The 72,089-nt window shown below is 43.0% G+C and overlaps 2 protein-coding genes and 1 long non-coding RNA gene across 3 annotated transcripts; 1 reads left to right on the top strand and 2 right to left on the bottom strand.

Annotated features, from left to right (window-relative positions):
* Nucleotides 1-8,963: 8,963 nt before the first annotated feature.
* LOC129153480 (uncharacterized) lies at nucleotides 8,964-9,564 on the top strand. The gene is made up of 4 exons (XR_011520405.1): nucleotides 8,964-9,131; nucleotides 9,203-9,280; nucleotides 9,356-9,433; nucleotides 9,511-9,564. It is a non-coding gene; the product is annotated as an uncharacterized lncRNA (long non-coding RNA).
* Nucleotides 9,565-37,477: 27,913 nt separating this feature from the next.
* Nucleotides 37,478-57,858, bottom strand: alkbh3 (alkB homolog 3, alpha-ketoglutarate dependent dioxygenase). Its single transcript, XM_015942640.3, has 10 exons — nucleotides 57,785-57,858; nucleotides 56,081-56,169; nucleotides 55,451-55,557; nucleotides 55,310-55,344; nucleotides 55,138-55,185; nucleotides 49,509-49,612; nucleotides 46,239-46,327; nucleotides 44,286-44,495; nucleotides 41,206-41,304; nucleotides 37,478-38,137 (listed from the first exon to the last, which is right to left on the bottom strand). The coding sequence occupies exons 2-10, from the start codon at nucleotides 56,157-56,159 to the stop codon at nucleotides 38,033-38,035; spliced, it is 876 nt and encodes a 291-aa protein (XP_015798126.1). The 5' UTR covers nucleotides 56,160-56,169; nucleotides 57,785-57,858; the 3' UTR covers nucleotides 37,478-38,032.
* An 11,653-nt stretch (nucleotides 57,859-69,511) lies between these two features.
* LOC139069791 (zinc finger MYM-type protein 1-like) lies at nucleotides 69,512-71,263 on the bottom strand. The gene has a single exon (XM_070550743.1). The coding sequence runs from the start codon at nucleotides 71,261-71,263 to the stop codon at nucleotides 69,512-69,514; it is 1,752 nt and encodes a 583-aa protein (XP_070406844.1).
* Nucleotides 71,264-72,089: the final 826 nt, after the last annotated feature.

The following is a 72,089-nucleotide window of genomic DNA, read 5'->3' as shown; positions in this document are numbered from 1 at the left end:
GTATGGTTGAAACAAAAACACAAAAACAATGTAGCGGCCGCCAAAAAAGACCAACTCCCGGCCGAGGTCTTTTGCCCGTCGATATTCCGGTAAAAGTAATGACACGCCATTTTGTTCTCGCTAGAAAGTTCTTCCAGTGACACGCCAGCTGATGTCTGCAGCCAGGTCCTACTCGCCCAAGTAGCCGGGCCTAACGCCGCCCCTGATCAAGGTTCCTGAATGGAGCTGAAAAAAGACAGCTGATTACACCCATTCCCAAATCACTCTACTGGTTGCTTATTCAGTTCAGGATCAATTTCAAATTTCTGCACATTGGATTTAAATCTTTGAACAGTCAGGCCCCTCCCTATCTAAGTGAGCTACTTAATTTCTACTACCCTCCTTGTGCTCTTAAATCTAGTTTATGCTTCTGAGTGAGCTCCACAAGGAAGAGACGCACACGCGTTAACAGAGACATTTTGGTCTCTGACTTCTCCGTCTCCTGGAGAGGGTTGCAAAGCAGATGCCCTCCAGGACAACAGAGGGTATAGCGCTGTTCTGGGGTGCCCTGTCATGTATCCGGTCCAAGATAGTGCTTTTATTATTGAGTTTATATTGTGTTTCTGTATTTCAGATACTTTTAACACAGACAAATTTGTGTCTCATTCTCTTCCACCTCTTCTTGCGCTCGCAACCTCTAAACCCATGTTTCAGTTGATTTCCCACCACGAATAAAATGCTTGCTGCGTATCTTTATACTCAGAATCAGAATCAGAATGAATTTTATTGCCAGCGCTCCAGCGATCCAGAGCATAGGAACTTGACTCCACAGAACAGCCTGACCAAGATTACACACACACACATATAGACAGGACAGATACAGGCAGACCATGAGAGCAGCCAAGACGGCGCTCCTTTCAATAGATGAAGAGGGGATTACATGAGGAGAGTTCGGGGAGGGAGAAAAAGGCATTAACAGAGCTACACCGGCAGGCCAGCTCTACTATGCAAAAAAACATCTCAACATAAAAGCACGAACGTCACAGTTCACAACGTGAGACCCGGTAGGTAGGGGGGAGGGGCTGGGACCCTGGTTTCCTCAGTGGGAGGTGCCTGTGTGGCGCTCGGCCAACTGAATCCACAGGTGGGTGGGAGGTCATGGGAAAGCACAGAGCATAGTGCGTGTCTCAATCTTGATGACCTCGATGCAGAGACCACAATCTGAAGGCGGGGGGGTAGGTAGGGTTTACAGCATTTGTCTTCCTTCCATCGTGGGGGTTTTTGCACGCAACTCCAAGGCTGCTTATGGCATCAGATTGGATAATAGAACTTTGTTTGGCTCAGGCAGAGATAATTTTCCTCTCTGCCTTAAAGTCTGTATTGATCATTCAAATCCTCCAGTTAAGCCAATTCGGTGATTAAACATCTCCACACCGTCCGGTGACCCTCTCCGAGATGACATCCATTTTGCGCACTAACACCGGTAACGCAGCAAAGACATTGTCCAGCTTCGATTCACCTCGAGTAACGTCCCAGTCTGTGAGGTCTCCGCCCGGACGGTGCCGTCCATGGTTGCGGGTCGCCCTCCAATCGCTCCCGTCATCCCAATTTTTCGGAAAACCAGATATCCTCCCACTCCAATCAAAAGAAATCCAGTGATCATCAGGCCAAATATCCACACATCTTCGACGTCCTCAATGGACAGCTGAGAGAGACAGATGACATTCCACTTCTTCCAGGAATCGAGCATATATCCCGCTGCATGTGTCCCGTGAGGGCAAGCGCGAGCCCCCTCCTCCGTTCTCATCATAGAAAAAAATCTTATCAATCGCATCGAATGACCAGTTAATTAAATCCATTTCTGAAAAATAGTGATTTCCAGAGGAAATGCAGAGAAGCGCTCTGTAGGCAGACGGGACAAAAAGAGCCTTGGGAAAAGCAGATAAGGGAGCAAAGCAGAAGCGACTTCTCTGTGAGTGCTAGAAGAAGAGGGCTACTAGTCATGGGCAAAAAAAAAAGTTCATATTTTGTACGGGTTTTTCCACGAGGTATTCTTCAAGCTGCTTTATGATTTTGATGGCACAATGGCGGTGCTGTTGATGAAAGTGGAGTCCTGACCAATCACAAGCTTGTTTTCTCCGATGTTTAGAAAAGTGAGCTTGACTCTGTTCGTCCTGCAAGTCTGCTGGAGAGCCTCGCAAGGATGAATCATGGCGTTGCATGTCTTCGCACTGACGCAGAAGCATATACTAAGCTTTAGGTTTGGATTAAGCCTAGTTTATGCTTCTGCGTGGGTGCAGACAAGCAAAACCATTATCTGTTGTTGCAATTGCTCTCCAGCAGGCTCGCAAGTAGAGATGGAGTCGGGTCCACTTTTCTAAACATCTGTTGAATGAAATGGAGAATGCAAGCTTGTAATTGGTCAGGGTGCCACTTCCTTTCGATTCGTCAACAGCACTGCCATTGCACCCTCAAAAAAGAAAAAAGCCAGAGATATCTATAGGCATACACAGAGCAGCTGGAAGAATACCTCGCAGAAAAACTCAGAAAATAAAAAAGTTTATTCACCCGGGATTGGAGGAGTAAGAAAATACGCAGCAACTTTTATTCCTGGACAGAAATTACGTGAAACATGGGTTTAGAGGTGGTGAGTACATGAAGACGAAAAGGATGTTTAGAAATGTTGGCCAACTGAAAAGTATGAATATGAAATGTATGAGCATGTACAGCCCACAATATGTAGTTGGGGCTCCTTTGACCTGGATTACTGCAGTAATGACACTGTTCAGGTGTTGAGAGAGCCCAAGTTGCTCTGATGGTGGCCTTCAACTCTTCTGAATTGGTGGGTCTGGCTAATTGCACATTCCTTTTCACACTACCCCATAGATTTTCTATGGGATTATGGTCAGGCCAGTTTGCTGGCAAATCAAGAACAGGGTTACCATGGTCCTTAAACTAGGCACTGATAGATTTGGCACTGTGTGCAGCTGCCAAGTCCTGTTGGAAAATGAAATCTCCATAAAGTTGGTCAGCAGCAGGAAGCATGAAGTGCTCTAAAACTTTCTGGTAGCAGATGACATGACACCCAAACCATCTCAGACTGTGGAAACTTTACACATGGACCTCAAGCAATGTGGATTCTGGTCCTCTCACCTGTTCCTCCGTACTCTGGGACCTTGATTTCCAAAGGGAATATAAAAGTTACTTTTATCAGAGAAAATTACTTTGGACCACTCAGCAGCAGCCCAGTCCTTTTGTCTTCAGCCACCTCTGACACCATCTCTTGTTTAAGAGTGGCTTTACACAAGGAATGCGAAACCTGTGTCTTGCATACATCTGTGCGTGGTGGTTCTTGAAGCACTGACTCCAGCAGCAGTCCACTCTATGTGAATCTCCCCCACATTTCTGAATGGGTTTCACTTCACAATCTTCTCCATCTCCTTGTTCCCATGCCAGCCCCGGGGTTCTGGTCATGGTGGAGGCCTAGCTGTTGTTTTCAGAGACCATATTCCATGTAGCTCTACAACCTCTGGTCACTTTGCTTCCTTTGAACTGCAGCTGATTAAAGTCGGGCGTAAGGACCCGTGCTACTGTCCTGTGGTCTATCGTCCACCTGGTCCAAACAGTTCTTTCCTTCAGGAGTTTAGTGACTTTCTATCCTCCACTGTGAAGCTGTCCAGTCTGGTGATTGTTGGTGACTTTAACATCCACGTTGATGATCCCTCCAATCACTTAGCCATGAATTTCTCAAGCCTTATGGACACCTTCGGCTTTGCCCAGCATGTTTCTGGCCCCACACACACCAGGGGGCACACTCTAGACCTTGTTTTTACCCTGAGTCTAAATGCTGACAGTGTTTGTCTTGAGGATGTTCATATTTGAGATCACCATTGCATTTTCTTTAACTTGTCAGTTTCTGCGTCCCCACCTCCTGCTCGCCGTATGGTTAGTTCTCGTTTTCTTAATGAGAGCACAGCTAGCCATTTCTCTGCTGCTTTTGATCCACCCTGTTCTTCTGATAACGACCCAGATTCCTTAACTTCTCAGTTCAACGAGCACTGCCTCTCCATTCTGGACAACATCTGTCCTGTCAGAACCAGATCAGTTCCTGCAGTGAACCCTACTCACTGGTTGAATGACAGCCTTTGCAGCCTGAAGCGCCAATGCAGAAAAACTGAGCGCTTGTGGAAGAAAACCCATCTTCACGTCCATCTGCTGCACCTAAAGAATCTTCTGTCATCCTTTAACTCTGCAGTCAGAGATGCTAGGGTTTCCTATTTTTCCAACTTGGTGTCAAAGAGCAAAGGGAACCCCCAGGTGCTGTTTAACACCATCAGCAGTATTGTCTCTCCTGCCTCTCCTACAGCCTCCATCCACTCTGTTGCAGACTGTGAGAACTTTCTGTCTTTCTTTGTGGACAAAGTCAATAAGGTTAGATCTAGCATCTCTCCTTCAGCCTTATCGCTGCCTCTCCCGACTCCAACCAGGCCCATCATCCTAGATAGATTTGCTCCTGTTTCTTTGCCTGAGTTAACCAAACTAGTTAACTCTATGAAGACCTCTGCATGCCCCCTCGACATCTTACCCTCATCTTTGTTTAAAAGTGCTTTTCAGTCCATCGGTCCCAGCGTGCTCTCTATAAAGAATGCTTCGCTGGTTTCTGGTCAGGTCCCTGCTTACTTTAAGGACGCTGTAATCCACCCGCTTCTTACAAAACCGAGTCTCGACCCCTCTCTCCACAGCAGCTTCAGACCCATCTCTAAACTTCTGTTCATCTCCAAGATCTTGGAAAAGGTTGTGGCTAAACAACTCACAGCTGCTCTTGATGAACAGAACATCTATGATAGCTTCCAGTCAGGTTTTCGTAGAGCTCATTCTACTGAAACAGCTCTTCTTATGGTCTCTAATGACCTTCTTACTCACAGTGATGCAGAGGACTGTTCTGTTCTGGTCCTGCTGGACCTGACTGCAGCCTTTGACACTGTTGACCATCACCTGCTACTAGAGAGGCTGAGAGACTGGGTCGGCCTATCAGGATCTGCTCTGGAGTGGTTCTCCTCTTATCTTTCTGAGCGCTCCTTTTCTGTGGCCGTCTCCAAGTTTGGGTCCTCCACCACCTCCCTTACCCATGTGGTGACCCAGGTGTCCCACAAGGTTCTGTGCTGGGGCCTCTGCTTTTCCTCCTCTATCTGCTTCCTCTTCAGCACACCCTGAGCTCCTTCAAGGGAATCTCCTACCATCTTTACACAGATGACATCCAACTGTACATCTCCTTTAAGCCCCATGAGATGTCTAAGCTGCAGCTGTTACACACCTGCTTAGACTCTATCAAAGTCTGGATGGCTGGGAGCTTTCTTCAGCTGAATGAAGATAAGACTGAGATCCTCATCTGTGCCCCAGACAAGCTGGTTCCCAAAGTCAGAGACTCTCTTGGTCAGCTTGCTTCCCACACCAAACCTTCCGTCAGGAATCTTGGTGTGACCTTTGACCCAGCTCTCACCCTGGATTCTCATGTCAGTTCTCTTAATCGCTCTTCCTTCTTCCATCTCAGGAACGTTGCTAAGCTGAGTCCCATTCTGTCCCGCTCTGAACTTGAGACAGTTCTCCACACCTTCATCTCCTCACGCTTAGACTACTGTAACTCTCTTTTCACGTGTCTGAGCAGAACCTCCCTGAACCGTCTACAGGTGGTTCAGAATGCCTGTGCTCGGCTTCTGACCAAGTCCTCCAAATACACCCACATCACCCCGCTTCTCCTCCAGCTTCACTGGCTGCCTGTCAACTCCGGGGTTCATTTCAAGATCCTGGTTCTGGTCTATAGGGCCCTACATGGACAAGCACCATCTTACATTGGTGATCTTCTTAGTCCCTACACCCCCAGCAGGTCCCTGAGGTCCAGTGATCAAAGCCTACTGGTTGTGCAGCACCAGGCTAAAGACCAAAGGTGACAGATCATTTGCTGCTGTGGCCTCCAGACTCTGGAACTCTCTCCCCCTGAGCCTGAGATCAGTGGACTCAGTGGTCTCCTTCAAAAAGCAGCTGAAGACTCACTTGTTCAAGCTGGCTTTTGGATTACCTTCTTCACCACTCTCTCTTTATTCTGCTCTCGCCACTTATTCCACCTTCCTCAGGATCCACTGATTTCCCTCTTTCCTATTCACTCTCTCTCTTTCTTAACATTTTTTCTTTTAAATCGCAATAGCTTATTCTTGCTCATTTTAAATATATTTTAAACATTTTCAAAATGCTTTTTTATATTTTTACAATTTTTTTATTTTTTGTTTTTGTTTTTGTGAAGAGCCTCGTGATTTTTATCTTGAGAGGCGCTATAGAAATGATATTTTCTTCTTCTTCTTCTTCTCCATGAGAGTTGAAGATGGCGGTGCCAGCAGTGGGAATGAGAGACATAATAAGATACCTTTCGTCAAACATTTTGACAGGTCTATTGTTCTTTGACCTTTTTGACCTTTCAGTCCTATTGTTCATTTTGACCCTTGACCTTCCCCCCTTTCCTATCATTAATCAAATGGACAGGTGTATTGTTCAATGACCCCCTGACCTTGCCCCCCCTTCCCTATCATTAATCAAATGGAAATGTGTATTGTTGAACGTCCAGATGGCTTAGACCCCCCACGCCGCATCATCAATGGCGTATTGTTGAACGTCCAGATGTCCATGATCCCCCACGTCATAGGCTAATGTGTGTAATGGCACGTGAAGTTTCTTATTGTGTTACCCCAGTGGTTCCCACAGCCCCCTCCCTTCTGAGTGTATTCCTATAGTGTTACCCCCTTTGCATAACTCTTTAAAAGCTCAGATCGTGTCCGAATGCTGAAAAGCCGAGCTCTAAGAAAAAATGATGAACCACGAGGAGCTGAATGAAGCACCAAGCCACGAGAAAGAGGTGTATATCTAACATGCCATGGGTCACTGACAGTGGATGAGTGCGGCCTAACTGCTGTGAATGACAGACAGCCCCACACACTGGTCAAGTACTTATGAAATGGTTGTACGTCTCCTCAAAGTTAAAGAATCTGTTTGTGAAGTAGCAAACAAGATGGGATGGTCTGCTTGCTCTCGAGTGAGTGGCAGAAGCTGAAGTCAATGCAAGAACTTTTGCAGCCTTTTGCTGAACACACACAAACTCTTCAGAGTGACACATTGTCTATGTCATTAATACTCCCTGCTCTCTTTGATTTACTCAGCCATCTGGCAGATGTTCACAAAGTGCTTTTCTCCCAAATATTAGATATTTGGATTTCGTATGTTCAGTCTTAAACTTTGTGTTTAAATGTGTAAATATTTACATGCAGCTCACTGACACTTTTTAACCAGAACTAAAACTATTGTGTAAAACTTTCTGTCCAGCAGCACATCAGAATGAATCATCAGAGGCTGTAAACACACACACACACACACACACACACACACACACACACACACACACACACACTTCTCTAATAAGTAAAAAGATTACATTCAAACATTTGTCTTTGACTAAACCATTCAGCCACACCTCTCCTTATACTTTACAACAAAATCACCCCATCTCAGCCACAAAGCATTTGACTTACTTATTGTTCTGCAGGTGGGCTTGTTTGAAAGAGTGCCAGGAAGTTGGTCAACAAAGAACTGGTTGAGCTTTCTTAAAGCTCATTCTAAACAAGTTTGCACGGCCGGCGACTTCTCACAAAGCAATTGACTTCCTTTTTTGCAGGTGGCGGGAAAGTTGTAAAACAAAGAACTGGCTGAACCGACAACACACAAAAGCAAATGACTCACTATTGTTTCAAAGAGCTATTTAGGTGAACAGCATCCTTTGGTTCCTCATCATCAGCACTGAAAGCTTAACCCCTCGCCTCCTGCCTTTAGTGTCACATTTTGTGACTTTTTGTTTTCACTGTCACACACACACACACACACACACACACACACACACACACACACACACACACACACACACACACACACACACACACACACACACACACACACACACACACACACACACACACTTGCTTCCTGCCTTAGAGAAAGGTTTGATCCTTTTTGTAGGACCTATAACAGCTGAATTAAATTTTTGGGAGAGGGGGATTAGTAAAGTCTCGGAGCAGACGTACCTCTGGCCAAACCTTCTTTATCAAAACTTTAATGTCGTTCCTCTCAGAATAGTTAAACTAAGGCACATGCATGTCGTAAACGGATTTACACACGAGTGAAGGAGCTGCTACATTTTATCCATTATTAAGGAAACATAAGCGATTTCAGGAAGAAATGTCCGGTACAAAACCAGTCCGGTATTATTTTTTGGATCGTAAAGGTTTTTTTATTTCTGCTCTGGGAGTTTTGAAGAAGAAATGGATACGAGTTAAACACACACACACACACACACACACACACACACACACTCACACACACACACACACACACACACACACACACACACACCTTTCAGAAAATGTCTGACTCTCTCTGGGTTACCAACTCTAATCAGCCATTCAATCATTTGTCTCCTTACACAACAAAGCAAATGACTCTGTATTGTTTATTTAAAAAAATTTTTCGACCAATCGCAACCGTTTTCTATTCAAGATTTTTTTAAACAGCGGTATAAAATGTAAAACGCATTTTCGGAGTCGTGATTTGAGGTGTAACGAGCTAAGATGACGGGTAAGTTTTTAACTTAAGATGCAAATCTTTTTGTTTCTTTCTGGTTTAACATCTTTATTTTTCAGACGCTATTGTCATATCGGACGGCGAGTGGGAAGAAATTCCTATTGAGGAATTAACTTGTAAAACACCGATACCTTTTCATCAAGATGATTTGTATAAAATTAACCGTGCGGTCGACAATCTGAGTGAGTGGATTTTATAAATATATATATATATATATTTATATATATATATATATATATATATATATATATATATATATATATATATACATAACGTCAACTGAGAAATATTTCATTTCACAGAAAAGGAGGGGGTTCAACCTTACCCCGGAAGTGATAACTTTTATCCAACCACGCCTCCATCCACCAGCCGAACCGTCTTACATTCAAATCAGCCCAGCCAGACCGTCAGATCACACACGAACGCGAAAGCTGTTCGTTACAGGATCATCACACCACAGACGATCCTCGAAGCTGGTAAGTGATTACAAAATAGTGATTAATAAGTCAAAGATGTGTCGTTCATATTTATCGTTTTTATTCTCCAGAGCAACGGCCGACAGCCTACGCACCCCCAATATCTCAGCCTCCACCACCTCCACCCCCTTCTCCTGCGCAGACGGATGGTAACGATAAAAAAAAAACTGATTAATAAGTCAAAGATGACTCGTTCACATTTACCGTTGTTTTTATCCTTTCAGAACAACATCTGACAGCCGCTTCAATATCTCAGCCCACACCTCCTCCTCCTCCTCCTCCTCCCCCTTCTCCTGCACAGGGTAAGAGATATATAAAAAGGTGGTTATTTACTTCAAAGATGATTCGTTCATATTTTTCCTTGTTTTTATTCTTTCAGATCAATCCGACAGCGACTCTGAAACCGCTGACCGTGCTCCTGAGCAGCCAGCCCGTAAGCCGTTTCACAAAACCACTCCGCAGCGTATATTAAATTTTGAAGTAAAAATATGATGCTTTTTATCCTTTCAGATGAAGAGGAAGAGAACGCCCCACCTCCTGCACCCGTACAGAGTAAGTTAAATATTTATATAAATAATTTATTAAAAGCTCGTTCATTTTATTTATTTTTATTTATTTTTTCATCAGAAAAACATATTAAGAAGAAGAAAAACATCCGTCTTACACCACTTCAGCGGTTGAATCGTATGAAGTTGACATACTTATTGCTGCAAATCAACTCCGGCCTGGTGGAAGTTGTCCAGCAAGTTCTGGCTTTGTAAAAGGAGGAGGACGCAGATTTTTTTTTCTTCATTTTTAGTAGGTTTTTAATGTCTTTTGTATCATGAGTGAAAATTGGTTTGATGAACTTTCAGATCTGTGCGAAGTAGATGATGAATTAAACAACTTAGATTTGTTAGATAGAATTCTAGCCAGCCAAAATCCTTCAGAGGAGGAGGAGGTCGATAATTTGGTGTTAACTGACTGGTTTGATTTAAGCGGACTGAGTGAAGTAGATGAATTAGCTTCAGATAGTGAGATTTTAGACGATATTTTAGCATCCCAAGCCATTTCAAACGAGGTCGATCAAATTCTAGCAAATTCATCTCAGCCTTCATCAGAAGCAATAAATGAAATTTTGAGACAAATAGAACACCAGCAGTGTGGAGGGGTCATAAACGAGATCGATCAAATTCTATCAAATTCAGATCAACCATCTCCAGAAGCAATAAACGAAATTTTGAGACAAATACAACACCAGCAGATCGGAGGGAGCGTAAACGCAGCTTTTAACCAGCGTGAAATTAGAGAGAGAGTGTCTTTTCAAGCAATCAACGACCCAGCCGAGTTTTATATTAATCTGATGGAAATATTAAGCAGGTTTGCTGAAAGAGGAAGCCAGATCGCACGTCCCAATGATAGGGTACAGTTTGAAATTAATACTTTGCACACGGCGCACCACGTTAATTTTAATTATGACGGATCAAATATGTTAAATCAGCTTCAGTATTTACTGGATCGATTAGTCCAATCAAATGAAGCATTAGAGGCCGACAACGAATTTAATTTCAGACTGCAGGTGATAAATAACCCTTCTGGCGGCGGGAAACGAAAAATCGAAACCATTCTGGATCACGAATTAGTCAATAAAAAACGAAACCATCTCATTTGCCCTCCAGAGGCCAATCAGCCGTTGTGTTTTGCGCTAAGCATAGTCGGACTGTTAAATCCCTCAGCGAGAGATACAGAATTATTGAATGTGGCTAAAAATATTCATCAACAGTCAGGGCTTCAGGAGCAATCAACCGTTTCATTTAGCGACATGATTAGATTTGAAAATATTGTTCAAAGAAAAATAATCATTTTTTACAGATCCGACAGAATCATTTCTAAATTTGAAACAGATTTTAGCAATCGGTCAAATCCGTTGTTCATTTTGCTACTGAATCAACATTATTACGGCATAAAAAATATTAAAGGTTTCTTAGGAGCCAAATATTTTTGTTCTTGGTGCTTTAACCCTTATAATAACATGAACGGACATCATTGTAAATGGTTGTGTCGCGTGTGTAATACCGATTTATGCAAACGGACAGAAACGTCTCTCATCACATGTTCTGATTGTAATCGAATATGCCAAAATGTAATATGTTTTCAAACTCACAAAACACCTGTTTTCAGGCCTCAAGCAGACAGGGCAGTTTCTCCTTGCGAAATGTTTAAAAAATGCACCATTTGTAAACAAACTTATTACATCGCTATGGGTGGAAATGGCTCAAAGCACGTTTGCTCAGCGACCAAATGCATCGTTTGCAAACAGTCGGTGGTCACGGATGATCATCGCTGTTTTATTCAGCTTGAAAAAAAAGATGACGGTTTAACGGAAAAGTTTATTTATTACGACACTGAAACGTTTACGGATCAGAACGGTGTGCATACACCTTTTTTAATCTGTGCAAAATCCGATTCAGGCGGCGTTTGGGAGAAATTTGGTTTAGATTGCATTAAAGATTTTATTATGCAGATGCGTCGTCCTAAATTCAGCAATTATACATTTGTTGCACACAATGCGCGCGGATTTGATGCTTATATAATTTTGAGAGCTATGTGTCAATTAAAAATTGTTCCCAAAAATATACTCATGCAAGGCTGTAAAATCTTGAGTTTTCACGATCCAGATTTCGGGCTGAGATTCATAGATTCCTTAAGTTTTCTCATGATGAAATTAGCCAACCTTCCAGCTGCTTTGGGCTTTACAGATAAAACTAAAGGTTATTTTCCTCACAGATTTTCATCGCTTGAACATCTGAATTATAAAGGGCCTTATCCAGATGTCAGCCATTATGGGTTTGAACAAATGTCTCCGGAGCATAAAAAGATATTTTTAGAATGGTACACCGATGTGACTAAACAACAGCTGTTTGATTTCAGGAAGGAGGCTATGTTTTATTGTAGAAACGATGTGGAAATTCTGCGTAAAGCATGCGGTATTTTCAGAGGAGTTTTTTAATGAAAAAGGGATCGACCCGCTGAAATCTGTCACGATCGCTTCAGCTTGCATGCGAGTGTTTAGATCAAAATTCCTAAAACCAGACACATTGGCCATCCCTTGTCCGCTCGGCTATCGACCGCAACAAAAACCATTTTCAAGTTCAAGCATCGTGTGGCTGGAATGGGTTTCACGCAGTCAAAATGTAGACATTCAACACGCTTTAACGCCTTTGGGGGAGTATAAAGTGGGAGATTTTTATCTCGACGGATATGCTGTGATTTCAGGCGTTGACAATGGCTTTGAGTTTATGGGTTGTTTTTTCCACGGCTGTCCAAAATGTTTCCTGTCGTCATCCATATGTCCTCTGAGAAAAATCACTTTTGGTGAAATTTATGACAAAACCGTCGAAAAGCTTCAGTCGTTGGAAACTGTGCATCGATTAAAAATGAATGTCATTTGGGAACATGATTGGCAGGAGATGGTAAAAACTGATCCGGACGTGAAACAGTTTGTCTCAAGATTTGACCCCCCGCCAGCTCCTCTTTTACCTCGTGAAGCCCTGTACGGAGGCAGAACTTGTCCGGTTCGGCTGAGGCATTCGGCTCAGAGCGGTGAAAAAATCCACTATGTGGATTTTATGAGCCTGTACCCTTATGTAAACGCCACACAAAATTATCCCATTGGGCATTCCGAAATTCATGTTAAAAATTTCAGAGATCCAAGTCACTATTTTGGTTTGATTAAAGCGATTGTTTTGCCACCCAGAAAACTGTTTTTCCCTGTTCTGCCTTTTAAAACATCCAAAGGTAAACTAGTTTTTACACTATGTCGTACATGTGCTGAAATGAATAATCAATCTGATTCTTGTTCACACAGCGCGTCTCAACGTGCTTTGACGGGCGTTTGGGTGAGTGTAGATGTCATACGGGCAAAGTCTGTTTTATTGTGGTTTTCCTTCTAGTGTGGTGTGTTTTTAGTGTGTATTCTTTTTTATTTAGTTTAGTGCATGGAATGCTTTTATTTTGGGGAACCCAGGAAACTGGGAGGGTGTGTGATTTTATTTTGATGAGCTTGGACAGATGACATCCGGACCGGAGCAATTACCTGCACCGGTGGCAGATTAGGAGCGTCTGTTTTTTTTGGTGGAGACGGTGGCAGCAAGCAGAGAATCGCCGGGTGAAAGGACACCGATCGTCTGTGACGAGGCTTCATGGAGATGTGGGCAGGGTATTCCTCTGCCCTGGCGTGTGAGTAGCGGCCCTGTGACAAGGTGTGACCCGCGGTGTGTGATCGAGCAGTGACTGCCGTTAAATTCACTGACATGTGGACCCGCGACAGAGGAGGACGACAGCGTGGCGCGGTGACGCGGCCGAGCCAGTGACTGATCTGCAGGAGGAAGCGGCCGATCGAGGGAAACGGCGGTGCGGCAGACGCGCATCTTGAAGGAGGAGGCGAGCTATCGAGGGAAGAGGAAACCGGCAGCGCGGCAGACAAGCGTCCCCAAGGAGGAGGAATCTGCCCCGCAGCGTCCAGATAAGGCTGCAGACTCTCCGGCCCAGTTCTGACAACCGTTTATAGTGACTGTCCTAACCTGGTTTTTTTAAAATGATGTTTTAATTAGAATTTTCAATAAACCCCGGTGCGGTGGTTAATGGCTGATTCCTTTGATCTCTGGCAGACGCTCTCAATTTACCTGGTGTAATCCTTGGGTGGGATTTTGTATTTGGTAGATATATAATGTAGCCCACCCACCCGGTAGGAAGGTGCCACATTTGGCGTTGTTGGCAGGATCCAGGCTTTGGGAGCGGCTGTTGGAGCCAAATAAATTAGCCATGATGATGCCTGTTTACCCAGGGGCCCCTTGGCTTCCAAAATTTAAAGGACATGGGGAGGACTTAAAATACTGTGACTGGAAGGAACAGATAACCGGGTTGCTAGGGACACAGGAGTTGGCAGAACCTAGGAAGGTTGATATTGTATTGGGGGCGCTGGCTGGGGAAGCCAAACGTCAGGTCAGTGTTTTGGAAGAGAAGGAAAAAGATCAAGTCCGTAAAATTCTTAACTATTTAGATTCCTTGTATGGAGACCGCACTCCAACCGCGGTGTTAAGGTCTCAGTTTTTCGGTTGCACCCAGAAGCCAAGTGAGACTGTATCTTCTTTTATTTTGAGGTTGCGCGAGCTACATTGTAGGTTGCGGCAACATGACCCCGACGACTCCCCCTCAGATGTAGCCTTACGGGACCATCTGTTGTTGGGGTTACAGGAGGGTCCCCTGGCCCAGGCCTTAAAGGTTTATGCTCTCCGTAACCCTGAGGGGGATTTTGCTGCTATCCGTCAGGAGACCTCCCTCACCAATTCCTGGGTAAGCTCTCCCATCTGCGCCTTCACGTCCTCCATAATCTCCCTCTTTAGGGCCTCCTTCCAGCCAGGTCCCTGTGATGATTTGGGGGAAGCACATGGGTTACTCACAGCTGAACATGTCGCCTCAGTCGGCGTGTTTCTGTACTCTGCATCAAGCAAAGTCCTACCATAGGGGTGACCATTGAGGGAGTCCAGATCCAGGGGTTGCTGGATACGGGTTCCCAAGTAACTTTAATGCAACAGAGTCTCCTAGAAAAATATTTTACTGGAATTAAACCTGAGAAGACCCCTGTATTCTTCCAATTGAGAGCAGCCAATGGATTAGAGATCCCCTATACTGGCTATGCAGTGTTGGACTTTGAAGTGGAGGGCATTAGCATACCTGGGCGGGGCGTTATTATTGTTAAGGATGAACATTGTACACACCCGCTCATTATAGGCATGAACATTGTGACTGCTTGCTGGAAGGCCCTGTTTAAGAGTTCTGCAGCGGCTGCCCCATGCCCATCACCGATAAAGCATCAGAAGGCCTGGAAGGATGCCTTTGCAACCTGCAGGCGTATTGAAGCTACTGTGGCCGAGGATGGGCTGCTTGGATTTGTGCGGCTGGCCCGTCGGGGCCCTATAAGGGTCCCACCGAGAAGCGAGATGCTGGTTTGGGGCCGGGCGCGGAGGGGCCCACGAGGAGCAGACTACTGTGCCCTGTTAGACCCGACATCAGAGACCAGTAAGGTGGGCGTGGCCAGGACACTGGCCATTGTAAGAAATGGCAGAATTCCGGTGCGTGTTTGCAACCCCCACCCTTACAGCCTGTCTATTGGCCGGTACGAGAAGCTGGGAAAGCTGTACCACATGGATGAGACGGATGTTCATGGACCTCGTGATCTGAGCCTGTCCCTGGAGGAGGACGGGGCGGTTGAAGTGGCGTTGGTGGATGCAGCAGTGCCTACAGAACAAAGTGAGCTTCCACAAAAGGTGAGAGATCTAACTAATCGGCCAGATTTGTCTGAAGCTCAACAGGAGGAGCTGTGTGCCTTGCTGCAGAAGTGGGAAAAAGTTTTTGCGAAGCATGATGAAGACTTTGGGCGGACAGAGGCCGTAAAACACCAAATCCACACTGGTGGGGCAGCACCTATTAGGGAGCGATATCGACCTCTTCCTCCCCTCATGTACAGAGAGGTGAAATCCCTGTTGTCAGATATGCTGGAGAGAGGAGTGATTAGAGAGAACTGTAGCCCCTGGGCTGCACCCATAGTCCTGGTGAAGAAAAAAGACAACAGTTGGAGATTCTGTGTCGATTATAGGAAATTGAACGCAGTAACTCATAAAGATGCCTTTCCTTTGCCTAGGATAGAGGAGACTCTGACCAGTCTGAACCGAGCAGAGTGGTTTTCTACCCTTGACCTGGCCAGTGGGTACTGGCAGGTCGAAATGGATCCTCAGGACAGGGAGAAGACTGCTTTTACCACTCCACTTGGGTTGTTTGAATTTGAACGCATGCCGTTCGGATTGTGTAATGCCCCCGCCACTTTCCAGTGACTTATGCAGCAGTGTTTAAGTGGTCAGATGGCAGAGTCACTGTTGGTGTACTTGGATGACATCATTATTTACTCACCCGATTTCTCCTCTCACCTACAGCATCTGGACGGGGTACTCCAAAGGCTGTGGCAGCACGGATTGAAGCTACGGCTGGACAAGTGTAAACTACTGCAACGTGAGGTGAAATTTTTGGGCCACGTGGTAGATCAAAGAGGGGTAAGACCTGACCCAGATAAGATCTCGGCGGTGAGGGATTGGCCGCCCCCCTCTACTGTGCGACAAGTGCGGGCCTTTTTGGGACTGGTCAGCTACTACAGACGCTTTGTAGCGGGATTTGCAAAAATTGCCCGGCCGCTGAATGCACTGCTCGCTGGCGCCCCTATTAACAAGGGGACGGAGACCCGGGCAGTACGATGGTCCCCTGAGCACCAAGTGGCCTTTGACGCACTGAAAACAGCGCTTATCCAGGCCCCAGTCCTGGCATACGCTGATTATTTGTTGCCATTCATTTTATACACAGATGCAAGTAACCAGGGGCTGGGAGCAGTGCTGGCTCAAGTACAAACGGGGCAGGAACGTGTCATAGCCTATGCTAGCCGTAGCTTGCACCCAGCTGAGCGTAATGACGCGAACTATAGCTCCTTCAAATTGGAGCTTTTGGCACTCAAGTAGGCAGTAACCGAGAAGTTTAAGGATTATTTGACTGGTGCAACGTTCTTGGTATATACTGACAATAATCCTGTTGCCCATCTGCAGACAGCCCGCCTGGGGGCAACGGAACAGCGCTGGGTTGCTCAGCTTGCCTCTTTTAACTACAGCATCAAGTATCGTCCCGGGAAAAGCAACACGAATGCTGATGCCTTGTCCAGGTTCCCAGTGCCCACCTCGGATGATGAACCCTCCGATGCGGAGGCTGCATTTTCGGCAGCCGTGGAGCTCGCCCCTGATGGGGGAAGTGAAGATTGGGCTGATGGTGAATGGGAGCTGGCTCAAGCCAATGACCCGGATATCCGGCTGGTTAAAGAGTACGTGGACCGACAAACGAGACCCTCGAGAGCAGAGCGACAAGCTATGTCCCGCACAGCCCAGAAGTTGCTACAACAACAGAAGAGGCTTGTGAATAAGGGCAATTTACTGTGCCGGAGGGTGATTGAGCCCCGCACCAATGAGGAGCACTACCAGATTGTATGTCCCAGCTCTCGACATAGAGAGGTTTGGATGAGAATCCACGAGGCAGCTGCCCATGCTAGTGTGGACCGGACCCTGGCCCGGGTCAGACAAAAGTTCTACTGGCCAGACCAAGAGGGGGAGGTACGTCGTTACCATCAGGGTTGTGTCGCCTGTAGTTTACAGAGAGAGAAGGTAGAATTGAGGGCTCCTTTGAACCCTGTGGTGGTGTCCTACCCCTTAGAAGTGATAGGGTTAGACTTCTTATCGCTTGGTCGGCCTACTGATGTTTTCCAAAACATACTTGTTGCTACAGATCTGTTCACCCGGTTTGCTTGGGCCATCCCTACTAGAGATCAGACGGCGCAGACCACAGTGAGGGCTCTGTGGACGCATGTAATTCAACCTTTTGGCTGCCCAGCCCGTTTCCATTCGGATCAAGGCCCTAACTTTGAGTCTGCCTTAATGAAGCAGCTCTGTGACACCTATGGTGTAACTAAGAGTTGCACAACGCCATACCATCCAGCAGGGAATGGTGGTACAGAGCGGTTCAACCAGACATTGCTAGGCATGCTTCGCTCATTGGAGACAGCCAAGCAGAACCGCTGGCCGGAATACATTTCTGAGCTGGTACATGCCTATAACAACACAACACACAGCTCCACCGGTTATGTGCCCTCTTTTCTCATGTTTGGCAGGCATTTGAGACTCCCGGTAGATCTAGAACTGGGGGTTGGCCCCCAAGAGGTACGTCACGAGCTGAGTGGGTGGGTAAATGAGCACCAGCGGAGACTTTCCACCGCTTATAATATAGCGGGGCAAAAGATGAGCGAGGCAGCTTCTCAGTCGAAACAGCATTATGATAAGAAGGCCAAGGCCATGCCCCTGGTGCCAGGAGAACGAGTGTGGGTGCGGGAGAGAAACAGGCAGGGCAGAGGGAAACTGTGTACATGGTGGGGAAATTATCCTTTTGTGATTTTGGACAAGGTGGGAGAGATGGGGGTGGTTTATCGGGTGCAACCTGAAAAAGGTGGTCGCCAGCAGACGGTGCATAGGAATGCATTGAAGCCGTGTACAGCACCCCCTGTAGACATTTTACTACCGGTAGCGGAGCCTGAAGCAGGCAGTCAAAGGCTTTTAGAGACTCTAAAGTGGCCGGAACCATTGTTCTATGGGTTTTTTCCCCTAGCTCCGCACGGGGCTCCCCAAGATGGACCACAGGAAGCAGTGCGGCGCTCTGCTCGGCCTAATTTTGGCAAGCCACCAGACAGGTATGGGGATTGAACTGTTCACGTCACAGGGACTGACGACGTCAAGAAGTGGGGGGATGTCATACGGGCAAAGTCTGTTTTATTGTGGTTTTCCTTCTAGTGTGGTGTGTTTTTAGTGTGTATTCTTTTTTATTTAGTTTAGTGCATGGAATGCTTTTATTTTGGGGAACCCAGGAAACTGGGAGGGTGTGTGATTTTATTTTGATGAGCTTGGACAGATGACATCCGGACCGGAGCAATTACCTGCACCGGTGGCAAATTAGGAGCGTCTGTTTTTTTGGTGGAGACGGTGGCAGCAAGCAGAGAATCGCCGGGTGAAAGGACACCGATCGTCTGTGACGAGGCTTCATGGAGATGTGGGCAGGGTATTCCTCTGCCCTGGCGTGTGAGTAGCGGCCCTGTGACAAGGTGTGACCCGCGGTGTGTGATCGAGCAGTGACTGCCGTTAAATTCACTGACAGGTGGACCCGCGACAGAGGAGGACGACAGCGTGGCGCGGTGACGTGGCCGAGCCAGTGACTGATCTGCAGGAGGAAGCGGCCGATCGAGGGAAACTGCGGTGCGGCAGACGCGCGTCTTGAAGGAGGAGGCGAGCTATCGAGGGAAGAGGAAGCCGGCAGCGCGGCAGACAAGCGTCCCCAAGGAGGAGGAATCTGCCCCGCAGCGTCCAGATAAGGCTGCAGACTCTCCGGCCCAGTTCTGACAACCGTTTATAGTGACTGTCCTAACCTGGTTTTTTTAAAATGATGTTTTAATTAGAATTTTCAATAAACCCCGGTGCGGTGGTTAATGGCTGATTCCTTTGATCTCTGGCAGACACTCTCAATTTACCTGGTGTAATCCTTGGGTGGGATTTTGTATTTGGTAGATACCGTATATAATATAGCCCACCCACCCGGTAGGAAGGTGCCACATTGAGTTCAATTACGCGTTGGATTCAGGTTACCGTCTGGTGAAAATGATTGAAGTCTGGGATTTTGAGAAAAGCAGTAAAGACGTGTTTGCAGGTTACATTAATACGTTTCTAAAGCAAAAACAACAAGCCTCAGGTTTTCCTGAAGGATTGATTGACGATGAGTCTAAAAGAAAATACATTCAGGACTACGAGCTTCATCAGGGGATACAATTAGATGAGTCTAAGATTCAACACAATCCTGCTAAGCGTGCCATTTCAAAATTATGTCTCAATTCACTCTGGGGAAAGTTTGGCCAAAGAGATGATCTTGTGCAAACCACATTTGTTCAAAAACCTGATGAATTTTTTGACATTCTGTTTTCAGGAAAATACGAAGTTAAATTCTTCAGCTTTGTCACTTCAGGAGCCGTTCTGGTGCAGCACAGTTTGACAGATAAATGCCTAACGTCTCCTGGCAGAAGCAACAACATATTTATCGCCGCTTTCACCACAACTTATGCCAGATTGAAATTATTAAATGCGTTGAACAAACTGGGAAATCGCGTCATTTATTACGATACAGATTCTATAATTTATTCTGTCAAAGAGAATGAGTGTGTTTTACCAACAGGACCGCTGCTGGGGGATTTAACCGATGAATTGGGAGGTGATTACATCGTGGATTTTGTTTCAGCTGGTCCTAAAACGTATGCTTACAAAACCAGGGACCGCCAGCAGGTGGTGATAAAGGCTAAGGGTATCACACAGTCATTCATTTCATCTGATCACATCAATTTTGACAGCTTGGCGCAGCTGGTGGAGGGGTACATCGCTGGAGAAAGGGGGAGATTTTTGCAAACTCGGCAGGAGATCGTCAAGAGGGATAAAAAAGGCCTCACTCTCTCGAATGTTTCATTTGTGAAAAGGTTTCGTGTGATTTTTGATAAGCGGAGGTTATTTGCTGACGGCAGTACAGAACCATTTGGGTATTAAAAATGGAAACTGATTTTGACGCTAGACTGAAATCTCCATTCAGTGTACAAATTGCTGGTCCATCAGGCTGTGGAAAAACCTTTTTCGTAAAAAGTATTTTGGAAAATTGTATGCAATGTTTAACTGAAATGCCAAAAAACATCGTGTGGTTTTTTTACATCTTATCAACCTATGTATGATGATCTTTGTAATAAAAGTATTAGATTCATTCAAGGTCTCCCGCTTTCATTCGACAATGATGATTTATTTCCATCGGGTCAAAACCACTTGGTGATCTTGGATGACATGATGTCTCAAACGTCCAGCCATCCTGGAGTGTTAAAATTATTTACGCAGCTGAGACATCACAGAAATATGAGCGTCATTTTAATCACTCAAAATGTTTTTCATCAAGGAAAACATAGTCGTTCCATCAGCTTAAACACAAATTATTTGATTTTGTTTAAAAACCCTTGAGATAAATTGCAAATCAATGTTTTAGCAAATCAAATATATCCTACCCAAAAAAGATATTTTATGGAGAGTTTTCAAGATGCTACGTCGGAACCGTACGGTTATTTAATTGTGGATTTTAAAGCGGAAACGCCAGAATCTTTTCGTCTTCGTACGGGTTTACTTCCGGATCAGCCCACTGCGGTGTATTTGCCTAAAACAGATCCATGTCAGCCCGGATAAAACACAACGCCAAGATTCTACGTGCTTTGTCACGTATGAAGCCTCGCCAACGTCAGGAGTTTTTAAAAGGGTGCTCCGAGGACGTTCTCAAGGCTTTGTGCGAGATAGCTTTAAACGTGATCAAAGGAAATATTCGTCTGTCACCGCGTCAATTTCAAAAGTTGTCTAGAAGCAAAGCATTGCTCAGACAGTTGACTCATAACAAAACTAGCCTTTTTAAAAAAAAGAAGCTTTTAGTCGGCCAGAAAGGCGGATTTCTACCCATACTACTAGCTGCCGCAGCGCCTCTGATAGGGGAACTGATAGGTGGGTTAATAAGGAAATAAACAATGGCTTCTCAAAAAATGTTTATGGTGACCCCCCAACAATTACGTCAGCTTGTTAAACCTACGATACGGGACGTGGCTGAAGAGAATCTTGACTCTGAAATGAAATTAATTATGCAGGAGACGGGATTAACGCCGTATGAGAAAATTAAAAAATACAATGCGCTGCTACAGCGTTATTTAAAGCTGTTGAGAAGCGGTTTACATGAAAGTGCACCTCCCACTGAACCGCCCGCTGTGACGGCTGAGCCTACGTCAGCTTTAGAAACAGCAGCTGACACACTCATTAATGAAACGCTACAGAATCTTCCTGTACGCGGAAGAAAAAACGCCGAGTACTTGCTGAAAATGACACGATTAAACTGGACTCCGACGGGGGAATTTAAATATAAAGGCGATGTGCAGAAACGATCACACATCCTTGACTTGATTAAAAGCATCAGCAACCCGTTAAAAAAACATCCACAATCAGAACCGACGGGTTGGACTCATTTCTTAAAAACTCTGGTAGAAAAAAATGTACCCTTATCTATCGTGTCCAATCCGCTAGCGAAACGTCAGATTACGCAACTCAGGAACGAAGGGGGTGTGCTTCCGGATTCTGAAGACGGTGTTTTGAAGAAGAAAAAGAAAAAACCGAGGAGAGATATCATTTTATCACCAAGCTGGACTGACCCCCCCCCCCCCCCACTTTGAAGAAAAAACCAAAGAGGGATATCATTTTATCACCAAGATGGGCCGACCCCCCCACTTTGAAGAAGTGGATCAGCTTTTCACCTTAACTCTCTTGTTTGTTCAATAATACTTTATTCAAAACAAATTTCACAGTCCGTGACATTCTTTAAACATTTCAAAAGTACAATTCACCTGTGTGAAGTATACATCATGACGTTTGATACAATTTGAAAATTTTTTAACAAAATGATAAACCATAGCATCATTCTTATCTACATTTTTATGATATTTAGACAGAATTTGTTTCAGAGAAAGTCCACAAGCCTTATGACACAGGAAAAAAACACAATGCTGGCCACAACGGTCGGATGCAAAACTCTGTAGCTGATGATCCTGATATTGTATTCGTGAACAACGTTCTGTTAGAAAATTCAGGATGTTTTCAGGGTAATATTTAAATTCAGGCGATAGACCGTAAGAGTCAAAAAATGTCCCGAGGCCATTTTGTTCCACAACTACCTCCAACCAGTGTTCACCGGGTAAATGGACAGGATGAGTGTTTACCACAAAGTAGGCCGGTAGTTGAATGTTCTTTGGGACGGTAGACAGCTGATCAGATGCGTACACGCCACCAAAATATTCTCCCAGCAGGTTCGATAATATGCCGTCCAATTCGTGATTATCCATTAATAATAATCCACCAATACCTCTCTCTTTGAGTTTATCTCCAGAATGGAGTCGTAACACGCATACACAATGTAGCCGTGGCTCTCAGAGGTTCTCCAAAGCGCATCTCCATCCTCAGGTTGCCGGTGGAAACGGTTGAAAGCGCCTCCGAGTCATCCGCTGTGTTCAGATTAAAGGCAAAGAGTGTATACCCCTGTTGATATTCCAACCTATTAATGGATAGAGGCAAATCTTTCAATTGTCTTGAAGTGGCTGTAAACAGATTATAAAATTCTCTGACCGATGTTCCCTGGTAAAAAGTAGGTTGAAAGGCTTTCGAAGGAATCTGTTTTCCGTCTCTGGACAACGCCAGATATTCCACATTCATGTGGCGAAAATTAAATGGTGAAAGGTCTCTACGTCCTGTGTAAGCCTCGTGGTCAACCAATCCCAAGACGATATATTTAGGAATGGCGCCGAGAAAGAGGTTCTCCAGATTACATATCCTCGAATTTTGTGGAATGGAATAAGTTTTGACGGTCACGCGTGAGAGCGGATACATGGCGTTTGCTTTTAGTAAAGCAGACTCGTGACCCAAACGTACGGCGGGTGAAATATTAACTTTCTTCACAAAAAGCGATGCACCCAGCAGTTTTAGCTTGTAGGTGGGATCACACGCCCCCATCAGGCAAAAAGCATTGCACGCTCGTGTCAGTTTAATTCTGAGATCGACAGAATTTAAAAGAAGTCTTTCACAGAAAAATATATCAGAATGCAGGGGTCCTATCAGGTCCACTTCTCTGGAGTTTTCTGTAAAAGTCGCTCGTTGATTAAGGCCTAAATTGCGTCCGTTAATTACAACGGTGGAATCGTGCGCACCTGCGGTGTCTTTGAAGAACAATCCCACGCTGAATTGAGAATTCAAACTCGCTTCAGAAAAGTTCAGCAGGGTTTCAATGATCGCCCTGTAAGGGTGCGTGGCGCTGGACTGTGAAATCAGACGGTCGCCGAGAACCACGTCACATTGTGAGAAAATCGTGTTTATCGGGTAATTAATCAGACCGGTGGCAGCACCATCATCTAGCGGGCTGCCGTCATCGTTTGTAATTTTCACCCGCAAAAATAGAAGAGTGTCGTTTAAATCCAAATATTTTTCTCCATCTCCGGGGACAAAAAATTCTACAGGCCCGCCGTCCGTCAGGGCCGCTATGGGTAAAATTTCGCTGTAGATCTTATCTTCGATAGACAACTGCGTCATGGGTACGGTGAAGAGATCCAGTTCACTCAGCGTACATTCTGACGATTTGTTGTGGAGCAGTGACATGATTAAAAAATATCAGAGCCCGTCTGACGAGACTTCTTCCTCTTTTGCTTGCGTTTTGTAACTGGAGCTTTGATGCGCCGGTCGCTTCGTGATGTAGATGTCTTTAAACGCCTGCCGGGGGGTCTTTTGCGAACACGCCTCGACAGGGATGCGCTTCCTGAGCTGGAGGATGTCAGATTCTGGGCTTCTCCTCAGACAGGTTCCTGGATGCGTCGCCACATTGGAGACAGGAACAAGCACTATTCAGCCAAAGTTTCATAATCAGGTGTGGCAGTGTGAGTGTCCTGTCACAATGTCCCGATAGATAATGCGCCCTGGCTACTTGGCCAAGGGGTTGTCCTTTTGGCTGACTGGTTAGAGCGTATGACTGTCACCTGGGAGTCTGGGGATCGAATCCCGCCCGGGCCGTCGTTTCTCCACCTTGCCACATATTGACGGATAAACTCAAGGATGTTGGATGTTTTGAAAGAATTACCCCGACGCACACTGATGCGCATGGATGAGCTGACATTTTAATCGTTACGCACATCGCAGAGGTAACTTGATTCCCATCAGAACATCAGAGCTTTATACTGGACACTGTGTTCAGCGCAGCTCGGAGCGCCCACGGTGGACAGTGGGCTGAAGATCTGTAGAGGGGTTCGCAGCGCAGCACAGAACCACGGTGCATGCAATAAGATTTCCTCCCACTGAAGCGTTCTGGAAACCCTGTCTCTCTGAGGGATGTGTCACTTGGAAAAATGTTCTCTTTATGAAATTATGAAACTTTGGCTGAACAGCGCTTGTTCCCGTCTCTAATATGGAGACGCATGACGCAGCTCAGAAAGCTCCTGTAGAGACATTTGATTACGCACAAAGTTTATGTGGAGCAGAAGCGGTCGGGCCACGGCAGGTGAAATGTTCCTACATGAAGTCAAACTGTTTAATTGGAACATTAATGTGTTACTGGACACGCTGGTCTGGTTAGTTAGACCAGTGTTTGAAGTGGAAAACACACACACACACACACGCTCACACACCAATTAAAATAATGCTGATAGCGTGGACTAGAAGACAGGTGATGGTTTACGTATTTAAATGATGATCAGGATGCTGTAAAATGTAATCTCCATCCACATCCAGACACAATTATCCTCTATTCTATTTGCTCTGCTCTTGTCTGGGCTGACGTAGCTGACGGTGCGCGCGGCGCGCCTAACTAGCGGCTGATGCACATTTTACGCATTCGGAGAGGTGGGCTGGAAGCTTTGCTTTCACTGGAAGATGGTCCACTTAACGCACGGGTGTAGACTACATATTAATGACAAATGAATGAAAATTAAATTGGGAGTTTTTACTTCATATTTTAGAAATTAAAATGACGGGGGAAAACATTTATGACGTCTTTTTAAACGAAATTTTCTAGCGCGACCTGCCTGCTTCACTAAGTCACTGCTTATTAAGGTCTGTCCAGAATTACCGTGGCCCACCCAAAAATGAAAACCTGGCGCCGCGCCTGTTATAAACCTCTGCAAATTGTTGTTCTTCACTTTATCAAACTCAGACTTTGTACAGCTAATGTCAAGATGTAAAATTATGAATTCAGTCAAGCTCTTCCGTCCCTCCCTCTCCTGCTCTCCTGGAAACCCGACATCGGCTGTCAGAAGCGGGAGGTGAGGAAGGAGATGAGGCAAACAGAGAGTGTGACGTAGAGAAACCAGACTGGTGTGGAAGTGAGCAAAACAGAAGGAAAAGTGTGGGTGTGGAATCCCCATGGGTGCGACGCCCATGCGAGCGACCGGTACCGGCTGCTGTCACCTGGTTGTGAGCAGCTCTCTGCTGTCTGAGGGTAGGCCCCGCCCACAACGCCGCGGCCGCTGTGGCTCCCAGTGTTTTCTTTACTGTGGGAAATGGGTAATAATGGCTCTTTGATGGGAACAGGTTGCCGACCCCTGGTATAAGATCTGAGCTGGTAAAACAAAAATCCTCATCAGCAGGCTTTTTTTAAAGTGGGGGGGGACACAGCTGCCAATCACAAATTTTGCCGGGGACATGTCCTCGGCGTCCCCGGTTAAAATGACGCCTATGATTTTAAAGATCATTGACTCGGTTAACATGGTTCAGTGGGTTACTGGTCCAACTCATGAAAAAAGTAATTCGTTGGATTTAGTTTTGTCATTTGGTTTAGTTATAAATATTACAAAAATTGTCGATCAGGGTATTGCTGACCATTTTCCAGTCCATTTTATGTTGAAATTACATGGCTCAGTGGAGAGAACTATGGTGCAAGGACAGAGAAGATGTTTTAATGCTGTCACTGTCTGATTTTTCTGCTGCACTCTCAGCTGTTGATTTATTGGATTCAATTTCTGTCAATGACTCAGTTGATTTGTTGAATTCTATTTGCTTAAACATCCTTTATAATGTGGCTCCCTTGAAAGCTGTGCATTCTAAAAAAAAACTCCAGATCTATGGCTGAATGACACCACACGTGCCTGCAGAATGAGAGCAGGCGTGCTGAAAGGAAGTGGAAGAAGGACAAGCTACATGCATTTCTACTTGCACTGCAAGTGTATGTTTATCAGAATTGTGACAAACAGGCAAAATCTGACTTTATGTGCAACTGTAGGGTTAAATATTGTTGCTTTTAAGCTTAATATATTACCTTTACTTATAACCAATAAGCTGTAATATTCTATATAAATATAGGATATCACTCTGGTCTTTGAATGTTTAATTCAATTCAATTCAATTCAATTCAAAAATACTTTATTAATCCCAGAGGGAAATTGATTGCTGTAGTAGCTCAGAATAATAATAATAATAATCAAGTCATCAAAGAGTTATTATATATTACAATGGCTGTTGGCAGGAAGGATCTCCAGTAGCGGTCAGTGTTGCAGCCAAACTGAAGAAGCCTCTGACTGAAGACACTCTTCCGTTGTCGGACAGTCTTGTGAAGAGAATGCTCAGGGTTGTCCATAATTTTCTTGATTCTCTGGAGAATCCTTCTTTGCATCATCTCCTCCAGTGGTTCCACAGTCGTCCCCAGAACAGAACCAGCCTCTTTTATTAGGCTGTTGAGCCTTTTCTGGTCCCTGCTTCTGATGCTGCTACCCCAACAGACGATGGCTGAAGAGATTACACTCTCAACAACAGACTTGTAGAAGATCTGCAGCATCTTGCTACAGACATTGGAGGACCTAAGCGTCCTCAAGAAGTGCAGTCTGCTGTGTCCCTTCTTGTAAACAGCTTCACTATTCTTTCTCCAGTCCAGTCTGTTGTCCAGGTGAACTACAAGGTATTTGTATTCCTCAACCACCTCCACCTCTTCTCCCATGATGGAAACAGTGTTTGACTCCACCCTGTTTCTTCTGAAGTCTAAAATCATCTCCTTTGTTTTGTTCACATTCAAGGTCAGATGATTGTTTCCACACCATGGCACAACGCGCTCCACCAGCGCTCTGTACTCAGCTTCCTGTCCATCTCTGATACACCCGACAATTGCAGAGTCATCTGAGTATTTCTGTAGATGACAGGTCCCTGATTTGTACTGGAAGTCTGAGGTGTACAGGGTGAAAAGGAATGGTGACAGTACAGTCCCCTGTGGTGCTCCAATGTTACTGATCGCCTGATTTGATGTGCAGTTCTTCAGCCTCACAAACTGTGGTCTGTTTGTCAGGTAGTCTTTAATCCAGGCGATGGGTGAGGCCCCCACCTGTGTCTTCTGGAGTTTCTGGCAAAGTACATCAGGCTGGATTGTGTTAAATGCACTGGAGAAATCAAAGAACATGACCCTCACAGTGCTGCCTGCTTTGTCCGGATGACAGTGGGTTGGTTGAAGCAGCTGGATGATGGCCATCTTCAACTCCAAGGCGATAAGCAAACTGCAGCGGGTTCTGATATGTTCTAGTTTGCTTATTCAGGTGGACCAACAGGAGTCTCTCCAGGACCTTAATCAGAAAATTCTAGGATTCTTTGCTTTTTCATGGATCAAACACACTTCGTATCAATTCAGTCAGGTCTATAAAAGGCAAGAAATTTATTTTCTAAACAATTAAAAACATGACAGCTGTCAAGTTGCGGGGATGTTTAGGACCCAAATATGCAGATTACCCAGGATGACTCGAGGCAGAAGTTGGTAAAAGTAAAAATCCTTTATTTTAGGAAGAACAAAAATAAATCCAAAATGGCAGTGGGCCAAAAGTCCAAATTTCCTGGAGAACAGGACACCCAAAGCTCTCTTAGAGCACCAAAAACCTGGAGACCAAAAGCTCACTAAGAGCACGAAGACCTGGAGATAAAAGCTCAAACAGAGCATGAACAAACGCTGACAAATACACAATGGGCCAACAACCACACAGAGACAAGACAGGGCTTATATAGACTGGGAAGATGAGAGGGAGATGAATTGCAGGTGTGTGGGGAGAGGGACCAGGTGAACACAATTACTAACTCAGGGAGGAGGAAGAAAATACTGGGGGGAAAAACACACTAAATAATGAAAGGCTGTAACAAAGGAAAATGACCTAAGAGAAAAACAAAAGACCTGAAGGCATGAACCATAAGTAATATTCTAACGGGAAGCTGACACTAAAGGAAAACACTACAGAAAGAAACTACAGGGGCGTGGCTAAGAGGTGGCCAAGAGAGCACAGGACCTGGGAGAGGGATGTCTGAAGAGGGAAACCTAGAGGGCAAATGGGGAACACCAGGAGACACATGAGGAAGACGCAGACACGACACATGAGGGCGCTAGAAGACACAAAAGGAGCACCTAGAGATGAACGAGGACAAAAGGAGACACATGAGTTGAGACGCAGACACAGACAACAACTAGGGAACACTATGTGATGACTGGATCTAAGTGGATGGAACGTGAGGTTTGATTATGTGTGAATGTGATGTTACCAGACTTCGTATCTAGAGAAGAACTGAGTTCTGGGTGTGAAAAGAACTTGGTTTGCATTAAACTATGAAGTTGATTCTTATCAAAACCACATCAGACGCAATTCATGCTGTGTCTACCTCACCCTTTTTAGAGACCCTCTTCGCAGATCCGGAGGTCAGGAAGTTCGGATGACCTCTGGGCACCGAGGTTCAGTAGATAAACTGCAGCACCGACACTCCAGATGTCACCCGAGTCACAACAGATGGATGAAATTGTTTGCGTCTAGAAGGACTCTTAGGGAGTCTGAACTGTGTCAGCTTCAGCATGTAGCAGGTTGTAGCGTTGTTAATCTACATAACTAGAATTTGACTGCTGATGCTATTCAGCTTTCTTAAACCCCAAGAAAGATCAAACGAATTGGCAATGAAACTTTATCCACTCTATCCACGGATTTTATATAACTGATAGAAGTTCATAGGCCAGCTGGCTTGGTCTATATTTAACGCCATTATTGGGATTTTGAGAGGTTGAGGACCAACGGAACTTTAAGACAGAGAGGAAATTATCTTGGTCTGGCCCCAAAACAATTGCAAATCTGAATCTGGTGCCATTGAGCCTGTAAGGCTGCAACGAATACTCCCTCTCAGAAGATATGTGGAATGCTGCCATCGCTATGGCAACTCTGTCTCCTATCCCAGCCTGGGCGGGACTGCGGGCTGTGAAGGCCGCCGAATCGTTCCAGGACTCACTGTGCCCTCCAAACCTCAACGACCTCCTTCCCCTGTCCAGACTGAGGTGACGTGCGCTGCTTATCGTGGCTGCAGGAACTGACGTGTGGAGAGTCCCAAACCCACCACCCCACCTATTGGACACTTATGTTGTGTGATGTCTGAAGTCTGTTGCATCTCGGTCTGAGGTGTTTTTTTTGCATAGCAAAGCTGCTCTCGCTGTGGAGGGTAACTCTGAAAGTGCCTTTTTTTCCTCCACCTGAACCAATCCTCATGTAACCCTCTGATCTCTACTAAGGTAGCACAACTCAGGGTTGCAAATGACCATAGTCACCAATTCTAGTCATGTGTCTTTGCCTATGTATGTCTGATCTCTGAATTGTGTGCACTGAAACTCTAATTTCCCTCTGGGATTAATAAAGTATCTTTGAATTGAACTTGTCTAATTATAGACCTATTTCCAAACTGAGTTTGTTGTCAAAAGTTCTAGAGAAAGTGGTTCATTCACAGCTACAGGATTATTTGACTACGCATCGCATTTCAGACAAATTTCCATTAGGTTTTAAAGCACAGCATAGCACTGAAAGTGCGCATTTACAGGTGGATAATGATTTATTAATCATTGATTCTAGCAACTCAGCTGCTTTCATGCTGCTGGACTTGTATGCTGCTTTTGACACCATTGATCATGATATTCTGTTGTCTCGATTAGAGTCTTGTGTTGGTATAAGGGGCACAGTGCTTGATTGGTTTCAGTCTTATCTACAAGACAGGCCCTTCTCTGTGAACTTGGGAAATTTGACATCACCACCAGTACCTGTGACTTGTGGTGTTCCGCAAGGTTCCATTGTAGGGCCAACCCTTTTTTCACTGTATATTCTACCATTGTTCTCTAACTTCGTCAGATACAATATTACTTTTCGTTGCTTTGCTGATGACTGTCACGATGAGAGCCTGGAGGAGGTTTGGACCCAATATGCAGACACCAAGAACGACATGAGGCAGGAGTAGATGTAAATGAAAACATTCCAATATTAGGAAGGAGAACAAAAATGTTCCAAAAGGGCTGGAAGCCAAAAACCAATGTCCTGAAACCCTGGAGACAAAAAGCTCATTTAAAGAGCACAAAAATCTAGAGACCTAATGATGAGGAAAAAAACAACGCTGACACCAAATAATGGACTGACAAAACACTGTAACACAGACAGGGTTTTATACACTGGGGAGGATGAGAGGGAGATGAACTGCAGGTGTGTGGGGAGAGAGAGACCAGGTGAACTCAATTACTAATCAGGGAGGAAACTAACATGACCTAAGAATAAAACCTAAAGACAAGAAGAGCAGGAAACATAACTAATAATCTAAGGGGGGAGAAAAACCACAAGTAAACAAGAGACTCTGGGGGGCCGGCGACGGGGAACCAGGAACCGGGAGCTGGGAAATCTAGGGATTGGGGGCTTCGGAGGAGGAGGATAAAGAGGGGACTCTAGAGGAGGAGGAGGACAAGGAAAGGACTCTGGAAATGGGGACACATGGGAATCTGGGGACTTGGACACATGGGACTCTGGAGACTTGGACACATGGGACTCTGGAGACGGGGACTCAGTTTGAGGCCGCGACGAAGACTCTGCGGCCGGCGCTCAGGAGACGAAGACACTGCGGCTCAGGAGACCCTTTAGACTCAGCCGGCGGCTCAGGAGACACTTAAGACTCGGCCGGCGGCTCAGGAGACACTTTAGACTCGGCCGGCGAGGACACTTTAGACTCGGCTGGCGTCGACCCTGGGACTGGAGGCGTCGACCCTGGAACTGGAGGTGTCGACTCTTGGACGGGCTAGACCGGAACCTCGTGGACGGGCTGGACCGGAACCTCTTGGACAGGCTGGGCCGGACTGGGCGGAGCCTCTTGAACAGGCTGAGGTGTGGCCTCTGGAACTGGATACGGCGCGACCTCCGGGACCACCGCTGGAACTGGATACGGTGCAACCTCGGGGACCACCGCTGGAACTGGATACAGTGCAACCTCGGGGACTACCGCCGAAATAGGATGCGGCGAAGGCTGAAACTAAAGGAAAAACACTACAGAAAGAAAAACTACAGGGGTGTGGTTTAAGGGGGCCACGGGAGCACAGGACCTGGGGCGGAGATACCTGAGGAGGGAAACCTAGAGGGCTGAAGATCTGGGGAAAAATGGAGAACACCAGGAGACGCATGAGGAAGACGCAGACAAGGACACACGAGGGTGCTAGGAGACACAAAAGGAGAACCTAGAGAGGGATGGAGAACACAAGGAGACACATGAGGGGAGACGCAGACGCAGACCATGACAATGACCTTTAGATATCTCCCCTGCTCACCCCGAATTCAGCTGTTTTCTTAATGGCCTGCTTAGCAGATGTGAAGCAGTGGATGTCAATTAATTTTATGAAACTGAATAACCTGAAAATAGAGATTGTAGTTTTTGGCAGTGGTTAAAGGGTACTGTGAGCCCACTTGGTTCCTTTGCAGACTTTGTAAAGCCTCATGTCAAAAACTTGAGTTTATTTTTTATGGATGTTCATTTAATTTGGACAGACAGATCAGTGCAGTGGTCCAGCCTAGCTTTTATCACTTGAGGCAATTTTTACTCATGACAAAATAAAATGAGTTGATCAGTAAAAAGTGTAAGGTAACTTGTATGCTCCACAGAAACACAACTCAGCTGAAAAATGTTGGTGTTGCTGAACAATTTCCTCAGTTTTCTGGCTTTTTATCAGACTTCGAACCAGGAAATGCCTGCAGGTAGTGACACAGAAGGCAAAAAACTCCGGAGAAACCAGTGTCTTTGCCCCCTAGCCAATCAGCGGCGAGAATCACGATGCCAGCCCGACTCAGCCTTGCCAGGTACCTCAACAGAGCAGGGACTAAAAATAGGGGAGAAAGTAGAGGGAAAATGCAGAACCATGCCCTTGGGAACAGTGGTTGGACCGAGCTGCATCGGTCCGGGTTACTCTGAGTAGTGCTCCTGGAAAAACACCTGTACCATCCAGCAATGGTCAGTTTAGGTACAGTCTGACCTTTCAACATCTATTCAACATCTGGTCAGAAAGTAGACACAACACTGCATGTGTTCCCTTTAAATGAGCCTGCCTTCATACCAGCTGGGACTCACAGACTCTGCAAGTCTGAAAGATAAACAATAACTTTCTTTCCCAAGGTCCCATCTGTCTGCCTCCACAGAAGGAAGAACTCCAGGTCCAATCAGTTGCTAAAATCAAGAATAATTTCCTAAATCAATATGAACTTCTTCCATGACTTATAATCTAGATAATCATTAAACAAACATTTGTTTATTACTACTTATAATAATTATAGTATAATGAAATGCTTCATTAATCTGTGCTCACTGAATGGATGTTATGTTATGTTTGTCTACTAGAACCTGCCATGGGTTCAACGGGTTTTGACAACGAGGACCTCACACCTGCACTCACACAATAACAAGTACGGCTAAGTTAAACCCTGACACACATAGTATTAAACCAGTCAGAACATCCTGTATCAAGAAGGCGTTTTTCTGAGTTGTCTTGGTAACTTCTCTCAAACTTGTCAGCCTCTGATTGGCTGTGCAAGTCATAACATCAAAACCTTAAAACTGGATCATCCTGAGTGATTTGACCGCTCTAGAGAATAGCTCAGACCGGCCATCTGTAGCAAAACCTCTTTAACCATCAAAGATTTTGACACGTCGTCAAAACCTTTTTGCACCTGCAAAGCTGATGAGCAAACAGTTCCTGCAGAAACAAAGCTGATATTGTTAGACTCCTTAAGAGTCCGCCAGATGCACGGTTCCATCCAGCTGTTGTAACCGGAGACATCTCTGGACTGAAGAGTCGGTACCATGGTATTCTACAGCCCTCCGGTGCCAGAGGTCAGCCGACCCCTGCGACTTTTGGATCCACCAAGAGGGTCTCTCCAAAATGGGTGAAGAAGACATGACAGTGAAGTAGACATTGTGTCTGATGTTCTTCTGATAACAACTTTATAGCTTAGAGCAAACCAAATTCTTTTCACCAGAACTCAGCTTATTTTGATAAGGAAGCTCTGACTGACATCGCATTCACACATAGGTTCCTTCATCATGTTTAGTTACATCCACTCACAGTAAATGCTTAGTTAATTAGTCATGTTTTAATTGTTTGTAAAATAAATCCTCACTTTTATAAACCTGACTCTTTCTTGAAATAACATGAAGTGTGGATGATCACTGAAAAAGCAAAGAACCTAGATCTTCTGAATTAAATCCTAGAATCTTCTGATAATATAAAATAAAGACCTGGCAGGTTAATATTTTATATTTATATAAAATATTACATCTTCCTGGTCATAACAAATAAAAATCATCGATTTGCCTATGCTACATTTAATGACGTAACCAGCCAGTCTTATTCATATCAATTTACACTTAGTGGTAATTCTCTCATCCATTAAAAGCTGAGCTGTGCAGCTCCTCTCTTTTCCTCTCCCAAGCCCACGGCAAGGGAAGGATTTATTTTGAAGGGTGCCTCTCCGTAACTTCCTGTACCGGCGGAGACAAAGTGAGAACCAATTTGGTTACCAAGTCTGTATGATCAAGCATTTGCTTTCAACTCCTCTAAACTCTTAGAAGTAAGAGTGTTATTTAGCAACATTTGTGTGTTCGTCTGAATGTGTTTTGTCACCTGTTGTAGGCTTGTGTTACATGGACAGGAAACACTGATCCACTTAGCACTAAAGCCATCTCTGATTTAGCACCAGAGCTAATCAGTTTTAACTGAGGTCTGATCAACCGAGGTTAGTCCGCTGGGTATCTGCCGTGACACCGGACGTTTTCCAACGCTAATACCGGATTTTGCCAGGCAGAGACCTGAAGCTGAGTCGTCTGACTGACTCAGAGCGCGCATTTAATACCCGTAGGCTTCCCCTGGCTGCAACGCCAGTCTTAGGCCATAACATGGAAGGGGCGTAGCGACGAGAATTCCGCGAAATTAAACGCTTTACCGACATAACCGAGAACCTTTCGAAGGTATGCTGTAGTCGAAGAGGTTAATTCCCTTGTGAATTATTACCTACACGCCTGATCAACTGATCACGGCCTGACGCTTAAGTAGCTATATTTAGCATTTAGCTGTTTATGCGCAGAGATAAAACACTGAAGCTTCTTCAGGTTCTATCAACAATCTGCCGCAGCGAACCAGCATCTCCACTCAAATCCCTTCAGGATTTACTTTCTGGTTTTAATTATCGTTGATTTCATGCCGATAATTCTAAAAGAACAGCTGACAAGCTAGTCCTTTTATTTTGAAGGCTTCAGGGGACAGGAAGAGCTTCGTGGCACTTCTCCTCTGACCAGATTCCTTCCTCAATCCGGTACCGCCATCTACTGGCGTGTTTTAATCCGGCACGTTCACCTACGCCACACACCTTTAATGTGCTTGGACACAGAGCTCTGTGAACAGACAGCTTATTTAGCAATGACCTTTTGTGTCTTGCCCTCCTTGTGCAAGGTGTCCAAGTCCAAAATGGCTGAAATGGCCAGTCTACAGTCCAGATCTTTCACCTATAGAGAACATTTGGCGCATCATAAAGAGGAAGGTACGACAAAGAAGGCCCAAGACGATTCAACAGTTAGAGGCCTGTATTAGACAAGAATGGGAGAGCATTCCCATTTCTAAACTTGAGAAACTGGTCTCCTCGGTCCCCAGACAAACGTTGTGTTGTACGAAGAAGGGAAGATGCCACATAGTGGTGAAAATGGCCTTGTCCCAAATTTGGGGATTTGTTGACACCATGAAATTTTTAATCAACTTATTTTTCCCTTAAAATTATACATTTTCTCAGTTTAAACTTTTGTTCCGTGATTTATGTTCTAGTCTGAATAAAATATTAGAAGTTGGCACCTCCACATCATTGCATTCAGTTTTTATTCACGATTTGTACAGTGTCCCAACTTTTTTGGAATCCGGTTTGTATAAAGGAAGCAGCATCCTGACTAATCAAAGCTTGAGGTCTCTGTCACTTTTGGCAGATAGTTAAAAAGTTGGGCATGTCTCTATCACTCTCTGCGAGGCCGGCAATGAGGAAGGCTGTTGTTTTTTATCGTCCAGCAGAGCCAATAGTACATAACCATTAGCAACTCTGCAACACAGCAGAACTCCTCGAGGTTTGTGTTATTTGTGGAGATAAAACATTAACGTTGCAGAGCAAACTGAGTCAGTGGTACAGTTGCTTTGCTTTTATGCAATCCAAGGTGAGATGTCCAAAAATCAGAAAATAAGACACCACATCCTGCTGTCTGAAGCTACTTTCTCCTCTGGCTGAATTCTCTGTGCTTAAACAGGTGCACCAAAGCTTTTTTGTCTGCTACATTCTGGACCATTTGAAGAGGTCTCAGGGTGGGAGATGACAGTAGATTGCACCAGGAGCTGGGTGGCATATTGGTTTAGGTACGGTCTGATCTTTCACATGTTACACAACGCGAAGCGGCATGAATGAGTGACAGAGGCAACGTGATCTTTAAAGGTCAGCTGACCATCAATCCCAACACCCAAGTTTTGAACTGCATTTGAAGGAGCCAGAGATAGGGAATCATTTTGGATTGAGATACTGTGCCATATGGATGGTTTTACTGGGACGACAAGTTATGTTTTAGGGAGGTTGAATTGGAGATGGTGGGATTTCATCCATCTTGATTTGTCAGAAAGACAGTCCGAGATTCGTGCAGGTCATCTGGCAGGAATGACAGACAGAGCTTGTCCTGTCAGGTATGATTCAAACCAGGAGTGTGCTTTCCCTGTGATGCCCATGCTAGAGAGTATGGACAAAAGGAAGCCATGGTTGACAGTGTCAAATGCAGCCGGTATATCAAGCAGGATAAGTACTGAGGATTTGGCAGTCGCTCTAGCTTCTTTTAAGGATTCTGTCACTAGTATATGTATAACTGTAAACACTGCAATATTTTGATAACATTTTACAAAGTGAAATAGATTTAAGACATTTTTAAGTGGCTCTATCATAATTAGTTTGATCAGAACTAATCACTAATCACGGCTGGCTAGGGGGTGGGAGGCTGCGGGCGGGCCTGTGGGCTTGCCGCCGATAACTCCCGGGACTTTGCCGGCTGCTGGTTGTGGCCCCCCAGGGCGATCTTCTGCGCCTCTCGAGGAGGGGCTGGGACTTTTCTGGTTACAGTGTCCCTGCGCTCTGGGGCAGGTCCTGGATCTCTGGGACTTGGAGCTCCCCCCGTCTCCTACACATCTTTGGGGGGCAGATCTGTGGTCCCTCACACTCACTATTGGACGCTCCTATAGAGAAACCTTACATATACAAGCACGTGTACACACACAGGTGCTCACATGGTGCTCTCATAAGTATGGACTTGGGCATTTTCAACACATGTCTTAAGGCTGTGGTTGACACTAAATGCACTGTGATTTACTATCGTTCAGCAAAACCATGTAGATTTTATATTTTCTCATTGATGCAGAGAAAGCTTGCTCTTGTTGTATTGTTGTGTGACCCCCTTTGTTTGGTTTATTTAGTTTTCTCTTTCTGCAGGTCTAGAAGCAGATCCTAGTTCATCATTGATTGTTTATTTTTGTGGAAACCCCCCACGGACACAGGAAGAAAAAAATAAAATAACTAATCACTGTTTCTAAAAACTGAGGTTGTTCAAAGGGCTATCTTTGACAGGTAAGATATTAACATTACAACCGTGCAACAAAACTCCCCTTCAAAAGGTCTGAACTCGCACTTCAGGTTCTGTTCCTCCACTGATTAAAGAAACTAGAGAAAAATGTGTCACATACGCTTTTAGTCTTTGTGTTTATCTGTAACTATCGATAGCAAAATAAAAAAAACACATGAATTGAACAGATCAAAGTTTATTTTAATGTAAACATGTTACAGAAAAAAAGGAAAATAAATCCAGCGAGTTGAAGTGTTTCACAAGTAAAGTTTATCTTTCTGCTAAAGCCCAACGCTATAAAACCAGGGTGAATTTTAAAAACACTTCAAACATTTTCTATTTTCAAATTAACAAATGCTATTTCAACTGTTATTGGCCTTTTTAAATGATGTTGTGGCTCAGGTAACAGCGGATACCCTGTACAGAAACAACTCTGTCTTTATAAACATACAACTCTAATTCATATAGAAATAATTCAAGCCTTGACACTAAACAAGATAGACAAAAATCAAATAACAAACTTTTTGATCAAAGTACCATTTGAATAAGAGCACGCTTGCTCTTTCTAGCCTTAAATAAGAGCACATATGTGTTTTTAGCTCAGTAAAAAAAATATTTTTTTACCGAATAACTCGTCTTTTTGACACCTTTTTAATATTTGCACCAATGTAGGACTGATTTTCATTTGTTTGTGGTACCTGACTTGAGGAGAATCTACAGTTGCTTGGCTGTGAATCATATCTTAGTGCCTGGCCTGTGGCCTTCTGGCTCCGGGTGGATGGTTCTGAAGGTTAAATTGATGCGTGGGCCTCTGTCATGGTACTCTTTTGCCACTTGATGCTGGTGAAGAAAAAGAAACTGATAAGTTTTCATTTGAGATAAAAATTTTGTTTCCACTTCAGAACTTTTCTTCTTGAGTCAGAGGAGGAGGTTAGGTTCACAATGACTGCAATAACTTTGAGAGGATTAAGGACCAGGTCTTTGTTGGGACACTCAGCGAGGTGTCATCATAAAACACCTGTGACCTTATCCTGTTTATATCGTCTGAAGTATAAATCTTTTCACTGACTCATGGTTTTTCAACTGCTGTGTTCCCCTGGCCTTCAATCTGTTTCTCTGCCGTTTCATTTACTTTTTATAGTTGAGCATGTTGGGTTTAAGGAGGCAGGAACATTCGGAACATCCTATACAAAATGTTCAAAGATTTTGTAAAAAGATAAACATGACTTTCATTTCCAAGTTTTGAATCCTCCAAAAATAGTTACTACATTTGTCAAATTTCACCAAACAACCAATCAATCAAACTTTATTCCAGACAAAATAATGTCCATACCATAAAATGCCAAAGATAAAATAAAAAATAGAAGTAAAATGTATAAAAACACTGAGGAAAAAGCATCAAATTAGTACAACAAATAAAACAAATAAAAGAACACTTTCCCATCACAGACCATATAGGCGATTGTTCTAAATGTTTATAAAGGTCGGAGGAATACCTCGAATCAAGGCTCCAACTACAATGTTTGAGGACCCATTCAAATGGCATGTGAATTTATACATGTAGTTCCTCAGTAGTGCGTGAAAGGTGGGTAAGTTAGTCGTGACAAACATTTGGCTTGCCGAAGTCCACCGCGGGAGCCTCAGGAGGATTCTAAATGAGTCCTGATAAGCCACTTGTAATATTTTCATAACTGCCTTACTATGAGTGCCTGAAAATGTTTGTGTTTTTGCTTTAAAGTCAGTTATACAGTAAGCATAAATGCCTAGGAAAATCCAAATTTTTTTACTTTTAAAAATAATTTCTATACTCATAAAAACCTGGTTACCGCCTCTGATTATGAGGCGAAGCTCTATTTCCTCCATCCTGTAAGCTTACTGATTGAGAGGAAACCACAAATGGCAAATTGAGAAATAATTATTACACTTGAGACAAAAAATTTATAACACATAATTGTTGTTCTTTGTTTCCAATTATGTCACTTAATAATAATAATAAGATAGAATAAGAATAAGATGCCCCCTCGACATCTTACCATCATCTTTGTTTAAAAGTGCTTTTCAGTCCATCGGTCCCAGTGTCCTCTCTATAATGAATTCTTCTCTGGTCTCTGGTCAGGTTCCTGCCAACGCTGTAATCCACCCGCTTATTAAAAAACTGAGTCTCGAACCCTCTCTCCATAGCAGCTTCAGACCCATTTCTAAACTTCTGTTCATCTCCAAGATCTTGGAAAAGGTTGTGGCTAAACAACTCACAGCTGCTCTTGATGAACATAACATCTATGATAGCTTCCAGTCAGGTTTTCGTAGAGCTCATTGTACTGAAACAGCTCTTCTTAGGGTCTCTAATGACCTTCTGACTCACAGTGATGCAGGGGACTGTTCTGTTCTGGTCCTGCTGGACCTGACTGCAGCCTTTGACACTGTTGACCATCACCTGCTACTGGAGAGGCTGAGCGACTGGGTAGGCCTATCAGGAACTACTCTGGAGTGGTTCTCCTCTTATTTTTCTGAGCGCTCCTTTTCTGTGGCCGTCTCCAAGTTTACCCTCACCCTCTCTTACCCATGGTGTCCCACAAGGTTCTGTGCTGGGGCCTCTGCTCTTCCTCCTCTATCTGCTTCCTCTTCAGCACATCCTGAGCTCCTTCAAAGGAATCTCCTACCATCTTTATGCAGATGACATCCAACTGTACATCTCCTTTAAGCCCCATGAGATGTCTAAGCTGCAGCTGTTACACTCCTGCTTAGACTCTATCAAAACCTGGATGGCTGGGAGCTTTCTGCAGCTGAATGAAGATAAGACTGAGATCCTCATCTGTGCCCCAGACAAGCTGGTTCTCAAAGTCAAAGACTCTCTTGGTCAGCTTGCTTCTCACACCAAACCTTCCGTCAGAAATCTTGGCGTGACCTTTGACCCAGCTCTCACCCTGGATTCTCATGTCAGTTCTCTTGTTCCCTCTTCCTTCTTCCATCTTGGGAACATTGCTAAGCTGAGTCCCATTCTGTCCTGCTCTGAACTTGAGACAGTTCTCCACACCTTCATCTCCTCACGCTTAGACTACTGTAACTCTCTTTTCACGTGTCTGAGCAGAACCTCTCTGAACCGTCTACAGGTGGTTCAGAATGCTTGCGCTCAGCTTCTGACCAAGTCCTCCAAACACACCCACATCACCCCGCTTCTCCTCCAGCTTCACTGGCTGCCAGTCAACTTCAGGGTTCATTTCAAGATCCTGGTTCTGGTCTTCAGGCCCTTACATGGACAAGCACCATCATACATTGGTGAGCTTCTTAGTCCCTACACCCCCAGTAGGTCCCTGAGGTCCAGTGGCCAAAGTCTACTAAATGTTCAGCGCACCAGGCTAAAGACCAAAGGTGACAGATCATTTGCTGCTGTGGCCCCCAGACTCTGGAACTCTCTCCCCCTGAGCCTGAGATCAGTGGACTCAGTGGTCTCCTTTAAAAAGCAGCTGAAAACTCACCTGTTCAGGCTGGCTTTGGAGTGATCTTCATCACCCTCTCCTTGTTCTGCTCTTCCTACCTATTCCACCATACTCAGGATCCACTGATTTCCCTCTTTCCTATTCACTCTCTCTTTCTTTACGTTTATTAATCACAATTGTCTATTTTGTGCTCATTTTAAATATATATATATATATATATATATATATATATATATAGTATTTTTTTTTTTTACATTTTTTGTTTTTGTGAAGCGCCTCGTGATTTTTATCTTGAGAGGCGCTATAGAAAAGAACTTTTCTTCTTCTTCCGCTTCTTCACTTAACCTGGTTAGATATCAAACACCTGTTTTAATTCTAACAAGGAGACAAGTCACCAATAAAGCTAATCTTGCTCTGCAGAGTCTTATATTATTATGCCCACGAGTACAGCATTGGTTTGGGGAAGTTTACCTGCCAGTCATCCTGTGTAGCTCCTTCCATCAACAGGAGAGTCCCGTGGCTTAAAGGAACCGAAATCCGCTCTACATACGTGTAGTCACCATTGTCCTCCTGGCAACAAAAACACCACAAAGCAGAATTCCTTCATGTAAAAAGGATGGGTTCAGAAGAAATCGCTCACCATCTCTAGCAGCGATGGAATTTATTGAAAATATTGCAACAACTGTGGATAAAAATCAGATTGGAATAGGTGTGTTCATTGATTTACGCTAAGCCTTCGATACGATACATCATTCTTTACTGTTACAGAAATGTGAAAGATTTGGTTTAAGAGGTGTTGTACAACTTTGGTTAAATAGTTACTTGGAAAGAAGGTTCCAATATGTGAGTATTAATAATATGAAATTTAAACTTAGAAAAGTAACTTGTGGAATTCCGCAAGGATCGGTGTTGGGACCTAAGCTATTTTACTTTATATAAATGATATTTGTACAGCTAGTGATATTTTAAAATATGTGACGTTTGCTGATGATACAAACTTATTTTGTTCTGGAGATAACATAAAGGAATTACTGAAAACAGTGAAAACAGAATTGATGAAGTTAAAAAGATGGTTTGTATTTAATAAACTATCACTGAATGAAAGTAAAACAAAATGTATGTTGTTTGGAGGTATTATGAGTAATATCGAAGTAAAATTGAATCTAAATAATGTTGAAATTGAAAGAGTAAATGAGACTAAATTTTTAGGAGTAATAATTGATGATAAACTTTGTTGGAAGTCTCACATAGATCACGTGAAACGGAAATTGTCTAAGTCTATTTCTATTCTTTATAAAACAAGAGATTTATTGCACAAGAGCTGCCTTTATTTACTGTACACTTCCCTTTCCTTGCCTTATATGAGTTATTGTGTGGAAATTTGGGGGAAAACATACAAAACCTATCTGGATTAAATTTTTAAATTGTAAAAACGACCTATTAGAATAATAAATAAAACTGGATATAGGGTGTCCACAAACCAATTTTTTGTAGGATCAGCTATGTTAAAATTTAAGGACATTATATATCTTAAAACTTTAGAAATGAGTGGTGAAAAAGAATGTTCCAATTTGTATTTTAAGTATGTTTAAATTAAGAGATGGAAAATATGATTTGAGGGGGTCTTATATGTTTGAAATACCTAAAGTGAGAACTAATGCTAAGTATAGATGTATGTCGGTTTTGGGAGTGAAGTTATGGAATGGACTTAATGATGAACTGAAGATGGGTTATTCGTTGTCATTTTTCAAGAAAATTTAAAAAATTTGTATCTTCCAAAGTTATAGAAACTTAGTTTGATGTCTAAGCTTGTGTTGATTTGATTTCTTGATTTATCATTGCTTTTTCTTTAAATGTTATGCATCTTATCTATCAGCCCTATTTTTTTTCTCTTAGTTATGGATTTGATTATCTCTGTGGGAGTTACGGATAGGCTAATTATAAGCCACTAGGCTTCAACCTATTCCTTTTTTCGGTTGCTTGATTACTTTTATGTAAAACTGATAAATTGTTGTTGTTGACCGAATAAAGATATCTATCAATCTGTCTGTCTGTCTATCTATCCATCAACAACCCTGCAGTAAGTAAAGCCAACTACAACTACAGACAGTTCGTCTGAACATGGTTTCGATGTTTCATGAGTAGAAGAAAGATTCTCTGTGAGTATTTAGCTGAACAAGGCCCATTCTGGTAACAATAAATGAGATTTGTTTTAGAATAGGAGCTGGAAACTGGAAGACTTTTAGGGCTTTGGCAATTTCACACAAAACAAAGCAGCCAACATTTCAGTTGCCTTCATAGCCTTCCAGTGTGAAGAACACAGTCAGGAATGAGAACAGATTTAATGGATCCTTGGTCAGTCAAAAGAAGCAAAGGAAGTAAATTAGACCATTTTTTAGTGATGTTTATCATTTCAAATATATGTTTTAGTAGTTCTGATTTTTGTTATCAGCAGTTAGTATCTTACCTGCAGTAAACGACAGTCAGAATAATCTCTTCTTTCGTGTTTTTAAACTAATATCTATTCAGACTGGGTCAGCATGATCCAAAGCAAAAATAATGTCATCCACAAACCAGCTTCATTGTTTTTGCTTCGGCCATTATGAACCTTTATATGGTTAGATTTGTTTTAAATAAAAAGCTCCAGTCTGACTAGCTGTTAGCTTGATTCCTAAATGGTAAATAGCCTGTATTTATAAATGTACGGTGCACGGCTGGGCAATTAAAAAAAAAATTGTCGTTATCGAAATTTCTGACTCCTATCGAGATAATTTTCCCATGACAATAAATTTGATAATAAAAAAATGAAAAAATGTGTGTAGCTTGGCAATGTTCATGTCCTTTTAAGAAGCTGTACCACCTTGAGTCACATAAAAATGTGACCCAACGTAATACATGTGACAGTCCCATCTAGTGGACAACTTTTGTTTGTGTGCATACCTGTAGTTATCGTACATTTATTGTTATCGAGGTGAAATCCTCAATATGTCGTGATATTGATTTTAGGCCATATCGCCCAGCCTTAGTATAGCATCACCTAGAGTCCTAGAATCACCCAAGGTGTTTTACAACACAACGGTCATACACACACATTTACACACTGGTGGTGATGAGCTGCATTGTAGCCACAGCTGCCCTGAGGTGCACTGACAAAGGCGGGGCTGCCGTACACACTAGGTACCACCAGAACTGGACCGGAGGAAACTGGAAAAACCTTTCCTGGTCTGATGAGTCTGGATTTCAGCTGCAACATTTAGATGGTCAGGTCAGAATTTTATGTCACCTTTATGAAAGCAACGATCCATCGTGCCTTGCATCAATGCTTCAGCATGGTGGTGGGGCTGCTATAATTACTAGGTAAAATATAATGGCTTGGTTTATAAATAAGTGGCAATAATGTTAGATTTCTTTTATAATCAACAGTGATTAATCTGTCAGCAGGTGCTCATATGTGAAAGGTGTTCTTTGTTCTCTACAGTGTATATATAGTATTTATACACATAATTTACATAGAGACACACTTTATTTGAAGCCAGGTGAAAAGGTCTCACCGGTGGAGGCTGCTTGCGGAGGCTGAACACTCTAGTGTCACCCAGACTCAGAGAAGCGATGGTGGGTTTAGGACCCAACGAGGCTTCATCATCACTGTGCCAGCCAATGCTGTCGCGTCCATTGCGATACAAGTTACACAACAAGGAGTTAAAGGTACAACTGCTCGATTGTTCCACGGCCTCACGAAGTGTCACCAGCAGTGGGTGCCACTGAAAAACAGAAATTAAAACAAGAAAATAAAGGATTGTTAGTTACCATGATGTGAAATTGAACAGCTCCAGAGGTAAGATTTAGTTTGAAGGTGCATGAAGTAAAAATGACATCTTGTGGTCAAATGTGGGTACTGCAGTCCATGTATCAAAACAAATGAGTTTGGTCTGAGCAACGGTTCCCAGTTATGGATTAGCATCAGAAGTTTCTAGATGACGAGTGAAGACGAGTCATACTCAGTAAGATGATAAGTAGATAAATGAATTTCACTGAAATCCACCCTCGTGAACATATTCTATAAGACAGACGTACGCTTGCATGCGCACACGTATGCATGTGTAAGTCTCTTTTCTCCCTACCTGTCCAACTCGGTGCATAAGCTAAAGCGGTCTAACATGACACAAACATAAAGGCTACTGCGCAACAGGAGGAATTTCCCGCATCCTTTTTGATGTAGAGTAAGACTGCTCTGGCGTGTAATCGCACCCAGATCAACCAATCTGTCTGCTTCAACTGCCAGGACAGGACAGGTAAAAAGAAAAAAAAAGTAGCTTGAGATATTTTTAGAACAAATGATTTTTTCTAATTCACTGTTAGTTAAACGTTACCTTTATTTACACATTATTAGAATAAAGCAAAAAGGATGCGATGCATAGGTATAAGAAATAACTTGTGGGTCGCTCCTTTTACTAACATTTTGTCCTCAGCACTGCTGCTTTTTGCCAGCCGGTATATAATTACAAACGTCCAATGCCCAATAATGTTGGACTTTATGTTGTTTAACCCTCCCACTGTCTTTATGGGTGACCCCGCGAGGAAAGTTGACCATTGAGCAGGAGTGATGGTTTATCCTTTGAGGACCATGTGGCAGGGGTGAGGTGGAGCTCACTGCTCACCCCTGCCACATGGACCCAAGGGATAAACCATCCATCCTGCTCAATGGTCAACTTTCCTCACGGGGTCACACCAAGCCCCCACAATGCGGGTGAAAAATTGAGGAAACCCATAAATGAAATAAATTGCAGTTCCACCCTCATCCGCTGGGGGCTGGTGTCAGAAGCGAGCAAATCCTCATTGACACCCATGTTAAAAATACCAATTTCACAGCAGAAATAAACATGTTTACAGCCTGGTACCAAAACATGTTTTTGGTTTAAATAATCTAGTTTACACTCATGACAACTCTGAGGGGGGTGAATTTTTTTCTCACTCTTCTAAGTGTATTAAAAGCCTAAAATTGACTCAGAAGCTCTGGTGTTGTGCACAGTTAACTCCGGTTGTAGCTAGGTTGCTACCTCCGTTAGCTTAGCGCCCACCTCCGCGTTAGCTTTGGGTTAGCTTGTAGCTAGTTCGACCGGGTGTCGTCAGTTGATCCCAGCCTTACAACCACACCCTCAGCTCCACCTCTCTTCCCTTTTGTGGAATTGTCTGGGCTTGACGGAACCTGTGACACGGTCAAAATGGCGGTGGTGGACACCTCCCATTTATTTTCAAAAATGTGTTATTGGAGTCTATGGAAACCCATTGTCCAATATTTATATGTCGATGGGTCACACCCATTAGGACAGTGGGAGGGTTGATGATTATTTTACTGTAAAATTCTTACTTAATGTACCTGTAATTGTGAAACAATAGAAGCGTAGAAGACTATATATTACATTAAATGAATGAAAAAGGAATAAGACACACCTTCTGTGTAGAATATAAACGTGGAAGCCCTGTTTGAGTCATGATGTAGTTACCTGATTGTTGGCTGGTATCGTAGAGTGAGCATAAGTATATGGCAGCTCTCCATACCAGCAGGTCAGCCTGGGCTCATCATATGCTTCACCTAAAGAAATAATAACTACATTATTAAAGCTGCAAGCAGCAACCATTGGCCCTCGCAGCTCAGCTACACTCTGGCCTAGTGTCACGACCACTGGCACATGTCCTGTAATCTTTGCAAATGTCACCACTAGATGGTACAGTCACCACTAGATGGTACAGCGATGAAGCCTATCTGTGTTAGTGGTGGTCAGAGGGGCCGACGGCGCCAAATGGCAGCCTCGCCTCTGTCAGACCTCCCCAGGGCGGCTGTGGCTACAAGTAGCTCACCATCACTAGCAGTGTGTGAATGTAAGAGTGTGTGGAAAGCGTCTTTGGGTGTCTAGAAAAGCGCTATATAAGTTCAATGCATTATTATTATTATTATTATTATAAAAGTCAATAATGCTCTGCTCAGCTCCCACTACATGTCATAAAAATTGTGTGAAAATCCAACCTTTTAAACAGACACTGCAGTTGCTTCCTGTTTTTGCTTTTTATTGGGGTGGGGGGTGGTTGAGCGATGATGTAAAGTTACTAAATCCACATGTTATTTGTGATCCACAAGAAAGCACACAAAACTTGGTAGGGCCTGATGTTGCGTCATGGAGATATCTTGTTGGAAAAAGTCTAGGGAGTGCCTTATCAAAATCGAAATAAATCCATTTTAGCTGTTTTTAGGTTACCAAAGATCATTTAAGTGCAGTTTGGTGTGAATCATATGTTATACAGAGCCAGAAAAATTTAAAGCAAGTTTGGTAGAGTTAGGACCACAGGGCGCTGTTTCTTAATCACTGAGCAGTTTTTAGGTTGACAGAGATCATTTATGTGTAGGCTGGTGAGAATCAGATCTTAAGTGTAATATTTTGAGGAAACAGTCTCTAAGGGGGTGGAGCTAAATTGATTTCTAAAAATGATGACATGAAAATGTTAGATGCTTTTATGTGATGACAAAGGAAGTTTGGTATGATTGTGAGCTTGTTTGTAGAAGTTAGTGTTAAATGTGCTGTATGTAGGGGGTGCTATGGTGAAATTAGACCTGGTTCACCAGCTATTTGTGTGCATTTCTTTGAGGAGCTGCATTAATATCCAATTAGTTCAATTTGGTACAGATCAGATGATGTTTGTCAAAATCACAGCCACACGTAAGCCCATGGTGTCATGCCAGAATTTGCCATTCCATTAATGCCTCTCTCTTTCTCAAAAGATCTCAGTACTAGAGCTCTCATTACACCAACATGTCTTCTGTATTTGGGAATAGTCTCATGTTGATTAGATGAATGGGGTCAAATACGGGCATGTCAATGTAAAAACAATGACTCCCTGTTTTCAGGGGGTGGGGCTAAGGTGATGTCAGCAAATGACACATTCATTGTCATGAGATTTGGTTTTTGATAACACATACAAAGTTTGGTATAGCGCTAATCATGAGTATGGAAGTTAATAAATGAAGGAGTTTTAAAGGCTTTGCCACGCCCACACCAATCGCACACGATAAAACATTTTGATAACTTTTCAAACCTAATACCTTAAGAGTCTAACGAAATATTTTGAAGTCCGTAGGTCAAAAATCATAGGACAGCTTTGTTCAAATACGTGTGTAAAAAAGACATAATGGCGTCAGAAAAATTAACCAACAGAATCAGAAAATTATTAGTTCATCATATAATTATTAGGAATTATTATGAAACAACCTAAACATCTAACATATTTTGGAAAATATTGTAATGATCCATATGGGGCAATTGTAAATGCTGTTGTAGCCTAATGTGGAGATAAGATAACACTTTATTTGTCGCACAAGTATATGTTGGAGATGTGGGTCTCTGCTGTTTGACTTATCTGAAAAACCATGATTAAGGACAGAATGGCATTAAGTCTGCTCTGCTTTGGTTCTGCAAAATGCTGCAATGATAAGAAATTATTTTAAATGACCTAGCTTAAAGCTTCCAGCAAATCAATTTAAATTCTCGGAAAAATACAAGAATGCATCTGCAGAGACCAGAGACCATGTCATGGACTCCATGTGTGCAAATTCTCAACAATCTGCAGCTTGTGGTTTTCATGAAGTTTGTTTTATTTTGACAAGTTAAGAGAGGAAGCACTTTGGGGACAGCAGTAGCTCAGGAGGTAGAGCGGGTTGGTGGTCACAGGGACTGGTAGCGCCAGTATTAGGCAGTCCTATTCTCTGTCAGTGGAAATTGTGAAAATTACATGAAGAACACCCACAGCAACTTTCATGATTTCATGACTTTTGATGATGAAATTTTGGCCTTTTACATTATTTTGGCAAGCAGTCACAGTTTGAGGCCTTTCATCCACTTCTGACATGTGTACAAAATCTGGTGAGTCTTTGAATGTGTTAAGGCCTCTAAAAAGCATGTTTATTTGTCTAAAGAATAATAATAAGAATCATTTGAAAAACAAAAGGCCTTTGCAGCGCTTTCGCCGCTCGAGCCTAATAAATCAGATGGAAACAACTACATCTAACTCCAGTGTTCCTCCGGTGGTTTAGGTGTATTTTGGCTGGAACCGTGGTACAGGAAATCAAAACAAACTTGACCAGACATCACCTTTAAAGGAAGACTGAATTATTCTAGGTCCATGGAGCAAGTATTTATAAGCATGAGCATCCACTTACGAACTCCCAAAAGCTTTGCTGCTTCCATAAAAATGTTGAGTTCCAGAACCGTACACGGCTGAACTCATGAGGGAAATGATAAGTGAAACTAAACCACAAGGCTACTTTAAAGCACAGCAAGGCAAAATGAACACAAGTTAAAGATTCCCCACTTCCTCTTCCAGGACACGTTCTACCAAATGTCACACGACTTTGTTGGAAAACTCCCAGGAAGAAAAGAAGATTGTACAGCCTCTCTTCTTGAGCTGAAGTTTCAAACTGACATTGAGCAATTGCAGATGAGCAAACTAGATGGACAGGGGCCAGCTGTGAGAAAAGACTGATTCTGGGACAAAGTGTGACTTCACCTCAACATGCTAGGAACCAAATACGAGCTTTCTCTCCTTGAACTAATAATATCAACTGTTCTAATAAATAAAGCCTACATACAGCTTATCACAAAACAGTCGGGTAGATTTTATATACATCTTGCACAAAAACACCCACCTTATATTTGACAATTAAGAGGGCTAGAGAGAAAGACCAATAAATTAATCTGCTCTACACTCAGTGCTCTGGTACTGACCCTGTCTGTAGTTAGTCTTCTTGGACCAGGGCAGCTCCTCCAGCAGCTTACTGAACATCCAATCAGCCTCTTCTGTGGTGATAAACCCAGGCCACAGGCGTAGGCTGCATGGGTTGAAAAGCCAAAAACACACCAAAAGGATTATCTGTACCAAGCAAGGCAACTAAATAAAGAGTCGGAGGGTGTTGGTCATAGTCATTTAAAGGTGTGGTTTACTCGTTTATTCAATACATTTGCAGTGTTCTCTAGTGTAAATCAATGCCTTATGAGTAATATTAAAAAATAAAAATAAAAAATAATAAAAAGCTATGATGCTCCTGTTTTGAGATGCAGAAATTTGCTGGTGCAGAGATGTGCTGAAAACAGAAGGATAGCTCAATACTGTTAATGAAATATGCACTAGGGATGTCCCGTTCCATTATCGATATCGGAAGTAATTTGATATCGGCCTAAAAACACTATGGGATTATATCGAATGGCATCAAAAATCTCTGATATGAGCAGTCCGGTAAGGTTCACATTTTTGCAACCAATGGTTAAGAAAAAATTGTCATTTTTTTCATCTTACTGTTAATTGGATCTTGTTCTCTAATTGAGTGATATCACTTCATCAAGCCTTTCATATATTCAACACTACAAAATAGGTAAGAGTATGTATGATTTGTGCTGATATCGTATCAGATTGATATTGGTATCTGTCAATACTGAAGGCTGCAGTATCGGCATCGTATCAGAACTGAAAAGTTGTATCGGGACATCCCCAATATGCACACACCTCATTTCTGATTGGCTAATAGAACACGTTCAGCTATGTTGCAAAGTCAACATCACTGACACTCTCCACTCTCTCACATTGCTGCAATTATTCTTTAAAAAGCCATCCTGTGGGTGGGCGTGAGCAAAGATGGACAAGGCCATGAATGCAAATTCACAGTGTGACATCACAGTGTGAAGATTTTCACATCCTAGCAATCTATTTTCCATCAGAAGATAATGCAGGAGATAGATGTAGGAGACTGTTTTCCTGTTTAGTTGACACGAAAAACTCAGAGTGGCTGATTATAATCAGAAATAATCATTAAAAATTTATTTTCAGTGAACCATAACTAAGTCCACTCTAAGAGGTTATTTATGGCAACTGGACTAATTTTCTAGTTTTTTTGAAAATGTGTGTCAGTTGGCATGGAACCAACAACATACACTCAACAAAAATATAAACGCAACACCTTTGTTTCTGCTCCGATTTTTCATGAGATGGACTTAAAGATCTAAAATTCATTCCAGATACACAATATTACCATTTCTCTCAAACATTGTTCACAAATCAGTCTAAATGTGTGATAGTGAGCACTTCTGCTTTGCTGAGATAATCCATCCCACTTCACAGGTGTGCCACATCAAGATGCTGATCTGACATCTTGAGTAGTGCACAGGTGTACCTTATACTGCCCACAATAAAAGGCCACCCTGGAATGTGCAGTTTTGTCTAACAGCAAAAAGCCACAGATGCCACAAGCATTGAGGGAGCGTGCAATTGGCATGCTGACAGCAGGAATGTCAACCAGATCTGTTGCTTGTGCATTGAATGTTCATTTCTCCACCATAAGCCATCTCCAAAGGTGTTTCAGAGAATATGACAGTACATCCAACCGGCCTCACAACCGCAGACGACGTGTAATCACACCAGCCCAGGACCTCCACATTCAGCAGGTTCACCTCCAAGTTCGTCTGAGACCAGCCACTCAGACAGCTGCTGAAACAATTGGTTTGCATAAACAAACAATTTCTGCACAAACTGTCAGAAACTGTCTCAGGAAAGCTCAACTGCATGCTCGTCATCCTCATCGGGGTCTTGACCTGACTCCAGCTCGTCGCCGTAACAGACTTGAGTGAGCAAATGCTCACATTCTATGGCGTCTGGCACATTGGAGAGGTGTTCTCTTCACGGATGAATCTCGGTTTACATTGTTCAGGGCAGATGGCAGACAGTGTGTGTGGCGTCATGTGGGTGAGCGCTTTGCTGATGTCAATGTTGTGGATCGAGTGGCCCATGGTGGTGGTGGGGTTATGGAATGGGCAGGCATCTGTTATAGACGAAGAAACAAAGAACACAGGTGCATTTTATTGATGGCATTTTGAATGCACAGAGATACCGTGATGAGATCCTGAGGCCCATTGTTGTGCCGTACATCCATGAACATCACCTCATGTTTCAGCAAGATAATGCACGGCCCCATGTTGCAAGGATCTGTACACAATTCTTGGAAGCTGAAAATGTCCCAATTCTTGCATGGCCAGCATACTCACCGGACAAGTCACCCATTGAGCATGTTTGGGATGTGCTTGACCGGCGTATACGACAGCGTATACCAGTTCCCACTAATATCCAACAACTTCGCACAGCCATTGAAGAGGAGTGGACCAACATTCCACAGGCCAAAACTGACAATCTGATAAACTCTATGCGAAGAAGACGTGTTGCACTGCATGAGGCAAATGGTGGTCACACCAGATACTGACCGGTTCTGAGTCCCCAGACCCCCAATAAAGCAAAAAACTGCACATTCCAGGGTGGCCTTTTATTGTGGGCAGTATAAGGTACACCTGTGCACTACTCATGATGTCAGATTAGCATCTTGATGTGGTACACCTGTGAGGTGGGATGGATTATCTCAGCAAAGCACAGGTGCTCACTATCACACATTTAGACTGATTTGTGAACAATGTTTGAGAGAAATGGTAATATTGTGTATCTGGAATGAATTTTAGATTTTAAGTCCATCTCATGAAAAATTGGAGCAGAAACAAAGGTGTTGTGTTTATATTTTTGTTGAGTGTAGAAGTTAATTATTACCAAAAATATTGGGTTTTACTTTCTCGTTATAACTGGTTTGCATTTTTAATACACAATAATCCAATAATGATCACAATTCTAATATTAAAGAGCAAGTCACCCCCTACACCAAACTTACTTCACTCCCACTTCATGTTTGAAAAATGCAACAAATGCGGTTGCCTGGCAGACCGAGAGGGTGGAGCCGCTAACAAATACACACACACAGGCTCCCAAAAACATTGTGACATCATAATGTACCAGTTAACATTATAGCATACCTCTTAGCCAAGAGCGGTGGCATATTTAAATTCAAATACAGTGCAGTTTTTACCCGACGACGGCGCAACACTGACGATTTTAGGCAGAATATTTCAATTTTAACTACGATGCACTGAAGTGCAAAATTATTAACTACACGTGTCTACAGCACAATTAGACACTCGTTTATGTAGTTTATCAGCAAAAATAAGTTGATTTGGGGGTGACTTGCTATATTTTAGAGTTGAGTCTAAATCAGAAAGTGAAAATGTAAATGAAACAAAAAAAAATTGCTTTGATTAGTTTTTTACTTTGACTTATGAGTACCAGAAGGTCAAAAGGTTCCTGAAATGACTGAAGGCAGATTGACTTAGACAGAGAATATTTAGAGGGACAAAAGTATTCAGGCAGCAGTTTGTGGCTTTATGTGAAATTGCTCCCATTGGCTGAACTACAATTAAAGGAATGAGTCTAAACTGAGTTATGGATGTAAAGCAAGTAAAAATAGAATTTCATGATGATTTCCATTTTTTGTCAATACCATTTTCCTCCACAGCTTGCCTACCAGCAGGGCATTGAAGTGGAGGATGCCATCATTCTCATCCTACATCGTTCCATCCCTCACCTGGAGACTGCAGGGAGCACTTTGAGAATCATGCTCTTTGATTTCTCCAGTGCCTTCAACACCATCTAACCCACAATCCTGAGGGACAAGCTGGTGTACACAGCAGTGGACCATCACCTCATCACATAGATCCTGGACTACCTCATTAACTGACCACAGTATGTGAGAACCCAAGGCTGTGTGTCAAACAGGGTTGTGTGCAGCATGGGGCTCCACAGAGAACAGTTCTGGCACTATACCTCTTCAGCATCTACACTGCAGCCTTCTCCTACAACTCCACCAAATGCTTCCTGCAGAAGTTCTCTGATGACTCTGCAATAGTTGACATCATCACTGATGGGGACGACAAGGAGAACCGAGTACTGACCCGGAACTTCGTGGACTGGTGCCGGCAGAACCACCTCCAGATCAGACATGAAGATGGCGCGCGTCATCCGTAGGAGGGGGTGGGTGGGTGTGTGTGTGTGTGTGTGAGGGGGGGGGGGTCGTTAGCCTGGTGGGGCCTGCCATGCATATTAAACACTGGGAGAAATCCTATAGTGTGACACAGACCTGTCAGACTTCCTAGAGTTTTGCTGTCTATGTTCTATCAGAAGCTAATGCAGGAGATAGGTGTAGGAGACTATTTTCATGATCAGTTTGCATGTTAACTCATTCGCTGCCAGCCGTTTCCTGATTGGTAAAGCCCTTCGCTGCCGGCGTTTCTCACCATTTTTACTGGTTTTTTTAAGAGTCACAGAATGTTGCGCGCTAGGATGATGTCGACGCCAAAACAACCAAAACAAAGCGGAGGCTCACCTCTTACATCAGGAAGAATCTGCGCGTTTCGAGCTTTATCCGTTCTTTCATAATCCGTTGTTGAATTGTGATCGGCAGAAGCCTTTTCGGTTCGTGCCTCACTTTTTTTTACAGCAGTGGCCCAAAACGATCACATGGATTTTCTGCTTCCTGATCACATGACGTGTGACGTATGTGGATGAAGATCGACTTTAGAGCTGTTTGTTCTCATGGTGTGGGGGCTCGTCCGACGCCCACAAAGTAAAAAAATAAAAATGACGAATTTAGTCGTCAGTGACAGTGAATGAGTAAAACTCAGACTGACAGATTATAATGAAAAATAATCATTAAAAAATGTTGTTTTCAGTGAACCACACTTCTAAGGATTAACATCACGAAGGTACAAGTTAGATGACACGAGAAAAGAAAATTGCAATGATTTGTGTTTCAGTTTGTATTGATTTAGGATTTGTTCGTGATATTAGAAAAATATGTATTTGCAAAATAAATGGAAGAATGCAAAATGTATATGTCCAGTAAAAATCATATTGATAAACACACACATTGTGCAAATGTGGCTAATATTAAAATCACCATTGTCTATTTGAACCCTGAAGAGAGTAGAAGCCGTGTAAATATTATCTGTATGATCGCTGCCATCAAGTGGATTCAGAGGTTAACTACAGTATAAACATGGTTTGATTCTAAACTGCTTCAGTTGTTTACATTATCACTGTAAATTTCACTCTTTGGTAAATGGTAAATGGCCTGTATTTGATATAGCGCCTTCTAGAGTCCTGGAACCCCTCAAGACGCTTCACAACACAACCAGTCATTCACCCATTCACACACTGATGGTGATGAGCTACGATGTAGCCACAGCTGCCCTGGGGCACACTGACAGAGGCGAGGCTGCCGAGCACTGGCGCCACCGGTCCCTCCGACCACCACCAGCAGGCAATGTGGGTTAAGTGTCTTGCCCAAGGACACAATGACAGCGACAGACTGAGCGGAGCTCGAACCTGCAACCTTCCGATTACGGGGCGAGCACTTAGCTCCTGTGCCACCGTCACCCGTCGCTCTTTGATGCATCACTAATCAATAGACATGAATCACAAATTAACAGGACTCACCGAGAAACTCCAGACGGCCCGTGGCTTATCTCATAAACACCTGCCTGCCTGTAGAGAGTAAAATGATGGATTTTTGTTATTTTTGTGTTGCAATATGAAATAGGTCATATAGTAAAACACAGAAACAAACTATTTTATTTATTTCCTGTCATGTTATCACCGTATAACTTACTCTATGACCTTTTCTTTTGGAACATCTCTAACTGGCTGCAATAAAAGAAAACACAAGAAACAAACTTACTGGAATTTTTAACATTTATTAGGTCATTTTTGTAAAATGCACAATATATGTCAGTTAATATGTTGAGTTTACCTTTGTAGGTTGGTGAAACTTAAAAGCTTCAGATGCTTTTTGGTTGCCAAACCCCCAAGACCCTGAGGCTGTGTTGGACCTACTGGCTGCATTGCTTGGGACAAATCCTGTTAAAAATAAAAAATCAAATTATATCTGTCCATAAAAGATATAGCAGCCATGTTTTTAAGATTCAATCAAATTAGCTTTTTGAGTTTTTATCCACTTATTGATTTGCCATTTTACCAGCAATTCAAATCAGTGAGGATCTTCCATCTGGTCTGAGTTTATAAGCTAATTAATATTCAAACACAGACAAGGTCCTAATGAGATACTAGAAAATAATATTTGCAAAGTGCATTATTAAAGATTTATGGTGCTCAGTGATGTAATGCACCATTTTATTTATTTTGTAATTATTATTTGCGCTGAAACAAATAGAAAAACATCAAGCATAAATAAGGAAGTAACACCAGAGAAAGAAGAAGCTTAATTGTTTTTATGAAAGAGAGTTAGGATAAAATAAATGCATGCTTCTTCCCAAAATTAGCTTTTATGTTGGCTTTCTAAAAATCAGCATCTGCCACTGATACAGTTAACAAGTGCCCATAATAATAATTACATGTCACCATATCAATTATGTTAAATTACCCATTGGACCACTTTGCCCTTTAGCTGGTGGTTTGGCCCAGGAGCCCTGCACTCTTGCCCGCTGACGCTTGTCTGACATCAGATCAGATCTGAGGCAGAAAGATGATCAGGGGTTTGATCACAACAGAAAGGACATTTGTTACGGGCAACAAGCCTTCGTCTTCGTCTTCCTCCGCTTATCCGGGTCGCGGGGGCAGCATCCCAACTAGGGAGCTCCAGGCCGTCCTCTCCCCGGCCTTGTCCACCAGCTCCTCCGGCAGGACCCCAAGGCGTTCCCGGACCAGATTGGAGATGTAACCTCTCCAACGTGTCCTGGGTCGACCCGGGGGCCTTCTGCCGGCAGGACATGCCCGAAACACCTCCCCGGGGAGGCGTCCAGGAGGCATCCTGACCAGATGCCCAAACCACCTCAACTGGCTCCTTTCGATCCGGAGGAGCAGCGGTTCTACTCCGAGTCCCTCCCGAATGTCCGAGCTCCTCACCCTATCTCTAAGGCTGAGCCCGGCCACCCTACGGAGGAAACTCATTTCGGCCGCTTGTATCCGCGATCTCATTCTTTCGGTCATTACCCAAAGCTCATGACCATAGGTGAGGATTGGGACGTAGATCGACCGGTAAATCAAGAGCCTGGCTTTCTGGCTCAGCTCCCTCTTCCCCACGACAGATCGGCTCAGCGTCCGCATCACTGCAGACGCCGAACCAATCCGCCTGTCGATCTCCCGATCCCTCCTACCCTCACTCGTGAACAAGACCCCGAGATACTTAAACTCCTCCACTTGAGGTAGGACCTCTCCCCCGACCCGGAGGTGGCAAGCCACCCTTTTCCGGTCGAGAACCATGGTCTCAGATTTGGAGGTGCTGATCCTCATCCCAGCCGCTTCACATTCGGCCGCGAACCTACCCAGCAAGAGCTGAAGGTCAGAGCTGGATGAAGCTAGGAGGACCACATCATCCGCAAAAAGCAGAGACGAGATTCTCCTGCCACCAAACTCGACACACTCCACACCACGGCTGCATCTAGAAATTCTGTCCATAAAAGTGATGAACAGAACCGGTGACAAAGGGCAGCCCTGGCGGAGTCCAACCCTCACTGGGAACAGGTCCGACTTACTACCGGCTATGCAGACCAAACTCACGCTCCTCTGGTAAAGGGACTGAATGGCCCTTAACAGAAAGCCACCCACCCCATACTCCTGGAGCGTCCCCCACAGGGTGCCTCTGGGGACACGGTCATAAGCCTTCTCCAAATCCACAAAACACATGTGGATTGGTTGGGCAAACTCCCATGCCCCCTCCATCACCCTTGCAAGGGTATAGAGCTGGTCCACAGTTCCACGGCCAGGACAACAAGCCATCACTGTAAACAACAAGACACAAAATGGTCTTACCGTAAAAACCAAATGAATGAGACTTCTTGTCAAACCATAATTGTCACAAAATTATCATTCAAATAATCTCACTTTTAACAACGGGCAGACTAGTTATTGCTGTAAGACCGCTAACTACTTACTACTACTCCACGGGTCAGTTATCGTTCGTTTAAAAGCTCAAACGAAGCTGGCTAATTTCAGAAGGAAAATGTTTCTGTGAAGCAGAGCTAAAACATTTAAAAGATAAATCATGATCAAAATATTTTAAACGTCAACATTTTTATTAGAAAATACTAGAATAACGAAAATTAACCAATAACCAACCAATTCTTACCGAGTTGTTTCAACCAGACATGATTCGACAGCCCACTGTGTTGTGTTGCATGGAGAAACGCCCTACCGAAACATAGACGTCCAATAAAGGTTCCGACAACTATTTTGCTGGACTAAACTTTACTAAATGATTAATTTATCGGATTCGATTAGTCAGATTCATGTGTATGTGATGGGATGTAATGAAGTCCAAGAACTACATTAATGTGTATCACTTTACTTAAGTTATTTTCTTGAGGCCTATTTTTACTTTTACTCTTCTACAGTTTCAAAGCAATTGTCTGTGACTTCTACTCAACTATATTTTCTAAAAGTTTTCTAAAGTAAAGGTACTTTAGTTTGCGTTATGCCCACTCCCCCGGTCCAAAGCACACTTCTATACACAAAGTTAATATAATACTTTTCCTTTTAACCTTTAAAAAAGTTTGATTATGCATATTTTAATACTTTTACTTAAGTAAAAAATAAATCAAATGTGTCTTCCACCACTGAAATTGCTGTTATTAAATAAAAATTGTTAATGCAACTTAGTATGTTTTATAATCTCAAACAATTAGAATATTGGGAACTGGTTCAACATTCTAGCTAATGAATCCAAAACACCTGCACAGGGATCCTTTAGATGGTCCATCAGTCAGCGATGAATTACTGACAAAAACGTACTTTGCACCATATTCTAATTTTACCAGTTTCATCTTTTGTTGTGCCTCATCTCTTGTGGTTAGTGTTTTAAATCCAGTTTAATTTCACTTCAACAAGCAGGTAAAGGCATGTAAAAAGGTGACAAGGTTCTTCATTACATAACAGCAATGGTCTGAGTTTTAGGCTTCTGCTTTCGAGAGTTAACAGCTATAAGTAAAAAAAATGCTTGAGAAGTTTTAATTAGATTAAAATAATGAGCTTTGTTTATATTTTAAGTTTTAAATCTTAATATACTACCTCTGTGACTTGGGTGTTGAAGCAGATCAACACTTAGTTTAATCACAGAATGGGCAAAAACTTCTGTTGTTTTGATGAGTCATCAAGCACCTCCACCTGTCCCAACAGTAGCGGCATTATGGTCATTCATCCCCCCACCACCAATATGAACTTCAAGGCCCTGGCCCACACAACATGTCTCCTGCCACTCATAAGCCCTGTGCAGATGAGCTGGCCCTAGCTAATTTTCAACACCTCACTGGAGACATCTCATGTGCCTGCCTGCTTCAAGATCACCCCCAGTGAACCCACCTCCAGGGAACATCCGGATACTCCAAACTCAGACCCCCACCCCCTCACCCACATCATCCCACAGGACAATTTCAATGGTCCCCCATCATCGCTATGTGATGGAACCGATCAAAGGAGCCCAGAGAGACTGATTTGAAGTGGAAGCAGAGGCTATATCAAGTGTAATATGATCTAACAAAAGATTTCTATACTGGTTAATGCAGAGAGTTTCTCTATTTTTCCAATTCATGAGGATAGTTTTCTTAGCGATGCATATGGCAGTCAGAACCAGGTGAACCAAAGATGTTTCAATCGGGACATCACCCAGGTTTCCCAGTAAACAAAGAGAGGGGGAAGTTGGGATATGACATTTCAGACACTTTGACAGATCTTCACATACTCTACCCCAAAATTCCTGGACAGGTGGACAGGACCACAGTGCATGAATGTAATTTTCAGGAATGTTGTTTGTGCAGTGTGTACAGGTGTCAGACGACACAAACCCCATCTTGAACATCCGATGACCTGTATAGTGTACTCTGTGTAGAATTTTGCACTGAATTAATTGTAAATTGGGGTGTCTGATCATTTTAAAAGTATTTAAACAAGTTTGGGACCAGAAGTTCTGGTCAAAGCTGACTGATAGATCCACCTCCCATTTTTCAATAGGGATTGCTATTCTATCGTCTATTTTGGACAGTGTCTTTTATACTTTAGACAATAGTTTGGGGAGGGTTGAGATTATAGAAGTCAAATACCATTGGTGGTGTTTGTAATTTTATTTTATTGAGCTTAAATTTTTGTTTGACTACAGATTTAATTTGGTGATATTCTAAAAAGCTATTCTTATCTATTCCAAATTGGGAGACTATTCGATTAAATGGGATGAAGTCCAATCCTTCAAATATGTGTTCCAGGTATAGGATCCCTTTATTTTTCCAGTCCGAAAGGTTCATCATTTGGTTATTTAGCAAAATATCAGGATTATTCCAGATAGGTGTGCGTCTGCATGGTACTAGTGAAGACGCTGTCATTTTTAGATACTCCCACCATGCTGTCAGAGAGGTGCTGATACTAATACTTTTGAAGCTTTCATGTTTTCTTATGCTTGAGCTAATAAATGGTAAGTCTGAAAGCTCTATCGTATTGCAAAGTGTCTGTTCAATATCTAACCAAGACTCATCTAGTGGGTTATCTTGCAACCATCTTGGTATATATTGCAGCCTGTTGGCTAAGAAATAATAATAAAAGTTGGGTAAATCCAGTCTTTGGTCTTCTGAAGCGTTTTTAAGCTAATTCGTGGAGGTTTATCCTGCCAAAGGAATTTAGTAATTGAGGAGTCCAGAGATCTAAACCAGTCAGCTGGTGGTTTGTTTGGGATAATTGAAAATAAGTAATTTATTCTGGGTAAGATCATCATTTTAATTGTTGCAACCCTCCCCATGAGTGATATCGGAAAGGATTTCCATCTTGCAAGATCATCTTCCACTTTCTTTAAAAGTGGGATGTAGTTCAGTTTGGTTAGATCTGCCAACTTGGGAGATACAGTAATTCCCAGGTATGGGATATTCCCTAACTCCAATAGTGTATTAAGCAAATTGACAAAAGAGAAATTAATTGGTAGAACTGTGGATTTTAACCAGTTTATAGAGTAATCTGAAACTCTTGAAAAAGAGTTTATCAGTTCTATTGAATGGGAGAGTGAGGATTGAGAATTCTGGAGAAAGAGTAAAACATCATCTGCATAAAGACAAATCTTATGTTCTAATTTCTTACACTCTATCCCTTTAATATCTGTTTTTTGCCTAATTGCTGCTGCTAGTGGTTCAATAAAGATAGCAAACAGTGAGGGGGAGAGTGGGCATCCCTGCCTGGTCCCTCTCTGAAGACAGAAGCTAGCTGATATTTGGTAATTTGTCCTGACACGTGCCGTTGGTGAACTGTATAATGTTTGCAGCCAGTTTATGAAGAAGTTCCCAAAACCAAATTTATGTAAAGTTGCAAAGAAGAACTTCCAGTTAACTCTGTCAAAAACCTTTTCTGCATCTAGAGATAATATACTAGTTTCTATGTTTCTACTGTAAGAGAAATCTATCAAATTAAGTAATCTACGTGAGTTAGTGGATGACTGTCTACCCTTGATGAAACCAGTTTGGTCAGGGTGTATTATGAAGGGGGTTACCTTTTCTAATCTTTTTTTCAGGGCTTTACAAATTATTTTGAGATCAACATTAATAAGGGAAATTGGGCGATAGCTGGTAGGAAATGCATGGTCTTTGCCTGGTTTTAACAAGAGACTAATATTGGCTGAATTCATGTTTGGCTGTAATATGCCACTCTCTTCGATTTCCCTCACCATTCTGAAAAATGTTGGAGCCGGAATGATCCAGAATTCTTTGTAGAACTCTGCTGGAAACCCGTCTGGACCTGGAGCTTTCCTATTAGGCATTGATTTAAGGGTTTCCTGGAGCTCAGCTGATGTTAGTGGCGAGTCCAGGACTGTAGCTTGGCTGTCTGATAATTTAGGAAGTGTTATCTTGTCAAGGAACTCATTGATCTCGTTATCTGATGGGTTTATCTGTGGTGAGTACAACGTTTGGTAAACGTCTCTGAAAGTGTTGTTTATTCTTTCAGGGTCATAAACTATATTCCCGGTTGAGTCTTTAACAGCAGATATGGTAGTTTTCTCTTTATTAATTTTTAACTGGCTAGCTAAAAATTTACCTGATTTATTGCTATGTTCAAAGTTTTCTATTCGTAGTCTTTGTGCTAAAAATTGTGTCTTTTTGTCAATAATTCCATGAAGTTCTAATTAAGCTTTACGTAATTTGCTCAGTAACTCTTCTTCTGTGGATGCCTCTAAAGACTTAATGATTTCTTCTAACTCCTGAATACATTTGTTTTCTGTTTTTTTCTTATGTGATGAGAAAGAGATTATTTTACCTCTCATCACTGTCTTTCCTGCCTCCCAGAGACTAGATGCTGATGTTCCAGGCAGGTCATTATGTTCTAAATATAAAGCCCATGCCTTTTTAAAAAATTCAATAAAACCTTCGTCTTTAAGCAGTGATGTATTAAACCTCCAGTTTTTGTTTGGTGGGATTATCTTCTTGCTTAACAGAGTTAAAGAAACCAGAGCATGGTCGCTGACAGCTATGGGGTGTATCTCAGCGTCTGAAATATCAGCCAACAATGAGCTGCTGACTAGAAAATAATCCAAACATGAATGAGAGTGATGGACGTGTGAGAAAAAAGTATACTCTCTACGGTTAGGATGAAGAGATCGCCATGCATCACAAAGCCCATAATCACTCATGTACTGTTTAACTATATTAGTGGATTGCCAATTGCGCTGAGTCCCAGCTGTACTGAGCCTGTCTGTTAAAGAGTTCATCCAAAAATTAAAATCATCTCCAAGTATAAGTGGACAGTCCAAGTGTTCGGAGAGTACAGAGAAAAAATTATGAAAGAATGGAGTGTCATCAATATTTGGACAGTATATGCTGACGATAAATAAGCTTTGGTTCTGTACAGATATTTTTAACATTATAAATCTGCCCTCTGGATCAGAGACTGTGTCCAATACTGTGAAATTGATGTTTTTGTGTATTAAAATAGCTACACCTCTTTGCCTAGAGTTGTAGCATGCAGAGAACATGCTAGGAAACTCAGGTGTTTTCATCTGCAGATGTGGCAGATCTATGGGTCTCTTGTAATAATATTATGTCTGCTTGCACTCTTTTTAACAGATCAAAAATTTTTAATCTCTTCTCTCTGGAGCCAGCTCCATGTACGTTCCATGAGACAAACTTTAGTGCAGGGATTCCCAAAGTGTGGTGCGCGCACCCCCAGGGGTGTGCGAGCTGCCGCTAGGGGATGCGCGAGGTGAAAAGTGTAATGGCTGTAGAGCTCAGAGAAGTCTGTCATATGTCACCATTAGCGTAGCCAGAAACTCATTTGTGGGTGGGACAAAGAAAAAGTAAGTGGACACAATAAATGTAATTGAAAACAAGTATATTTTGCGCGTGTGAGTGTGTGTCCTCCGCATGTGCCCTAGCTTCATAATAACAATGCGCCGAGCTTCAGCGCTCTGGCCTGCACACGCTGATATGTTCCGTATCATTTTTAACGATGTTGGAGAAATCTGAAGGTGGTGAGCCTGGCAGATTGTAATTAACACGCTCTCTCATGCAGGTGTTCTGACATTGTAAACCTCACACACAGAACATTGTGGATGTAACTAAGTAAATCAAGAAATGATTCCCATCTGAGCATTTTAGCATTATTATACTAGCACACTGACTGTGGGGCAGCATTCTAACAGCGCGCTGAAGATCTGAAGTTCAGAGTTAGACGCGTTCCAGCGGAACCACGGCTCACGGGTGCACATGTGAGCACATCTGGGCTGAGCAGAAGTAATTTTACAACATTGGTTTAAATAGCGCCAATAACGAGACGCGGTGACTTGAGCGGCTCATGGAGTTGTGCCGCACGCACGCACACACACACACACACACACACACACACACACACACACACACACACACACACACACACACACACAGTTTCAATAAGCACAAGCGCCGCGCCGTCAGACTGAAGGCAGAAATGAGCGCTGCCTCCTCCATGATAAAAAAAAACTTTTAAGAGGTTTTATAACAACATTTTTCATTCAAGGTCAAATTAAGAAATTAGCTTCTATTTTGGGATGACGTATGAAATTCAAGTCCGCTCTAGCCAGTGGAGCCAGTCATGTTACTGCAGCATTTGTTACCGGTCCGCGTGGCAGCGGATCACAGATTCAGCCACACCATAAAACAGCAATAAGTCGGTCTGAGGCAAAAGTTAACCTCATGGCTATATCTTTTCTTTTCCCTATAGACATTTTATTACGCACAAGTAGGTGACCAGCTCAGGTTTACGCAGAGCAGAAGGAAGGAGAGAGCTCTGGTTAAACGTTCCTGCTTTAAGAAAACCGTTAAAAAACCGTTAAATTGGATTTTTTATGTGCTACCTGGGTACTCTAAATATTTATTTAAAATTAAATCAAAGGAAATTGTAATGGTATCAAATGTTTATTAATGAGTATTTAAAAAATGAAAGTGATGGGGAAAAAGGTTGATCATATTTTTTTAACCCTGTCTGTCGAGTGACTGTTTAGCTTGGACGTAGAAGGGGTGCGCGGCTAAATAAGTTTGGGAACCGCTGCCTTAGTGCACCCATAGATGTGTGTGTGAGTAGCTATAATATGACGCCTTCATGTGTATGAGATAAAATAAGTAACTAAACGCATACATTAATCTTATAGTAAATAATAGAGAGTAAATAATAAGGGTATTATTATAATCATTATTATTATTTGCAACATTAATAAAAAAATAATAGTTGCAAAAAAAATTATTATTTATTTATTTTTTATACAATATTAATATAAAGATATCAATGCTGATAATGAATAAATAATAATAATAATAATAATAATAATAATAACAACAAGACAAGCCCAACAGTGTTTTGATTGTGCAATGAAACTCCTTAGGCTACTTATCCGTGTGACTGTGTGTATGGAGTCTGTGTTGTGTGTGTGTGTGTGTGTGTGTGTGTGTGTGTGTGTGTGTGTGCGTGCGTGTGCATGTGTGCGTGTGTGTGTGTGTGTGTGTGTGTGTGTGTGTGTGTGTGTGTGTGTGTGTGTGTGTGTGTGTGTGTGTGTGTGTGTGTGCGTGTGCACACGTTGTGTGCTGCAGTGTGGAAAGAGAAAAAAGAAAGAAGCTAATTGTGCCATGCAGATGTAAAGATCCAGAAGCAGATACAAAAAAGGGAAAGAGAGGAATTATAAAGGTTAAGAAAAGGAAAAAGAAGAAAGAAAAGAAAAAGTGTTGAGGGTGTGAGGTGGTGAGGGAACAGGTGAACATTTCTAAATGGATCTAGCAGCTATAAATCCTGACATGTTCAAACCCAGTGAGTGCTGTTAATAATAATAAAGTTGTACTTGATGTTGTCTAATAAAGCCAGTCTGTTACTCCTCGTTCTTTGTAGATCTTACTGTCAACAAACAGTTCATCTATGGAGATCACAGCCCGCTTCCCATCCTGGATGAACTTCTTACGCAGCGGGAAGAGAACTCGGTGGCAATCCAGAATTTCTTTAGGAAACTGATTGTTAACGCTGTAGTCTTTACCTTTAAGCTCCCTCCCTCCTCTACTTCTTCTTTGAAATTAGGCAGGCTAGACGTCCATAAGCCGTATTGCTGCCATACCAGCCAACACACTCAGCCAGCACAACCCACTGCACACAACAGGCATGCGTACCATCCCACCCCATGTTTCCACATAACCAACATCACCAAAAATCCACCACCCGCTCACACCCCAGTGAAAACACACAACCCCACATGGAGGTTCACCCCATACGCACACTCCTCAGCTCTACTCACTGTATACCAACGGCTGTACCTCCAATCACCACTAAGTTTGCAGATGAAACCACCATCATTGAAATAATCTCAGACAGGGATGAGTCTGCCTACAGGAAGGAGGTTGAATGCCTGATGCTGAACACTAAGAAGACAGTGGAAGTTATTGTGGACCTTAGGAAGCGCACAGCCCCACTCCCCCCCATCATCCTGTCTCATACTCCCATCACCATTGTAGAATCATTTTGCTTCCTGGGTACCACCATCACCCAGGACCTCAAGTGGGAGCCCACCATCACCTCTGACCCAGCGAAGGACGTACTTTCTGAAGTAACCTGCCAGCCCAGTCGATGATGCAGTTCTACACCGCAATCGAGTCTGTCCTCACCTCTTCCATCTCTGTGTAGTATGCTGGAGCTGCAATCATGGACATGCAGAGACTGCAGCATGTTGTGCACTCTGCTGAGGTCATTGGCAGCAGACTTCCATACAAGACCTGTACACGTCCAGGACATTGGTGTGCAGGTCGGATCACAGCTGCTCCTTTTCACCTTGCACTCAGACTTTTTGACTTTCTCCCATCTGGCAGGGGAATGCATTCAGACCAGAACCATTCGCCACAAAAACGGTTCTTCCTTTCTGCAGGTAAACTCTAACCCTAAAACTGTTCACTCTGTTGCGTTTGTACTTGTCTGAAGAAGAGGTGACCGGACCCTGAGGACGATTGTGGAGAAGGACCGATTCCAGACCTTGGGGGACCTGCAGAAGCAGTGGACTGAGTCTAAAGTAGAAACATCGGTGACACATAGGCGTCATTTTAACCGGGGACGCCGGGGACATGTCCCCGGCAAAATTTGTGATTGGCAGCTGTGTCCCCCCCAATTTCCAAAATCCTGCTGATGAGTTTTTTTTTTTTTTACCAGCTCAGATCTATACCTACGTCTGCTCCCAGCAGATTTTTTAAATGTCGCAACTGGCATCTAATTATTTATACTTGAGCTTTAAATAAAAATAAAACCGTTGTCGGTACAGGATCTGCTCGGGTGCAAGATCGGCTCGGGGTCCGTCGACTGCCGATGATGTCTAAGTAGTTGATTGGCTGAACAGGAACCTTACGGAATTACGTAATCACGTTACGTTGGTCCAGGCAAATCTTTCTATTGGAAAGATGGACAACTTTTACAAAGAAATCCATCATTACCTCTTTGAAAATACACTTTTAGCATAGAGCTGCATGTATATTAGGGCTGAACGATTAACTGCATGTGCAATTAAATTGCGATGTGACAAAAGGAGATTTTCTAATCTCAAAGGCTGCAATTTGGCAGCGAGTGGTTAGCGCAATGCTAATATACATGGAAAAACCCATAGGAATGCTAATGCTAAAATCGCCGATTACATTATTACAAATTATGAATTACAAACGTGCCAAACCATTACATTTGGAGTCTTATAGAAAGTAAAAATACCATCAATCAAATAAGTACAGACAGGTATTTTAGTAAAGCCAGGAGATTTTCTAATCTCAAAGGCTGCAATTTGGCAGCGAGTGGTTAGCGCAATGCTAATATACATGGAAAAACCCATAGGAATGCTAATGCTAAAATCGCCGATTACATTATTACAAATTATGAATTACAAACGTGCCAAACCATTACATTTGGAGTCTTATAGAAAGTAAAAATACCATCAATCAAATAAGAACAGACAGGTATTTTAGTAAAGCCAGGAGATTTTCTAATCTCAAAGGCTGCAATTTGGCAGCGAGTGGTTAGCGCAATGCTAATATACATGGAAAAACCCATAGGAATGCTAATGCTAAAATCGCCGATTACATTATTACAAATTATGAATTACAAACGTTCCAAATGATTACATTTGGAGTCTTATAGAAAGTAAAAATACCATCAATCAAATAAGTACAGACAGGTATTTTAGTAAAGCCAGGAGATTTTCTAATCTCAAAGGCTGCAATTTGGCAGCGAGTGGTTAGCGCAATGCTAATATACATGGAAAAACCCATAGGAATGCTAATGCTAATATCGCCGATTACATTGCAATTTATGAATTACAAACGTGCCAAATGATTACATTTGGAGTCTAATAGAAAGTAAAAATACCATCAATCAAATAAGTACAGACAGGTTTTTTAGTAAAGCCAGAAAACTTTTAACTCCAGAGTTTTGGCTAGCAGCTACAGTCTATGACAAAACGTCAAAAACTCTAAACACAAAATACTTAAATAAACGGGACACACTTCTTTCCTGCAAATACAATTTCACAGGTGTTGCTAATACCTATGATTCTTCAAGGGATGTGCTCAAAGAGGAGTTCAACATTATGAATAAGATATAGTGTTTTATTTCACAAATACCATTATAAACACAAACTTACGTCTTAAGAAACATTATTTTAATAACGAAAGTGCTAAATTCTTTCCAACAGTATAGATGTGTAGTGTATTTTGTCCGAGTCGGTTTGCCGTACTTTGACGTCATCGGCAGTCGAAGGACCCCGAGCCGATCTTGCACCCGAGCAGATCTTGTACCGACACCGTAATTAATTAATTTGTAACATTTCTGAAAAAGCGCCCTGCGTTATGCTGAGTTCTCTACCCTGCTGCCCTGCATGCAGCTGTCAGCAGTTGTGATAAGCAGGAGAGCACGTCACCCACACTGCTCAAGAATCTTTTATTCTTGTTTAGCTCCAAGAGGTAAGCAATGTTATATTTTATTTAACACCAAAAGAAGGTGATATTTGAATGCGATTAATGCAGGGGTCCTTCAGGCGTGCTTACAGCCACCCCAGCTGTTCGCATGTAGCTGGTGGAGGTGAGTACACGTGAGCAGAATTATATGTTGTTAAGTCGATTTTAAGTTGAGTTAAGTAGCTTTTGTGACTTGTTTTTGACATGCGAGGGCTCTTGGGAGTGTTCTGTGCGAAGTTTAGCTGTAGCTTTAAAAAGAAAAGCAAGTTATATGGGTGATAATGCTTCGATTAGAGTGTTGCTAATAGAAGCTAACTTCTCGTGAGTGAGTGTTACGTTACTTCGCTGTCTTTTTAACCTGAACAGAGTGTGATGCTAGATAACATACATTAGCCACGTTTACATGCGCAAAATCTCCTCTATCCGATGAAAATCTAGGCTGTTCGGAAATCCCAAATGTTTACATGGACACTATTTTATGCACCAAGCATCAAATCCGAATAAATAGTTTGAGCATGCGCAGAGAGTTGTCTTTCCCGGAAAAGATGGTAAACAAATGCCATGAAACGAAATGAAAAGTGTAATGTGCAGAATTTTTGATCTGACTGGGTGTTCAATCCATTTACTTGTGCCCATTTAAACGTGGCTAGTGATGGAAATTGTGTGTTTTGTTATACCAGGAAAACTCATGTATGAATGTTATAGAAGAAAAATGTATTTGTGTTACAAGTGTTGTTAGCAACTTTTGGTTATCCACTTATAATCTGTTTTTTATGTAAAATGTGGAAAAAAAACCTTGAATAGTAATAATAACCACTAAATCACGCAGTACAGTAACATGTAAGTTGGTGGGGACCCCTGTGTGAGGCTGGATAACACACATTGATGGAAATTGTGTGTGTTCTGTTGGACCAGATTGCTGCCAATAAATGCAAGTTGAAGAATAATCTGGTGCCATAATCTGCTTTTTGGTGAATGTGGAGCACAAGAGTGATGACACAAATTGTCCAGACCACATCTACTGAACAGGTCAGAAGGTGATCCGTTACATTAGCTGTTCTCCCTTTATTTTGTTTGGATGCCTTGATGAGTCTTTTGAAGCTTAAAATAATATGAAGGATTCTTTAGTCAAAGATGGAGCAGTTAACTGTTTTATTAACAGAACAAAAATGAAAAAGGAAATAACCATTAAGTTTGAATGCACACAAATACAGATTGTGAACACACTGAGAACAGTAGAACGATTAAATGTAGCTAAAAAAAATTGGTGAACCAAAATTAAATGCAAATTGAACTTGATGTTAGAACGGTAATCTTAATAACTAATGCTGTGAGTGTGTTTGAGACCGTAAACAAGTGGATTGTGTATGTTTTATGTGTTTTTCCAATCAGGTGGAGAGTTAATAGTGGCCAAAGATGTACACCCGTCTCTCAGATGTACCAATGAAAACTGTGGCTATTTCTCTTTTGTCTAGCCTCTTCAGTCTATCCCTGTGGACGTGGCAGACTGCAGTGCTGTTGAGCCTCAGCTGTGTCATTGTTGACCTCAGCCAGGTCTTCAACCGTCGCAGAGCGCTGAAACTCCTTTCAGCCTCACAGGATGAGACTGGGACCACAATTAGCAGTCTCACCAGAGTCTCAACTTGTGAGAAGAGCCCTCTGACCTCTGGTTGCATCCCTCTAAGAATTTGGGCAGCCTCTTTACAGAAAGTGTAGGTATGATTTGCTTTAAACATTGCCAACTGAATTTGCATTTTTTGCAGGTCCAGTTCTGGGTACAGGCTCACCATATCATTGGTCTTTCCAGTAAGCAGCAGCTCCTCCAGCTTGTTCAGATTTTCCAGGCTTGGCTGGTCAAAGCGATCATGTAGCTGGGTGATCACTGTGTCAATGGCACTGAAAAAATGGACCCGGAAATACTCCTCTGGTGTCGCAGGAGTATGATGCTTTGCTGGACCACCATATTTTCTGGATGGCATTCGGACATGAGGTGGGTGTACTGGCTGGAGGTCCAAGTCTGCAACAAGTTTCACAGCTTTACCATAGATGCTCATGAAACTATCATTAGTCCTCAAAGAGAGAAAGCCCTGTCTGGTGTATTCAACAGCTTTCAGTATTCCACTGATGGTTTTTCCTCTTGCCTGCAGACTCAAGTTCAGGTCCTCCAACATCATGAGGATCTCTTGTCCCAGAAGAAGGCCAAGAATGGTGTTGCCCTTTTCCAGTCTGTCAAGTAGGCCGTTAGCTTTAGAAGCAGTACTGTCGGTGAGATTTGTAGATGCCATCTCTTCCAGGGCAGCCAAGATGGACTCATATTGAGTCAGGACTGCTCTGATTGCTGGTGTGCGCACAGTCCATCTGGTGGCACACAGAGGCTTGATGGAAGTGAAGGAGCCTTTTTTTGATATGCATATGTCTTTGAATATTGTTTTGCATTTGCCAGACTGAGCGAACAAGCAGCCCAGCTCGTGTACCCACTGTAAAGCGTCCCTGATCACAGGTGTGGAGGTACATGCAGCCTGTGTGACAAGGTTCACACAGTGTGGGCCACAGTGGACAAAGGTGGCCAATGGTTGCTCTCTTCTAATCTGAGCTTGTAACCCTGACAGGTGCCCCGACATGTTGGCTGCTCCATCATAGGTCTGTCCACGTAGACCTGAGAAAGGGAGGTCTAAACGGAGCAGCACATCAGAGGCAATTTTAAAAAGGTGTTCGCCAGTTGTTGAAGAAGCCTCGTACAGTCCAACAAACTCCTCCTTAGGCTCCAGGCCATCATCAACATACCGGAGGCATATTGAAACCTGTTCAGTGCCAGATATATCCTGGGTCCCATCCATTATTAGAGAGAACTGCAGTACAGGTAACCCATGGATTTCAGTTGTTATTTGTCTGATAAGGTTGTTGCTCATTAACATCAGCAGCTCATTTTGACACGCAGGACTTGTGTAGGAATGATACTTCTGCAGCCAGCTTGCCAGATTGGGGTCATTCTCAGCCTTCTCATCCAGATGCTGCTTGAAGTTTCCGTCATCATTGTCATGACCTCTGAGAGCTAGGCCCTGTTTAGCAAGGTACCTCACTGAACTAACAATTTCTATCAGTGCTGACCTGGCCTTCTCTTGTGCACTTTCTGAGATGCTGCATAGTTGCATTCTGACTGACCTGTGTGTGTGCGTGTGTGTGTTGACAGCAATTATGTGTGCCCCACTACCAGCGTGCCTGTCAAATGACTCCCTAGCCTTCTTCCAGTTTCTGAACCCCTGAGAAATAAAGGTATGTTCAGTTTTTTTTGCCATTGTTGAAATGTTCTTTTTAAAAGCAGTTGTGCAGTAGAAGCACAAAACTCCTTTTATTTCAGGACTGTAATGGAGCCAGGGGAAGATTTTGAACCAGCTCTCCTGGAAGTGAAGAGTGCGGTTCGGCAGAGTTTGTGGCTCAATGAGCTGTGCTGCTGGTTGGTATGGGGAACTTGGACCCTCAGCTGTATGGATCTCCTGGTTTGCATGTGGAGGGTTATCCTGCTTCCCGAGATCAGTAGCTGATGGCTCGACCTATAATGTAATTATTCAGTTGTCATTAGTTTCTTTACATAGTTCTCAGAAATGTTTTGATTCTACACTGTTCTCCAATTGGTCTACTATTGCCATGATGTTATATACACAACTTACTTTTCTGTTTGTATTTTAGTAGTAATTGTAGTGTTGTAGATCTGTTGTTTTAATCAAATCTGTTTTCCTTCCACATTTTTGTACAAGTTGAACCAATGCAAAGCCCTGCAGATGGATAAATCTTGCATATGTTTGCTTCCTGAACCCTCACCTGCTGAATCTGATCTGAGCTTGTTTCAACACTCTCCATTTCTTCATCCAGTGATTGCACTTGCTGTAAGAGTATACCAAAGTTGGTTTCATATTTACTGTAAGGTTATATGATTTTCTGTTGATGTGAATTTCACCTCTGCATTCTCAGCTGCCTGTT

Source organism: Nothobranchius furzeri, chromosome 4, assembly GCF_043380555.1.
Source record: "Nothobranchius furzeri strain GRZ-AD chromosome 4, NfurGRZ-RIMD1, whole genome shotgun sequence".
NCBI lineage: Eukaryota > Metazoa > Chordata > Actinopteri > Cyprinodontiformes > Nothobranchiidae > Nothobranchius > Nothobranchius furzeri.
The sequence above is the reverse complement of the archived record's forward strand: the minus strand, read 5'-3'. Positions and strand labels throughout refer to the sequence as shown.

What these genes read in the sequence shown, in the direction of transcription:
- alkbh3 (XM_015942640.3), bottom strand. Translation starts at nt 56,159, where the DNA reads ATGTCAGACAAGCGTCAGCGGGCAAGAGTGCAGGGCTCCTGGGCCAAA. An exon ending in GAAGACTAACTACAGACAGG is followed by an intron (nt 46,328 to 49,508) that starts GTCAGTACCAGA and finishes TTATTTCTTTAG; the next exon opens with GTGAAGCATATGATGAGCCC. An exon ending in CTACACAGGATGACTGGCAG is followed by an intron (nt 38,138 to 41,205) that starts GTAAACTTCCCC and finishes TTTCTTCACCAG; the next exon opens with CATCAAGTGGCAAAAGAGTA.
- LOC139069791 (XM_070550743.1), bottom strand. Translation starts at nt 71,263, where the DNA reads ATGCAACTATGCAGCATCTCAGAAAGTGCACAAGAGAAGGCCAGGTCA.